The sequence below is a fragment of the Osmerus mordax genome, chromosome 12, assembly GCF_038355195.1.
Source record: "Osmerus mordax isolate fOsmMor3 chromosome 12, fOsmMor3.pri, whole genome shotgun sequence".
Classification (NCBI taxonomy): Eukaryota; Metazoa; Chordata; class Actinopteri; order Osmeriformes; family Osmeridae; genus Osmerus; species Osmerus mordax.
The window spans coordinates 3,631,865-3,690,564 of record NC_090061.1 but is presented as its reverse complement, the minus strand read 5'-3'; the positions used below and the strand labels follow the sequence as shown (position 1 = coordinate 3,690,564).

At 42.8% G+C, this 58,700-nt stretch overlaps 112 non-coding genes across 112 annotated transcripts; all 112 read right to left on the bottom strand.

Moving 5' to 3' along the window:
• Positions 1–12,862: 12,862 nt before the first annotated feature.
• On the bottom strand, positions 12,863–12,934 carry trnac-gca (transfer RNA cysteine (anticodon GCA)). Its single transcript has one exon. It is a non-coding gene; the product is annotated as a tRNA-Cys (tRNA).
• A 128-nt stretch (positions 12,935–13,062) lies between these two features.
• Positions 13,063–13,134, bottom strand: trnac-gca (transfer RNA cysteine (anticodon GCA)). Its single transcript has one exon. It is a non-coding gene; the product is annotated as a tRNA-Cys (tRNA).
• Positions 13,135–13,262: 128 nt separating this feature from the next.
• Positions 13,263–13,334, bottom strand: trnac-gca (transfer RNA cysteine (anticodon GCA)). Its single transcript has one exon. It is a non-coding gene; the product is annotated as a tRNA-Cys (tRNA).
• Positions 13,335–13,462: 128 nt separating this feature from the next.
• On the bottom strand, positions 13,463–13,534 carry trnac-gca (transfer RNA cysteine (anticodon GCA)). Its single transcript has one exon. It is a non-coding gene; the product is annotated as a tRNA-Cys (tRNA).
• Positions 13,535–13,662: 128 nt separating this feature from the next.
• Positions 13,663–13,734, bottom strand: trnac-gca (transfer RNA cysteine (anticodon GCA)). Its single transcript has one exon. It is a non-coding gene; the product is annotated as a tRNA-Cys (tRNA).
• A 128-nt stretch (positions 13,735–13,862) lies between these two features.
• Positions 13,863–13,934, bottom strand: trnac-gca (transfer RNA cysteine (anticodon GCA)). The gene has a single exon. It is a non-coding gene; the product is annotated as a tRNA-Cys (tRNA).
• A 128-nt stretch (positions 13,935–14,062) lies between these two features.
• trnac-gca (transfer RNA cysteine (anticodon GCA)) lies at positions 14,063–14,134 on the bottom strand. The gene has a single exon. It is a non-coding gene; the product is annotated as a tRNA-Cys (tRNA).
• A 128-nt stretch (positions 14,135–14,262) lies between these two features.
• On the bottom strand, positions 14,263–14,334 carry trnac-gca (transfer RNA cysteine (anticodon GCA)). The gene has a single exon. It is a non-coding gene; the product is annotated as a tRNA-Cys (tRNA).
• Positions 14,335–14,462: 128 nt separating this feature from the next.
• Positions 14,463–14,534, bottom strand: trnac-gca (transfer RNA cysteine (anticodon GCA)). Its single transcript has one exon. It is a non-coding gene; the product is annotated as a tRNA-Cys (tRNA).
• Positions 14,535–14,662: 128 nt separating this feature from the next.
• Positions 14,663–14,734, bottom strand: trnac-gca (transfer RNA cysteine (anticodon GCA)). The gene has a single exon. It is a non-coding gene; the product is annotated as a tRNA-Cys (tRNA).
• Positions 14,735–14,862: 128 nt separating this feature from the next.
• trnac-gca (transfer RNA cysteine (anticodon GCA)) lies at positions 14,863–14,934 on the bottom strand. Its single transcript has one exon. It is a non-coding gene; the product is annotated as a tRNA-Cys (tRNA).
• Positions 14,935–15,062: 128 nt separating this feature from the next.
• On the bottom strand, positions 15,063–15,134 carry trnac-gca (transfer RNA cysteine (anticodon GCA)). Its single transcript has one exon. It is a non-coding gene; the product is annotated as a tRNA-Cys (tRNA).
• Positions 15,135–15,262: 128 nt separating this feature from the next.
• On the bottom strand, positions 15,263–15,334 carry trnac-gca (transfer RNA cysteine (anticodon GCA)). The gene has a single exon. It is a non-coding gene; the product is annotated as a tRNA-Cys (tRNA).
• A 133-nt stretch (positions 15,335–15,467) lies between these two features.
• trnac-gca (transfer RNA cysteine (anticodon GCA)) lies at positions 15,468–15,539 on the bottom strand. The gene has a single exon. It is a non-coding gene; the product is annotated as a tRNA-Cys (tRNA).
• A 128-nt stretch (positions 15,540–15,667) lies between these two features.
• On the bottom strand, positions 15,668–15,739 carry trnac-gca (transfer RNA cysteine (anticodon GCA)). The gene has a single exon. It is a non-coding gene; the product is annotated as a tRNA-Cys (tRNA).
• Positions 15,740–15,867: 128 nt separating this feature from the next.
• trnac-gca (transfer RNA cysteine (anticodon GCA)) lies at positions 15,868–15,939 on the bottom strand. Its single transcript has one exon. It is a non-coding gene; the product is annotated as a tRNA-Cys (tRNA).
• Positions 15,940–16,072: 133 nt separating this feature from the next.
• Positions 16,073–16,144, bottom strand: trnac-gca (transfer RNA cysteine (anticodon GCA)). Its single transcript has one exon. It is a non-coding gene; the product is annotated as a tRNA-Cys (tRNA).
• Positions 16,145–16,272: 128 nt separating this feature from the next.
• On the bottom strand, positions 16,273–16,344 carry trnac-gca (transfer RNA cysteine (anticodon GCA)). The gene has a single exon. It is a non-coding gene; the product is annotated as a tRNA-Cys (tRNA).
• Positions 16,345–16,472: 128 nt separating this feature from the next.
• On the bottom strand, positions 16,473–16,544 carry trnac-gca (transfer RNA cysteine (anticodon GCA)). Its single transcript has one exon. It is a non-coding gene; the product is annotated as a tRNA-Cys (tRNA).
• Positions 16,545–16,672: 128 nt separating this feature from the next.
• trnac-gca (transfer RNA cysteine (anticodon GCA)) lies at positions 16,673–16,744 on the bottom strand. Its single transcript has one exon. It is a non-coding gene; the product is annotated as a tRNA-Cys (tRNA).
• A 128-nt stretch (positions 16,745–16,872) lies between these two features.
• trnac-gca (transfer RNA cysteine (anticodon GCA)) lies at positions 16,873–16,944 on the bottom strand. The gene has a single exon. It is a non-coding gene; the product is annotated as a tRNA-Cys (tRNA).
• Positions 16,945–17,077: 133 nt separating this feature from the next.
• Positions 17,078–17,149, bottom strand: trnac-gca (transfer RNA cysteine (anticodon GCA)). Its single transcript has one exon. It is a non-coding gene; the product is annotated as a tRNA-Cys (tRNA).
• A 128-nt stretch (positions 17,150–17,277) lies between these two features.
• trnac-gca (transfer RNA cysteine (anticodon GCA)) lies at positions 17,278–17,349 on the bottom strand. The gene has a single exon. It is a non-coding gene; the product is annotated as a tRNA-Cys (tRNA).
• Positions 17,350–17,477: 128 nt separating this feature from the next.
• trnac-gca (transfer RNA cysteine (anticodon GCA)) lies at positions 17,478–17,549 on the bottom strand. Its single transcript has one exon. It is a non-coding gene; the product is annotated as a tRNA-Cys (tRNA).
• Positions 17,550–17,677: 128 nt separating this feature from the next.
• On the bottom strand, positions 17,678–17,749 carry trnac-gca (transfer RNA cysteine (anticodon GCA)). The gene has a single exon. It is a non-coding gene; the product is annotated as a tRNA-Cys (tRNA).
• Positions 17,750–17,877: 128 nt separating this feature from the next.
• Positions 17,878–17,949, bottom strand: trnac-gca (transfer RNA cysteine (anticodon GCA)). The gene has a single exon. It is a non-coding gene; the product is annotated as a tRNA-Cys (tRNA).
• Positions 17,950–18,077: 128 nt separating this feature from the next.
• On the bottom strand, positions 18,078–18,149 carry trnac-gca (transfer RNA cysteine (anticodon GCA)). The gene has a single exon. It is a non-coding gene; the product is annotated as a tRNA-Cys (tRNA).
• Positions 18,150–18,277: 128 nt separating this feature from the next.
• trnac-gca (transfer RNA cysteine (anticodon GCA)) lies at positions 18,278–18,349 on the bottom strand. Its single transcript has one exon. It is a non-coding gene; the product is annotated as a tRNA-Cys (tRNA).
• Positions 18,350–18,477: 128 nt separating this feature from the next.
• On the bottom strand, positions 18,478–18,549 carry trnac-gca (transfer RNA cysteine (anticodon GCA)). Its single transcript has one exon. It is a non-coding gene; the product is annotated as a tRNA-Cys (tRNA).
• A 128-nt stretch (positions 18,550–18,677) lies between these two features.
• trnac-gca (transfer RNA cysteine (anticodon GCA)) lies at positions 18,678–18,749 on the bottom strand. The gene has a single exon. It is a non-coding gene; the product is annotated as a tRNA-Cys (tRNA).
• A 128-nt stretch (positions 18,750–18,877) lies between these two features.
• On the bottom strand, positions 18,878–18,949 carry trnac-gca (transfer RNA cysteine (anticodon GCA)). Its single transcript has one exon. It is a non-coding gene; the product is annotated as a tRNA-Cys (tRNA).
• Positions 18,950–19,077: 128 nt separating this feature from the next.
• Positions 19,078–19,149, bottom strand: trnac-gca (transfer RNA cysteine (anticodon GCA)). The gene has a single exon. It is a non-coding gene; the product is annotated as a tRNA-Cys (tRNA).
• A 128-nt stretch (positions 19,150–19,277) lies between these two features.
• trnac-gca (transfer RNA cysteine (anticodon GCA)) lies at positions 19,278–19,349 on the bottom strand. The gene has a single exon. It is a non-coding gene; the product is annotated as a tRNA-Cys (tRNA).
• Positions 19,350–19,477: 128 nt separating this feature from the next.
• Positions 19,478–19,549, bottom strand: trnac-gca (transfer RNA cysteine (anticodon GCA)). Its single transcript has one exon. It is a non-coding gene; the product is annotated as a tRNA-Cys (tRNA).
• Positions 19,550–19,677: 128 nt separating this feature from the next.
• Positions 19,678–19,749, bottom strand: trnac-gca (transfer RNA cysteine (anticodon GCA)). Its single transcript has one exon. It is a non-coding gene; the product is annotated as a tRNA-Cys (tRNA).
• Positions 19,750–19,877: 128 nt separating this feature from the next.
• Positions 19,878–19,949, bottom strand: trnac-gca (transfer RNA cysteine (anticodon GCA)). Its single transcript has one exon. It is a non-coding gene; the product is annotated as a tRNA-Cys (tRNA).
• Positions 19,950–20,077: 128 nt separating this feature from the next.
• On the bottom strand, positions 20,078–20,149 carry trnac-gca (transfer RNA cysteine (anticodon GCA)). Its single transcript has one exon. It is a non-coding gene; the product is annotated as a tRNA-Cys (tRNA).
• Positions 20,150–20,277: 128 nt separating this feature from the next.
• trnac-gca (transfer RNA cysteine (anticodon GCA)) lies at positions 20,278–20,349 on the bottom strand. Its single transcript has one exon. It is a non-coding gene; the product is annotated as a tRNA-Cys (tRNA).
• Positions 20,350–20,477: 128 nt separating this feature from the next.
• On the bottom strand, positions 20,478–20,549 carry trnac-gca (transfer RNA cysteine (anticodon GCA)). Its single transcript has one exon. It is a non-coding gene; the product is annotated as a tRNA-Cys (tRNA).
• Positions 20,550–20,677: 128 nt separating this feature from the next.
• Positions 20,678–20,749, bottom strand: trnac-gca (transfer RNA cysteine (anticodon GCA)). Its single transcript has one exon. It is a non-coding gene; the product is annotated as a tRNA-Cys (tRNA).
• A 133-nt stretch (positions 20,750–20,882) lies between these two features.
• On the bottom strand, positions 20,883–20,954 carry trnac-gca (transfer RNA cysteine (anticodon GCA)). Its single transcript has one exon. It is a non-coding gene; the product is annotated as a tRNA-Cys (tRNA).
• Positions 20,955–21,082: 128 nt separating this feature from the next.
• On the bottom strand, positions 21,083–21,154 carry trnac-gca (transfer RNA cysteine (anticodon GCA)). Its single transcript has one exon. It is a non-coding gene; the product is annotated as a tRNA-Cys (tRNA).
• Positions 21,155–21,282: 128 nt separating this feature from the next.
• trnac-gca (transfer RNA cysteine (anticodon GCA)) lies at positions 21,283–21,354 on the bottom strand. The gene has a single exon. It is a non-coding gene; the product is annotated as a tRNA-Cys (tRNA).
• Positions 21,355–21,482: 128 nt separating this feature from the next.
• trnac-gca (transfer RNA cysteine (anticodon GCA)) lies at positions 21,483–21,554 on the bottom strand. The gene has a single exon. It is a non-coding gene; the product is annotated as a tRNA-Cys (tRNA).
• A 128-nt stretch (positions 21,555–21,682) lies between these two features.
• trnac-gca (transfer RNA cysteine (anticodon GCA)) lies at positions 21,683–21,754 on the bottom strand. Its single transcript has one exon. It is a non-coding gene; the product is annotated as a tRNA-Cys (tRNA).
• A 128-nt stretch (positions 21,755–21,882) lies between these two features.
• On the bottom strand, positions 21,883–21,954 carry trnac-gca (transfer RNA cysteine (anticodon GCA)). The gene has a single exon. It is a non-coding gene; the product is annotated as a tRNA-Cys (tRNA).
• A 128-nt stretch (positions 21,955–22,082) lies between these two features.
• trnac-gca (transfer RNA cysteine (anticodon GCA)) lies at positions 22,083–22,154 on the bottom strand. The gene has a single exon. It is a non-coding gene; the product is annotated as a tRNA-Cys (tRNA).
• Positions 22,155–22,283: 129 nt separating this feature from the next.
• Positions 22,284–22,355, bottom strand: trnac-gca (transfer RNA cysteine (anticodon GCA)). The gene has a single exon. It is a non-coding gene; the product is annotated as a tRNA-Cys (tRNA).
• A 128-nt stretch (positions 22,356–22,483) lies between these two features.
• trnac-gca (transfer RNA cysteine (anticodon GCA)) lies at positions 22,484–22,555 on the bottom strand. The gene has a single exon. It is a non-coding gene; the product is annotated as a tRNA-Cys (tRNA).
• A 128-nt stretch (positions 22,556–22,683) lies between these two features.
• trnac-gca (transfer RNA cysteine (anticodon GCA)) lies at positions 22,684–22,755 on the bottom strand. Its single transcript has one exon. It is a non-coding gene; the product is annotated as a tRNA-Cys (tRNA).
• Positions 22,756–22,883: 128 nt separating this feature from the next.
• trnac-gca (transfer RNA cysteine (anticodon GCA)) lies at positions 22,884–22,955 on the bottom strand. Its single transcript has one exon. It is a non-coding gene; the product is annotated as a tRNA-Cys (tRNA).
• A 128-nt stretch (positions 22,956–23,083) lies between these two features.
• trnac-gca (transfer RNA cysteine (anticodon GCA)) lies at positions 23,084–23,155 on the bottom strand. The gene has a single exon. It is a non-coding gene; the product is annotated as a tRNA-Cys (tRNA).
• A 128-nt stretch (positions 23,156–23,283) lies between these two features.
• Positions 23,284–23,355, bottom strand: trnac-gca (transfer RNA cysteine (anticodon GCA)). The gene has a single exon. It is a non-coding gene; the product is annotated as a tRNA-Cys (tRNA).
• A 128-nt stretch (positions 23,356–23,483) lies between these two features.
• trnac-gca (transfer RNA cysteine (anticodon GCA)) lies at positions 23,484–23,555 on the bottom strand. Its single transcript has one exon. It is a non-coding gene; the product is annotated as a tRNA-Cys (tRNA).
• A 128-nt stretch (positions 23,556–23,683) lies between these two features.
• trnac-gca (transfer RNA cysteine (anticodon GCA)) lies at positions 23,684–23,755 on the bottom strand. Its single transcript has one exon. It is a non-coding gene; the product is annotated as a tRNA-Cys (tRNA).
• A 128-nt stretch (positions 23,756–23,883) lies between these two features.
• Positions 23,884–23,955, bottom strand: trnac-gca (transfer RNA cysteine (anticodon GCA)). Its single transcript has one exon. It is a non-coding gene; the product is annotated as a tRNA-Cys (tRNA).
• Positions 23,956–24,088: 133 nt separating this feature from the next.
• On the bottom strand, positions 24,089–24,160 carry trnac-gca (transfer RNA cysteine (anticodon GCA)). Its single transcript has one exon. It is a non-coding gene; the product is annotated as a tRNA-Cys (tRNA).
• Positions 24,161–24,288: 128 nt separating this feature from the next.
• trnac-gca (transfer RNA cysteine (anticodon GCA)) lies at positions 24,289–24,360 on the bottom strand. Its single transcript has one exon. It is a non-coding gene; the product is annotated as a tRNA-Cys (tRNA).
• Positions 24,361–24,488: 128 nt separating this feature from the next.
• trnac-gca (transfer RNA cysteine (anticodon GCA)) lies at positions 24,489–24,560 on the bottom strand. The gene has a single exon. It is a non-coding gene; the product is annotated as a tRNA-Cys (tRNA).
• A 133-nt stretch (positions 24,561–24,693) lies between these two features.
• trnac-gca (transfer RNA cysteine (anticodon GCA)) lies at positions 24,694–24,765 on the bottom strand. Its single transcript has one exon. It is a non-coding gene; the product is annotated as a tRNA-Cys (tRNA).
• A 128-nt stretch (positions 24,766–24,893) lies between these two features.
• On the bottom strand, positions 24,894–24,965 carry trnac-gca (transfer RNA cysteine (anticodon GCA)). The gene has a single exon. It is a non-coding gene; the product is annotated as a tRNA-Cys (tRNA).
• A 128-nt stretch (positions 24,966–25,093) lies between these two features.
• On the bottom strand, positions 25,094–25,165 carry trnac-gca (transfer RNA cysteine (anticodon GCA)). Its single transcript has one exon. It is a non-coding gene; the product is annotated as a tRNA-Cys (tRNA).
• Positions 25,166–25,293: 128 nt separating this feature from the next.
• On the bottom strand, positions 25,294–25,365 carry trnac-gca (transfer RNA cysteine (anticodon GCA)). Its single transcript has one exon. It is a non-coding gene; the product is annotated as a tRNA-Cys (tRNA).
• A 128-nt stretch (positions 25,366–25,493) lies between these two features.
• trnac-gca (transfer RNA cysteine (anticodon GCA)) lies at positions 25,494–25,565 on the bottom strand. Its single transcript has one exon. It is a non-coding gene; the product is annotated as a tRNA-Cys (tRNA).
• Positions 25,566–25,693: 128 nt separating this feature from the next.
• Positions 25,694–25,765, bottom strand: trnac-gca (transfer RNA cysteine (anticodon GCA)). The gene has a single exon. It is a non-coding gene; the product is annotated as a tRNA-Cys (tRNA).
• Positions 25,766–25,893: 128 nt separating this feature from the next.
• trnac-gca (transfer RNA cysteine (anticodon GCA)) lies at positions 25,894–25,965 on the bottom strand. The gene has a single exon. It is a non-coding gene; the product is annotated as a tRNA-Cys (tRNA).
• Positions 25,966–26,093: 128 nt separating this feature from the next.
• Positions 26,094–26,165, bottom strand: trnac-gca (transfer RNA cysteine (anticodon GCA)). Its single transcript has one exon. It is a non-coding gene; the product is annotated as a tRNA-Cys (tRNA).
• A 133-nt stretch (positions 26,166–26,298) lies between these two features.
• On the bottom strand, positions 26,299–26,370 carry trnac-gca (transfer RNA cysteine (anticodon GCA)). The gene has a single exon. It is a non-coding gene; the product is annotated as a tRNA-Cys (tRNA).
• Positions 26,371–26,498: 128 nt separating this feature from the next.
• On the bottom strand, positions 26,499–26,570 carry trnac-gca (transfer RNA cysteine (anticodon GCA)). Its single transcript has one exon. It is a non-coding gene; the product is annotated as a tRNA-Cys (tRNA).
• A 128-nt stretch (positions 26,571–26,698) lies between these two features.
• Positions 26,699–26,770, bottom strand: trnac-gca (transfer RNA cysteine (anticodon GCA)). Its single transcript has one exon. It is a non-coding gene; the product is annotated as a tRNA-Cys (tRNA).
• Positions 26,771–26,903: 133 nt separating this feature from the next.
• Positions 26,904–26,975, bottom strand: trnac-gca (transfer RNA cysteine (anticodon GCA)). The gene has a single exon. It is a non-coding gene; the product is annotated as a tRNA-Cys (tRNA).
• A 128-nt stretch (positions 26,976–27,103) lies between these two features.
• On the bottom strand, positions 27,104–27,175 carry trnac-gca (transfer RNA cysteine (anticodon GCA)). Its single transcript has one exon. It is a non-coding gene; the product is annotated as a tRNA-Cys (tRNA).
• Positions 27,176–27,303: 128 nt separating this feature from the next.
• trnac-gca (transfer RNA cysteine (anticodon GCA)) lies at positions 27,304–27,375 on the bottom strand. Its single transcript has one exon. It is a non-coding gene; the product is annotated as a tRNA-Cys (tRNA).
• A 128-nt stretch (positions 27,376–27,503) lies between these two features.
• trnac-gca (transfer RNA cysteine (anticodon GCA)) lies at positions 27,504–27,575 on the bottom strand. The gene has a single exon. It is a non-coding gene; the product is annotated as a tRNA-Cys (tRNA).
• A 133-nt stretch (positions 27,576–27,708) lies between these two features.
• On the bottom strand, positions 27,709–27,780 carry trnac-gca (transfer RNA cysteine (anticodon GCA)). Its single transcript has one exon. It is a non-coding gene; the product is annotated as a tRNA-Cys (tRNA).
• A 133-nt stretch (positions 27,781–27,913) lies between these two features.
• On the bottom strand, positions 27,914–27,985 carry trnac-gca (transfer RNA cysteine (anticodon GCA)). The gene has a single exon. It is a non-coding gene; the product is annotated as a tRNA-Cys (tRNA).
• Positions 27,986–28,118: 133 nt separating this feature from the next.
• Positions 28,119–28,190, bottom strand: trnac-gca (transfer RNA cysteine (anticodon GCA)). The gene has a single exon. It is a non-coding gene; the product is annotated as a tRNA-Cys (tRNA).
• A 128-nt stretch (positions 28,191–28,318) lies between these two features.
• On the bottom strand, positions 28,319–28,390 carry trnac-gca (transfer RNA cysteine (anticodon GCA)). Its single transcript has one exon. It is a non-coding gene; the product is annotated as a tRNA-Cys (tRNA).
• A 128-nt stretch (positions 28,391–28,518) lies between these two features.
• Positions 28,519–28,590, bottom strand: trnac-gca (transfer RNA cysteine (anticodon GCA)). The gene has a single exon. It is a non-coding gene; the product is annotated as a tRNA-Cys (tRNA).
• A 128-nt stretch (positions 28,591–28,718) lies between these two features.
• trnac-gca (transfer RNA cysteine (anticodon GCA)) lies at positions 28,719–28,790 on the bottom strand. The gene has a single exon. It is a non-coding gene; the product is annotated as a tRNA-Cys (tRNA).
• A 133-nt stretch (positions 28,791–28,923) lies between these two features.
• On the bottom strand, positions 28,924–28,995 carry trnac-gca (transfer RNA cysteine (anticodon GCA)). The gene has a single exon. It is a non-coding gene; the product is annotated as a tRNA-Cys (tRNA).
• Positions 28,996–29,128: 133 nt separating this feature from the next.
• trnac-gca (transfer RNA cysteine (anticodon GCA)) lies at positions 29,129–29,200 on the bottom strand. The gene has a single exon. It is a non-coding gene; the product is annotated as a tRNA-Cys (tRNA).
• Positions 29,201–29,333: 133 nt separating this feature from the next.
• Positions 29,334–29,405, bottom strand: trnac-gca (transfer RNA cysteine (anticodon GCA)). Its single transcript has one exon. It is a non-coding gene; the product is annotated as a tRNA-Cys (tRNA).
• Positions 29,406–29,533: 128 nt separating this feature from the next.
• On the bottom strand, positions 29,534–29,605 carry trnac-gca (transfer RNA cysteine (anticodon GCA)). The gene has a single exon. It is a non-coding gene; the product is annotated as a tRNA-Cys (tRNA).
• A 128-nt stretch (positions 29,606–29,733) lies between these two features.
• On the bottom strand, positions 29,734–29,805 carry trnac-gca (transfer RNA cysteine (anticodon GCA)). The gene has a single exon. It is a non-coding gene; the product is annotated as a tRNA-Cys (tRNA).
• Positions 29,806–29,933: 128 nt separating this feature from the next.
• Positions 29,934–30,005, bottom strand: trnac-gca (transfer RNA cysteine (anticodon GCA)). Its single transcript has one exon. It is a non-coding gene; the product is annotated as a tRNA-Cys (tRNA).
• Positions 30,006–30,138: 133 nt separating this feature from the next.
• Positions 30,139–30,210, bottom strand: trnac-gca (transfer RNA cysteine (anticodon GCA)). The gene has a single exon. It is a non-coding gene; the product is annotated as a tRNA-Cys (tRNA).
• A 133-nt stretch (positions 30,211–30,343) lies between these two features.
• On the bottom strand, positions 30,344–30,415 carry trnac-gca (transfer RNA cysteine (anticodon GCA)). Its single transcript has one exon. It is a non-coding gene; the product is annotated as a tRNA-Cys (tRNA).
• A 128-nt stretch (positions 30,416–30,543) lies between these two features.
• trnac-gca (transfer RNA cysteine (anticodon GCA)) lies at positions 30,544–30,615 on the bottom strand. Its single transcript has one exon. It is a non-coding gene; the product is annotated as a tRNA-Cys (tRNA).
• Positions 30,616–30,743: 128 nt separating this feature from the next.
• trnac-gca (transfer RNA cysteine (anticodon GCA)) lies at positions 30,744–30,815 on the bottom strand. The gene has a single exon. It is a non-coding gene; the product is annotated as a tRNA-Cys (tRNA).
• Positions 30,816–30,943: 128 nt separating this feature from the next.
• Positions 30,944–31,015, bottom strand: trnac-gca (transfer RNA cysteine (anticodon GCA)). The gene has a single exon. It is a non-coding gene; the product is annotated as a tRNA-Cys (tRNA).
• A 133-nt stretch (positions 31,016–31,148) lies between these two features.
• trnac-gca (transfer RNA cysteine (anticodon GCA)) lies at positions 31,149–31,220 on the bottom strand. Its single transcript has one exon. It is a non-coding gene; the product is annotated as a tRNA-Cys (tRNA).
• Positions 31,221–31,353: 133 nt separating this feature from the next.
• trnac-gca (transfer RNA cysteine (anticodon GCA)) lies at positions 31,354–31,425 on the bottom strand. Its single transcript has one exon. It is a non-coding gene; the product is annotated as a tRNA-Cys (tRNA).
• Positions 31,426–31,558: 133 nt separating this feature from the next.
• Positions 31,559–31,630, bottom strand: trnac-gca (transfer RNA cysteine (anticodon GCA)). The gene has a single exon. It is a non-coding gene; the product is annotated as a tRNA-Cys (tRNA).
• A 128-nt stretch (positions 31,631–31,758) lies between these two features.
• On the bottom strand, positions 31,759–31,830 carry trnac-gca (transfer RNA cysteine (anticodon GCA)). The gene has a single exon. It is a non-coding gene; the product is annotated as a tRNA-Cys (tRNA).
• A 128-nt stretch (positions 31,831–31,958) lies between these two features.
• On the bottom strand, positions 31,959–32,030 carry trnac-gca (transfer RNA cysteine (anticodon GCA)). The gene has a single exon. It is a non-coding gene; the product is annotated as a tRNA-Cys (tRNA).
• Positions 32,031–32,158: 128 nt separating this feature from the next.
• Positions 32,159–32,230, bottom strand: trnac-gca (transfer RNA cysteine (anticodon GCA)). Its single transcript has one exon. It is a non-coding gene; the product is annotated as a tRNA-Cys (tRNA).
• A 133-nt stretch (positions 32,231–32,363) lies between these two features.
• Positions 32,364–32,435, bottom strand: trnac-gca (transfer RNA cysteine (anticodon GCA)). Its single transcript has one exon. It is a non-coding gene; the product is annotated as a tRNA-Cys (tRNA).
• Positions 32,436–32,568: 133 nt separating this feature from the next.
• On the bottom strand, positions 32,569–32,640 carry trnac-gca (transfer RNA cysteine (anticodon GCA)). The gene has a single exon. It is a non-coding gene; the product is annotated as a tRNA-Cys (tRNA).
• A 133-nt stretch (positions 32,641–32,773) lies between these two features.
• On the bottom strand, positions 32,774–32,845 carry trnac-gca (transfer RNA cysteine (anticodon GCA)). The gene has a single exon. It is a non-coding gene; the product is annotated as a tRNA-Cys (tRNA).
• Positions 32,846–32,978: 133 nt separating this feature from the next.
• On the bottom strand, positions 32,979–33,050 carry trnac-gca (transfer RNA cysteine (anticodon GCA)). Its single transcript has one exon. It is a non-coding gene; the product is annotated as a tRNA-Cys (tRNA).
• A 128-nt stretch (positions 33,051–33,178) lies between these two features.
• On the bottom strand, positions 33,179–33,250 carry trnac-gca (transfer RNA cysteine (anticodon GCA)). Its single transcript has one exon. It is a non-coding gene; the product is annotated as a tRNA-Cys (tRNA).
• Positions 33,251–33,378: 128 nt separating this feature from the next.
• Positions 33,379–33,450, bottom strand: trnac-gca (transfer RNA cysteine (anticodon GCA)). Its single transcript has one exon. It is a non-coding gene; the product is annotated as a tRNA-Cys (tRNA).
• Positions 33,451–33,583: 133 nt separating this feature from the next.
• On the bottom strand, positions 33,584–33,655 carry trnac-gca (transfer RNA cysteine (anticodon GCA)). Its single transcript has one exon. It is a non-coding gene; the product is annotated as a tRNA-Cys (tRNA).
• A 133-nt stretch (positions 33,656–33,788) lies between these two features.
• trnac-gca (transfer RNA cysteine (anticodon GCA)) lies at positions 33,789–33,860 on the bottom strand. The gene has a single exon. It is a non-coding gene; the product is annotated as a tRNA-Cys (tRNA).
• Positions 33,861–33,988: 128 nt separating this feature from the next.
• trnac-gca (transfer RNA cysteine (anticodon GCA)) lies at positions 33,989–34,060 on the bottom strand. The gene has a single exon. It is a non-coding gene; the product is annotated as a tRNA-Cys (tRNA).
• A 133-nt stretch (positions 34,061–34,193) lies between these two features.
• Positions 34,194–34,265, bottom strand: trnac-gca (transfer RNA cysteine (anticodon GCA)). The gene has a single exon. It is a non-coding gene; the product is annotated as a tRNA-Cys (tRNA).
• Positions 34,266–34,398: 133 nt separating this feature from the next.
• On the bottom strand, positions 34,399–34,470 carry trnac-gca (transfer RNA cysteine (anticodon GCA)). Its single transcript has one exon. It is a non-coding gene; the product is annotated as a tRNA-Cys (tRNA).
• Positions 34,471–34,598: 128 nt separating this feature from the next.
• On the bottom strand, positions 34,599–34,670 carry trnac-gca (transfer RNA cysteine (anticodon GCA)). Its single transcript has one exon. It is a non-coding gene; the product is annotated as a tRNA-Cys (tRNA).
• A 133-nt stretch (positions 34,671–34,803) lies between these two features.
• On the bottom strand, positions 34,804–34,875 carry trnac-gca (transfer RNA cysteine (anticodon GCA)). The gene has a single exon. It is a non-coding gene; the product is annotated as a tRNA-Cys (tRNA).
• A 133-nt stretch (positions 34,876–35,008) lies between these two features.
• On the bottom strand, positions 35,009–35,080 carry trnac-gca (transfer RNA cysteine (anticodon GCA)). The gene has a single exon. It is a non-coding gene; the product is annotated as a tRNA-Cys (tRNA).
• A 133-nt stretch (positions 35,081–35,213) lies between these two features.
• Positions 35,214–35,285, bottom strand: trnac-gca (transfer RNA cysteine (anticodon GCA)). The gene has a single exon. It is a non-coding gene; the product is annotated as a tRNA-Cys (tRNA).
• Between the last annotated feature and the right edge of the window lie 23,415 nt (positions 35,286–58,700).

Genomic DNA, 58,700 nt, shown 5'->3' with positions numbered 1-58,700 from the left:
TACAAGTAGTCTCACAGAGGCTTTCACAGATGCCATCAGATCAGCACACTTGTGTCAGTTTTGAGATATATTTTTATATGCCCCAACCTACCTCAGTTAATTTAGCAGAGGGTTTGCATTCTCAGCACACGTGAAAGACGATTCCGTGGTTCCCCTCATACAGACAGGACGGTACAGTGTGTTGTGAAAGTGTCTGCTAAATAAATACAAATGTAAATGTGATGTGTGTCCTGTAATGTAACATGGAACAAGCACATGTGAGGATACAAAAGAGTGCTGTCTGGGCACCTTTGTTTGATGAGCAAACAAAGCATTGAAATTGAGATTTTAGAAGTGGGTAATTCTGCGAGCTGAAATCTGCCAGTGCCAGACCTCCGATTTCAGTAGGTGGCAGTGTGGTCTCGATCACAACCAGACAGAGAAATCAAGACTTGGCATCATGACATGCAGCAGCTCCTACTAGGCTTCTGTCCATGGAGTTAACCTCCACATCATATCCATCGCAGTCCCGAACCCACCAGGCCAGAATGACTATCTTTCCCACCTCACCCTGCGTGCTGGTTTTGGTTGTGTGATAAAGAGGGACAGGGGATAGACTGGATTGGTACTTGTTCCTTGCAACCTCGAACAGAGACCTTTAATGGATGACTTTTAGGTGACCCCGACCAACTGGCTGACTAAACTCTATCATCTCCCAACACAACGTCATCCATCTGCTCACTGACAGGGATCACCGTTCTGTCTGTGTGTCTGTGTGTCTGTGTCTGTGTGTCTATGTGTCTGTGTGTCTCTGTCTCTATATCTCTATATCTTTATATCTCTATATCTCTCTGCAACACCATACTTTCGCGATCTACGACCGTAAGTCAGCTCACTAAGTGCCAAAGCAATGGCCAGTGCATCACACCTTTCATAATATAAGATAAGCCAAATATTCTCACCTCTTTCAAAACCCCATGCACGCAACAGCTAATTGTGGAAAAGTACCTAGTTTGATAGATTGTACAGTATCACATATCTCCCACCTCATTCCAGGCATTTTTCCCTCCATGAGTGTTGAAAATTCCCCCAAAGCCTCAAGCACACATTTCAACAACAAACAGCCTCCAAACCTGTTATTTTAGCTGTGAAACTTTGCAGAGGAATTATAAACTCTGCATAACATCAGACAGGCTCGTATTTAAGCTTTTGATGCCTGAAAGTCAAACTTCATTAAGACATCTGACTTATCCTCTGCTTGTGTTCATGCTCTTGAAGCAAACGTACGCACACCCTTCGTGTAATGGACTTGTTAAGAGGGTGTGGGTTTAATTCAAAGGAGCCAATACCTCCAATAGCTAAATTACCCATGAATGAAATCAGCTGTGATTAGAAGGCATATTAGTTCTTGTCATATTTCCATGATAATCATATGAACACCAAGATAATAAAAACCATAAGGTTAAAAAATGTATGTATTACAGAAAAACATTTGATTAAGGTTGAACTGTTTCAGCTGCAAGGGTCCGTAATCCTTTGTAAAATAGGGAAACATATGAACAATCTGTGCAGCTGAATACTTGATGTTTTGTTTTGTGAAGACAGATGATTATTAGCATGCGTAGCAGGAGACATCAGCACACTGGTTTGTCAGATGCTTCTTTACCTTCCGCAACACCCTTTCAAAAGACCTCAGTGATGAAAACAAAACAGTAAGCCTGCGACCATACAGTAAATATTTACTTTGAGTGAGAGCAATCTCCTGAAAGCTTTCCAGAGAACACGAGATAGAGAGATCACCACCGTGAAAGACGCGCTGGCTGTTTCCACCCCATGGTGGTGAGAACCACCTCCACCACCAGGTCGCCGGATAAACGAGGGGAAACGAAAGAAGGGGCCTTCACCCTCGAGTGGAGATGCACTCCATCTCCGGGCCTAGAAGCTTCTGCGCTCACTGGGTTAAAATAAACGTTCTTGCTGAACCATACTGAGCGCCACCCCCCCCCCCCCCCCCCCCCCCTGCTGCATATCCTTTATTCACAGGCGCGTAATTGGTAGTCAATTTGAGCTCCCCCTTTGCCTATTGTGGGCACATTTTGTTCTGACAGAGTGCGGAAGATTAATGGCCGAGAGCTGCAGAGGGAGGATCGCATCAGCAAGCATGGGTGCCCTAAATTCATTACACCAATTTCCCCCTGTCCTGCGCTCCCCTCACACACACACACACACACACAGACACACACACACAAGCACACCCACAAAACGAAATAAAGAATGAAGAGAATAAAAGGAACACAGTCAGATGGTCTCAAAAGAAAAGAAGAAAAAGAAGAAAAAAGAAAGAAAAAAGATTGAAGAAACTGCAGTGGACGTGTGCTCATATACAATGCCAGGAAGTTCAATAATTCGCTTTGATGTGAAGTTTACTTTATTACGTTTTTTTGCTAATACACAACAAATGTTGGAGAGGCATTTAAAGAAAAAATATTAAAAAAAGCTTATTTTGAAAAACACACACACACACACAAAGGGCTGATATTATTGAGGGCTGAGATAATTGGGACAGTATTCCTGATCCAGTGTTCCTCCACAGCACACGAGCCCCTGTGATAGTGTGAGCCACAGCATGTCCTGCAGGGCCCAGTCACTCTGCTTGTGTGAACACCACAGCGCAAGCTGGGCCACATTCCCGTCTCCGTCCCTGGACACGAGGTCCTGGCTGCCCTGCCTGGCATGGATGAACAGGAAACACCTTGAACCTGGTGGGCTGATGCTGACCTGTCCTCGTTCACTGGGGTTGGCCCATAATTGTGATGATTTATATCTGCTGTCAAAGACAAAGGCTGAATGTCCCCCTCCACTCTGTGTTTCAGTCTCTCTCTCTCTCTCTCTCTCTCTCTCTCTCTCTCTCTCTCTCTCTCTCTCTCTCTCTCTCTCTCTCTCTCTCTCTCTCTCTCTATCTCTCTCACTCGTTCGTTCTCTCTCTCGTTCTCTTTCTCTCTCGTTCTCACCCTTACTCTCTTTTTCACACACAAACACTCTCCCACTTCACTTTCTTTTTCCACTAATTGCCTCAATTTAATTATTACATTTGACTGTTGTTGGCAGTGTGTGTGTGTGTGTGTGTGTGCACGTTTCACTGTGTGTGTCTGTTTGTGTGTGTACATGTTTCTGTTTGGGTGTCTGTTAGCATGTACATATTTCTGTGTGTGTGTGTGTGTGTGTGTATTTGAGGCTCTCTAGGCCATCATGCCCTCTAGCACAGCATCCCGCCCCAAGATGCTGGCTGCCACCGCAGAGGCTGTCTTGTGTCTGGGCCGAGGCCTTTGTCTCTGTATGACAGGCCCCGTAGACCGGCCCGCAAGCTCTGCTACCCGGAGACCAATCACAGCCCTCCCTCTACAATAAGCCTGCCTGTCATATGTCAGCTCGCCGGCTGTCCGACATCACAGAGGCCAAGAGCAATCACCGATATCATTGACTCCTGCCTGTCGGCGGGAATGTGGAAGGAAATCACAAAGGACACAGATGCGGGTTTGCCTGTAGGCTTGGAGGAACCTGCCTCGTTTACTAGATGTTGATCTCCTGTGGATCGACTTTTAAGGGAAATTCAGAGCAGGAAATGGTATTCATTCATTCCGTCAAAAGAATTTCGGAAAATACTTCAAAGATTCACAAATCAAATTGATCCAAAACATTGATTCACAACCGTAAAACTATCAACAACAGTGATTTCGTAACCGACTAAATACCACAAATACAATCTCAGAAACTGACTTAATGGTCCCTGTTTCAGTTAATGTCAAAACAAACTCTCCTTTCTTGTGTTGACGGTGACCAGTACATCAGTTTTTTTTCCCAGGGTGAATTCCTAATTCTTTGTCCTAGCCTTCAAAGCTCTTGGCAGATTAACACGGCAACAGTACTGTGTGATTTGGCCTGGCGTGTAATTTATGTGTCTCCCATGGCTCCCAAGTCAGCATGTGCACCTGTTAAGGCCCTGCAGTAAGCACGGCGCTCAAGCCAGGGCCTTTGTGTGGAGATGGTGACTACAAGGGTGGCTGTACGGGTCAGGTTTTGAGAGACGGAAAATGATTTTTCTCTCTCCCCCCCCCCCCCGACTCGTTTTCTTTCCACATGAGTTGTGGTGAGGGGGAAAGCGGGGGTGTGGGGAGGAGGGCATTTACAGGCTAACCAATAACTTGACGGTGACCTCATGGCGCAGGCGAGATAGATTCATCGATAGGAGGAACATAAAAGGCCCTGGTGGAGGTAATGTGGACAAGGTGTGGAGCTTCGTCTCCTCGGCTCTTCTTTTCTCAGCCCCTCAAGATGGATGGACTCGACCGCCGCCTCGGCCAGGAGAAGGAGTTCGCAAGGTTCCACTTAGCAGGACCTTTGCCTGGACCTGGATCGGAAGACACCCCAAATGTTTCACATTAAGGTTTCGTACACGAGGGGTGCGGGGAGGGTCGGGGCAGCGGGGGGTGGAGGAGGAGGAGGTGGAGGAGACAGGGGGGGGGGGGGGAGATGAGGCAAAAGCAGGACTGAGAGAGTGACCGTGCAGGGATGGGTAACGGTGAGCGTTAATAAAGATGTCACAGGAAAACATCAAGAGACACAAAGTCTCAATTTCAGCAAGGTGCTGCCAGCCAGATGTGGAGGCATGAAAAGCCAATTGGACCCTAACCTGTCCGTCTGCCACGCTAAATCCATAGCTAACAGGCAGAACCTCCAGTCTCTTTTGAAGTGAGTGCCAAGAGGTGTCCAGACCCTTAACGACCAGCAATTTATTACAACACCGTCCTGCTGGGAGTGAGAGGTCAAAGTTCGCTCAATGAACCCCATAAAGATTTCTCCTTCTCTTCTCTTTCTCCTCTCTCCTATCCTCCACAAACACTTTCAACCTCTCTGTCCTCCCTCCCTCTCTCTCTGTCTCCCCTCCAGCACCTGTTTAACACCTTGGGTCTGTTTATGACCTTTGTCAAGCTGCTGTTAAGTGCTTCATGTTACTGTTGCCCTGGTAGGGGTGCAATTGGCTGAGCAAACAAGGGTCGCATGTGGTCCGGAGCCCTGGGCGCTTCTCTCTCCCTCCGGCTCTCTCCTCTCGAACACGTGCTGTGTCGAGACGTGAAGATTTGCAACAGCGAAGTGACCGCGTCACCTGCCTCCCTGAGGCATGTTCTTTGTGAGGGGATCACGATCACGCCATCCACGACTTAGAACAAATACTCTGAGCGCTGAGATCAAGACTGTGATCATAGCCTGGTGTACTTGTGAGTCTTTCGATAATGACATGTTGGTTTAGGACTGACCTGAGTGTAAAGCCGTGCCCAAACAGGTTTAGAAACAATGCTAATGTTAGCTAGGTATGTCTTGCCATGTTGTTTGTGACAAGGCCTTGCATTGGTTAAATAAATAGCTAAAAAGTACTTTAATAGTCAATTACAAACACTAATTACCAGGGAACACCAGGAAATGTACAGTTTATTTTGTGCATAGCTGGTGGAGCTTTCAAATGCACACGGGAAGGACTATCTATGGAACAAATCTTCGAGGAAATATTGAAAAGTTAAACTTCTATCACCAGTAAGTGAAAATCTGTATGACCCGGGAGTGACTTTGGCATAGACCAGATGGGTGTGTTAAAATTGTTGAAAAAAAGACCATGTGAAACAAAGAACACATGTACTGGACTTGTCTAAGTCTGAGGGGAATCCCTTTCTTTCATCGAAACAAGTGAGAGGTCACAACACCTGAACAACTGAAACAAAATTTGCACAAATTTGCACCATAAGATTTGAAAACCCCTTTTGCTTCATTATCCATTTTAAACCCTTGCCTTGTAGACACTGCAAAATAACAGGCTCCAAGTTTGTGTGAGCTAATCTTGGGTAAAGTTGGGAGGTGGGGTGGGGGTGGGTGTGAGGTGGGGAGGAATCAAAGAAAATATCAGACAAAGAGATTTACAACTCTGGCGAAAAGGTTTCAGTGCCGCTTAACCAGCTACAGCAGTGAGATGCTCAGCTGTGGGTTTGCCAGGGTGGGGGAGACAGGGGGTGAGACAGGGGATGGGTGAGACAGGGGATGGGGGAGACAGGGGGTGAGACAGGGGATGGGTGAGACAGGGGGTGAGACAGGGGATGGGTGAGACAGGGGATGGGGGAGACAGGGGATGGGAGAGACAGGGGGTGAGACAGGGGATGGGTGAGACAGGGGATGGGGGAGACAGGGGATGGGGGAGACAGGGTGGGGGAGTCAGGGGATGGGGGAGACAGGGTGGGGGAGACAGGGGGTGGGGGAGACAGGGGATGGGGGAGACAGGGGATGGGGGAGACAGGGTGGGGGAGACAGGGGGTGGGGGAGACAGGGGATGGGGGAGACAGGGTGGGGGAGACAGGGTGGGGGAGTCAGGGTGGGGGAGACAGGGTGGGGGAGTCAGGGTGGGGGAGACAGGGGATGGGGGAGACAGGGTGGGGGAGACAGGGGGTGAGGCAGGGGGTGGGAGAGAGAGGATGGGGCAGATAGGGGGTGGGAGGTAGACTGTGGAGGGGGGGGGGGGTTCCTTAAAATAGCTTTACAACTCTTGTTATCAGGATGAAATAAATCAATAAGAAGCCCCTTTGGACTGGCCAACATATTTTACAACTCGCTTTCTCACCAGAATATCCATGAGCCTACATTCATTTAGTCATAGAGCCCTGCTTAGAATCTACACATCCAACCACCTCCTTACAAACACACTGATGTGGTTTTGAGCATGAATTGAATAATACAACACTATACATTTATTTGATCCAAAGCAACTGTGAGCATATTAATCACATGGAACAGCATGCTTCATCAGAGAATATGTTAAAAACATTGGAGGTTTCTTAATATGTTAGGACCGTGTTGGAAACCTTCAGTGTTGGCAATATTCTAACTGGTCTAACTGACATGTTTAATGGAGGTTTAATAAAGCCTATGAATACCGCTAAAAGGCGTCAGGGTCTTCTATATGCCAGATGCCATTCTCTCTTCACATCGTGTGACTTACGAGTCTTTATCTGTTGACACCTACATATGCTTTTACCCAGTGTGTATCTGTCACAGGAAATGCCGGTTGCCAGATAAAATTGACCAGTTGCTTTGCAATCCAATATATTTATACTATATATGTGTGTGTGTTTGTGTGAGTGTGTGTGTGTGTAGGAGAGAGTGAAAGACAGAAATAAATGGAGACAGAGGGAGAGAGAGAGACAGAGAGATAGAGGGTGAGAGAGAGTAAAGGTGGGCAAGAGCTGGACTGTGAGTGTATCTGTAGCTTGCTGAACCTCCACGGACGCACAGGTGATGTCACACATGGCTTGGGTTCGTTGCCTATTCTGTACGTGTTGTGGTATGTTAACCAGGGTCACCCAGGCAAGTCATGCACATCACAGCAAGAGAAGAAAAAAAACAGGACGTGAAATATGTTGTCCTGTTCGGCTCCATAAATCACTTTGGGGGTGCCAAATGCACATACCTTTAGGTGCAATCCTCCAGCTCATTAAAAATATTAACAGGTCGTAAATGGTGGTTATCATTTCAGGCCAAGCTTGAATCATCTGAAATGATTTAAAGGTCAGTCATATTTCCCTGTGAAGTGTGCTTGCACATGAAAGAATGCCTCCTGCCAGTTACCTCACACAGAGACCTATATATATATATATATATATATATATATATATATATATATATATATATATATATATACATATACCCAGCCTCCTCACCCACTGAGAAAACCATTAAACACTTACACTTAGGAAACGGAAAACTAACAAGGACCAATTGACCAGTGGGAGACCAATGTTGTAAGAGGTGGTACTTATGTGTGACGTTACTTTCCCCCTGTGGGCTGGTTGGGGGGAGGGATGAGAGTGTGCCATGCCCCCCCCCCACTCCTATCCCCCCCTTCCCCCCATGGTTGGCACAGTGGGGGCTTCTTGAATGGCACTGTTACCCATATGGCCAATCACTCAAGTGGGGCTTGACTGTTTTTCAAAGGGAGCCGGTCGCAACTTGATGCGGCCTTGTCTCCGCAGGGGTCAGCTAGCGTCTGGCTGGTGTAGCCACTCTCCTGCTGGCCTTGCCTTGCCACGCCCCCCCTACCGCTTAGCCACGCCCCCACGGCCTCCCTCTCTGGCTCTCTAACAGGGCTGGGACTGTGACCTTCAGAAACCGAACACACAGATCTGCCGAGAGCTCGACACAAGCTGAGACACAGAAACTAGCCTCTAATTTATGACTGCAAAGCCTGCTTATGAAGATCAGAGAAAACATTAATAATAAAAGAAAACAAATCTGTTGGTGTGACTTCTGAAAAGCATAGTTTTTGTTTTGTTTTAAAACACAAACCAGTTAATAAAAAAACAAGATAGCAACGTTAAACAATATTTGGTGTTAGATGAATATACGGTGCATATCGTATAATGTACGTATCAGAAAATATACCCATTGAATAAATTATTCGTTTTTACTTGCAGTGTGTAATGTGAGAAGGCAAGGGAGTGACTCTTGGATTCAATTTCCTCAGCTCAAGGCTGTGTTTACGAGTGGGGCATTACAGCGTAGCTGCAGAAACCCACATCTGTGAGGATTCTCAGCTGTTGCGAAGATTCAGCAGCATGTGGAAGAAAGGTAAGAGAGTCGCAGGATTATCTTCCAGCCCGGTTCATCACCGAGTTATTCCTGAACATGTCCACGGTAGACATCCACAAATCCTTAAAGCGTTCCAGAACTGGAGATATGAACACTCAGCCCTGTTATTAGCCTTGTCATCACATGTAACCACAGTTATTGCGTTTAATTGGGATGGGTATAGCTCAGTGGTAGAGCATTTGACTGAATATCAAGATATCAGAAGTTCAGATTTCTGTATTTTTGCAATTACAGATGACTTTAGTTTGTTTTAAGTTAACAATGTAGTTCACAATTTATACAACAATGATTACATTGTGAACTAATCTGAGTAATGACTATTTGTCATTGTATTTGTAATATTTGTTAATAACAAATAATTTGAATAATACAAAAACATGTTGGCGTTCTTCTGTGCATTTGACTTATATTATTCTAGCTTTGTTTTGCAATCTGTATTTGTAAATTATATTAATTATACAATTATAAAATATCTGTGATGGTAAAGTCTAATTATTCATGAAATGTCAAGTATTTTCCACTGACTAAATTAATCAATTTGTCAGGGCCAAAATACTTTTCATGACCCGAGAGTCTTCCTCTGGAACAAAATAACCCCCTGGTTCCACAAGGATAACATGTTCATCCTTGTGCTTTAGTCAGATGTCCAATGTTTCCAAACATGAAATATAAACCTTGCCTGATATGACTGAACTTCAAGGCCGAACTGATTGAACTTTTTTTCTTTTATTGCACGCTTTCGGATGATATTTTTGGCACACGTTTCATTCCCCGCAACTGCTATCGAATTGAAGAGAAATTCAGCTCAATATTTTTACGATTTTAAATGGTGATACATAGCAGAGTGGTGGAGCGGTGTGGTGGAGCGGTGTTCATAGTGGATGTGGTTCCTTTGACTTGGGTTACCTTGAGAGAAACTCCCACGGTGTGGCCTACTGTATATAACACCTGTTCCATTCCTGCAACGACAAAACCTCACCGTACGAACACACACACACAATGCAGTGCATGCACTGCCAACAAGACTAGGGGTAGGGTCAACTGGTAAATATGGAAGCTTATAGAATATGGGTAGGTGCAATAAAGTAATTTGTCTTAGTGATTGTTTTATTGTGTGTAATGTTTTATTTCTTTATGTCACCAAACAAGACAGATTGCTCTCTACTCAGTTTTTTACAATAAGTGTTTTTAACATGCCATCTCAGCTAAATAAAACACATTCACTGGATGTTATTATGTATTTCAAGGAAGTAAACAAGGCGATGTGTTTAAACCCACAACACTCACTCCTTTCTCTTCCGCCTCGGTGCAGTTTGTGTTCAGGTTCGGGGCGAAGGTTGAGGCCGCCGTCAGGCATGCGCTTCCGGGAAGTTAGGAGGAAGGTGGAATAGAAATCCTCACTTGGAAGTACCACCTCTGGGAGGTGCCAATCTCTACCTCGTGACACATGGGTTTCACCCACAGTCCCCTCACACCCCATCCCTACCAGCTACTGTGCTCAGCATGAACTTCCCTTCCAATGCATGCATACATGCACTGGCCTGTTGTGAGTCTCGTCTCACTAAAGGAGACACCAGGCAGACAAAACTACATCTACATCTCGCTGTTTGTATAATAAGGCATAATATTTTAATGTATTTTGTACAGTTTTACTTTAGTATGTGTAACATAATTAAATGACCCCTCTTAATACATTGACCAGTAGGCATGACTGTAAAAACAACAACAACAAAAAATATCCTTATTAACTATATTAATATACTAGGAAATCCTCCCTGGCTTTCTAGAAGCCAGAAGGAAACAGGAGCATTGGTAAGCAGCGGAGTCTACTTCAGCATGTCTGGCCACCGACCTAACAGTGTTGTCAGCATTCCCCCTGGCTCCCTCCTCCCCTGCCCCTCCCCTCCCCCTCCCCCTGCTCAGCTGCCCAGTTGCTCAGCTCTGCCTCCTTTGGGGTGATCATGAATCACTGAAATTGATTATCCTGTCACATCTCAAATCCCCCTGCCCAAGGCTTGACCGCAGTGTGTGTGACAACGGGTCGGTCAAGCCTGCTTAGGGATGCACCGCGGGCTACCCTGGAGAAGGGCCAGCAGGCCGGACAGCCCCGCAGGTCATGCAACCTCAAAGCGTGGCGAATGGAAGGAGATTGCATACGTCAGCAGGTGGGAATGAAGACGTCCTGCTTTAAATACCAGAGACTTGGCCCCCAGACTCCCATCTCTCTGTCTCCTCTTCCCCGTCGCCACCTCCTGTGAGCGCTCGTTCTGTGTCATCTGTCTTAATCTGTGTACTCATGACACTGACTCTTGACCAGACCATCCCCACTAAGTTTAGAGCAGCAATACGTGCAGCAGGAGGACTCCTTGGGTTAGAATGGCTATTTTTGTCAAGGCAAAAGAGTTTCAACATTGCACAGAAATACATTATACAGTGTTGTTAAAATCCTTTTTATTTCGTTTTTACATGTGATTGTATTGTACTGTAAGTCCTGTTGGTGATCAATAGGAAACACAGTGAAGAGCATTTTTAGGAGTACCATACTGTTTTACATGTTACATTTACATTTAGTCATTTAGCAGACGCTCTTATGGGAGTCAGGTGGCTGAGCGGTTAGGGAAGCGGGCTTGTAATCAGAAGGTTGCCAGTTTGATTCCCGGCCGTGCCAGATGACGTTGTGTCCTTGGGCAAGGCACTTCACCCTACTTGCCTCGGGGAGAATGTCCCTGTACTTACTGTAAGTCGCTCTGGATAAGAGCGTCTGCTAAATGACTAAATGACTAAATGTAAATGTCTTATCCAGAGCGACTTACAGTAAGTACAGGGACATTCCCCCCAAGGCAAGTAGGGTGAAGTGTCTTGCCCAAGGACACAGCGTCAGTTGGCATGACCGGGAATCGAACTGGCAACCTTCGGATTACTAGCCCGATTCCCTCACCACTCAGCCACCTGACTCCCCGTGTTACAGGGGTATGCTTGACTTGGGGGACTTTCAGGGATTTTCAGGTTAAAAGGTTTTTGTCCCCCTTTGCTTCCCAACATAGCTACCGTATGTGCCACTGATAAACCCAATGTCTAGCCAGGTAACTAAGATAGGCCTATGGTTAAAATAAGATTTTGAAGTTGCCTGTCATCGAATAATGGAAAAAGACAGTGATGGTAGGATCTTTAACTATTACACACAAAGTTATGATTACTTTGAAACCTAGAGTCACAAATATGGTAGTCAGCAAACTCAAACAATTAGTAGTTGGAACTTAATTATCAATTCTGGCCAAAAGTTCTATTAACATCTACAAGAACTACACTTTACTTTTAATGTCCATTTGTTGTTTTGTTGTTAACTTTCATGTGAACTGACTTGCTGTTGGCAAGGAATTTACTAACAAAGCAAAAACCTTCTGTTCAAAACCTTGAACTTGAGCCACATGGTGAATTTAAAAAACGGTTGAATGAATTTGCGGAGGTCAGAATGCCAACCACATTTTGAACTTCCTCTCATGTATGAGCTCTTGTTAAACCTACTTCGGCCAGGACTTTTCTTTAGACTTCCCTAATGGCTTCTGCAGATTGTTGTTCTTTTTTATTGTGAGGATAAATCTGCTGTAACAAGCTGAAAACACCCATAAATCTAGCACAGGTCTCAGGTTGCTAAGAGACTTCAAGGGTCAATGTTGCTATGGTGACGCATCAATCCTTTCAGAGGGCAAGGTTAGAGTTGTAAAAAAGTGCAGTGTCTATGACAGTGTTACAATTGTTATTGTGGAGTGGCCATTAAAACATTCTTTAAGGACACAGATTGAGTAGGCCCACTTAACCTCATCCTAGCTTGTCTACACTAAAACGATGGCAGAATCCTACATTCCTATGTGTGGACAGCTGATGTTAACATCTATAATGTTATGGATGTATATTTTGTTAAAAACATGTACTTCAAATGAAAAGTAAATCGAGATAGGTGTAAAGACAATTATTGTCAATAAACTCTTCATAAGACATTGGGTCATTGGAATCTTCTAAAGGATTGAAAAAGCTGCCAGTCAAATGCTCTACCACTGAGCTATACCCCCTATATAAAGTCCAAGTTATTATGAAACGAGGAGAACGTGTAGAGATAATACCTGACTACAAATTCTTCATAAGACTTGAAATCTTCTTCTAAAGCATTGAAAATGCTGCCATTGTCAATGTAAAGCACAGGGGGCACTAGAATTTGAACCTGGGACCTCTTGATCTGCAGTCAAATGCTCTACCACTGCGCTATACCCCCTATATAAAGTCCAAGTTATTATGAAACTAAGAGAACGTGTAGAGATAATACCTGACTACAAATTCTTCATAAGACTTGAAATCTTCTTCTAAAGCATTGAAAATGCTGCCATTGTCAATGTAAAGCACAGGGGGCACTAGGATTTGAACCTGGGACCTCTTGATCTGCAGTCAAATTCTCTACCACTGAGCTATACCCCCTATATAAAGTCCAAGTTATTATGAAACTAAGAGAACGTGTAGAGATAATACCTGACTACAAATTCTTCATAAGACTTGAAATCTTCTTCTAAAGCATTGAAAATGCTGCCATTGTCAATGTACAGCACAGGGGGCACTAGGATTTGAACCTGGGACCTCTTGATCTGCAGTCAAATGCTCTACCACTGAGCTATACCCCCTATATAAAGCCCAAGTTATTTTGAAACGAGGAGAACGTGTAGAGATAATACCTGACTACAAATTCTTCATAAGACTTGAAATCTTCTTCTAAAGCATTGAAAATGCTGCCATTGTCAATGTAAAGCACAGGGGGCACTAGGATTTGAACCTGGGACCTCTTGATCTGCAGTCAAATGCTCTACCACTGAGCTATACCCCCTATGTGAAGTTGAAGTCACACTGAAACGTGTAGAAGGTGTAGAGATAATACCTGACTACAAATTCTTCATAAGACTTGAAATCTTCTTCTAAAGCATTGAAAATGCTGCCATTGTCAATGTACAGCACAGGGGGCACTAGGATTTGAACCTGGGACCTCTTGATCTGCAGTCAAATGCTCTACCACTGAGCTATACCCCCTATATAAAGCCCAAGTTATTTTGAAACGAGGAGAACGTGTAGAGATAATACCTGACTACAAATTCTTCATAAGACTTGAAATCTTCTTCTAAAGCATTGAAAATGCTGCCCTTTTCAATGTAAAGCACAGGGGGCACTAGGATTTGAACCTGGGACCTCTTGATCTGCAGTCAAATGCTCTACCACTGAGCTATACCCCCTATATAAAGCCCAAGTTATTTTGAAACGAGGAGAACGTGTAGAGATAATACCTGACTACAAATTCTTCATAAGACTTGAAATCTTCTTCTAAAGCATTGAAAATGCTGCCATTGTCAATGTAAAGCACAGGGGGCACTAGGATTTGAACCTGGGACCTCTTGATCTGCAGTCAAATGCTCTACCACTGAGCTATACCCCCTATGTGAAGTTGAAGTCACACTGAAACGTGTAGAAGGTGTAGAGATAATACCTGACTACAAATTCTTCATAAGACTTGAAATCTTCTTCTAAAGCATTGAAAATGCTGCCATTGTCAATGTACAGCACAGGGGGCATTAGGATTTGAACCTGGGACCTCTTGATCTGCAGTCAAATGCTCTACCACTGAGCTATACCCCCTATATAAAGTCCAAGTTATTATGAAACGAGGAGAACGTGTAGAGATAATACCTGACTACAAATTCTTCATAAGACTTGAAATCTTCTTCTAAAGCATTGAAAATGCTGCCCTTTTCAATGTAAAGCACAGGGGGCACTAGGATTTGAACCTGGGACCTCTTGATCTGCAGTCAAATGCTCTACCACTGAGCTATACCCCCTATATAAAGCCCAAGTTATTTTGAAACGAGGAGAACGTGTAGAGATAATACCTGACTACAAATTCTTCATAAGACTTGAAATCTTCTTCTAAAGCATTGAAAATGCTGCCATTGTCAATGTAAAGCACAGGGGGCACTAGGATTTGAACCTGGGACCTCTTGATCTGCAGTCAAATGCTCTACCACTGAGCTATACCCCCTATGTGAAGTTGAAGTCACACTGAAACGTGTAGAAGGTGTAGAGATAATACCTGACTACAAATTCTTCATAAGACTTGAAATCTTCTTCTAAAGCATTGAAAATGCTGCCATTGTCAATGTACAGCACAGGGGGCATTAGGATTTGAACCTGGGACCTCTTGATCTGCAGTCAAATGCTCTACCACTGAGCTATACCCCCTATATAAAGTCCAAGTTATTATGAAACGAGGAGAACGTGTAGAGATAATACCTGACTACAAATTCTTCATAAGACTTGAAATCTTCTTCTAAAGCATTGAAAATGCTGCCCTTTTCAATGTAAAGCACAGGGGGCACTAGGATTTGAACCTGGGACCTCTTGATCTGCAGTCAAATGCTCTACCACTGAGCTATACCCCCTATATAAAGTCCAAGTTATTATGAAACGAGGAGAACGTGTAGAGATAATACCTGACTACAAATTCTTCATAAGACTTGAAATCTTCTTCTAAAGCATTGAAAATGCTGCCATTGTCAATGTACAGCACAGGGGGCACTAGGATTTGAACCTGGGACCTCTTGATCTGCAGTCAAATGCTCTACCACTGAGCTATACCCCCTATGTGAAGTTGAAGTCACACTGAAACGTGTAGAAGGTGTAGAGATAATACCTGACTACAAATTCTTCCAAGACTGTCGTTTGAAATCTTCTTCTAAAGCATTGAAAATGCTGCCATTGTCAATGTACAGCACAGGGGGCACTAGGATTTGAACCTGGGACCTCTTGATCTGCAGTCAAATGCTCTACCACTGAGCTATACCCCCTATACAAAGTCCAAGTTATTTTGAAACGAGCAGAACGTGTAGAGATAATACCTGACTACAAATTCTTCATAAGACTTGAAATCTTCTTCTAAAGCATTGAAAATGCTGCCATTGTCAATGTACAGCACAGGGGGCACTAGGATTTGAACCTGGGACCTCTTGATCTGCAGTCAAATGCTCTACCACTGAGCTATACCCCCTATATAAAGCCCAAGTTATTTTGAAACGAGGAGAACGTGTAGAGATAATACCTGACTACAAATTCTTCATAAGACTTGAAATCTTCTTCTAAAGCATTGAAAATGCTGCCATTGTCAATGTACAGCACAGGGGGCACTAGGATTTGAACCTGGGACCTCTTGATCTGCAGTCAAATGCTCTACCACTGAGCTATACCCCCTATGTGAAGTTGAAGTCACACTGAAACGTGTAGAAGGTGTAGAGATAATACCTGACTACAAATTCTTCCAAGACTGTCGTTTGAAATCTTCTTCTAAAGCTTTGAAAATGCTGCCATTGTCAATGTACAGCACAGGGGGCACTAGGATTTGAACCTGGGACCTCTTGATCTGCAGTCAAATGCTCTACCACTGAGCTATACCCCCTATACAAAGTCCAAGTTATTTTGAAACGAGCAGAACGTGTAGAGATAATACCTGACTACAAATTCTTCATAAGACTTGAAATCTTCTTCTAAAGCATTGAAAATGCTGCCATTGTCAATGTACAGCACAGGGGGCACTAGGATTTGAACCTGGGACCTCTTGATCTGCAGTCAAATGCTCTACCACTGAGCTATACCCCCTATATAAAGCCCAAGTTATTTTGAAACGAGGAGAACGTGTAGAGATAATACCTGACTACAAATTCTTCATAAGACTTGAAATCTTCTTCTAAAGCATTGAAAATGCTGCCATTGTCAATGTAAAGCACAGGGGGCACTAGGATTTGAACCTGGGACCTCTTGATCTGCAGTCAAATGCTCTACCACTGAGCTATACCCCCTATGTGAAGTGGAAGTCACACTGAAACGTGTAGAAGGTGTAGAGATAATACCTGACTACAAATTCTTCATAAGACTTGAAATCTTCTTCTAAAGCATTGAAAATGCTGCCATTGTCAATGTACAGCACAGGGGGCATTAGGATTTGAACCTGGGACCTCTTGATCTGCAGTCAAATGCTCTACCACTGAGCTATACCCCCTATATAAAGTCCAAGTTATTATGAAACGAGGAGAACGTGTAGAGATAATACCTGACTACAAATTCTTCATAAGACTTGAAATCTTCTTCTAAAGCATTGAAAATGCTGCCATTGTCAATGTACAGCACAGGGGGCACTAGGATTTGAACCTGGGACCTCTTGATCTGCAGTCAAATGCTCTACCACTGAGCTATACCCCCTATGTGAAGTTGAAGTCACACTGAAACGTGTAGAAGGTGTAGAGATAATACCTGACTACAAATTCTTCCAAGACTGTCGTTTGAAATCTTCTTCTAAAGCTTTGAAAATGCTGCCATTGTCAATGTACAGCACAGGGGGCACTAGGATTTGAACCTGGGACCTCTTGATCTGCAGTCAAATGCTCTACCACTGAGCTATACCCCCTATACAAAGTCCAAGTTATTTTGAAACGAGCAGAACGTGTAGAGATAATACCTGACTACAAATTCTTCATAAGACTTGAAATCTTCTTCTAAAGCATTGAAAATGCTGCCATTGTCAATGTACAGCACAGGGGGCACTAGGATTTGAACCTGGGACCTCTTGATCTGCAGTCAAATGCTCTACCACTGAGCTATACCCCCTATATAAAGCCCAAGTTATTTTGAAACGAGGAGAACGTGTAGAGATAATACCTGACTACAAATTCTTCATAAGACTTGAAATCTTCTTCTAAAGCATTGAAAATGCTGCCATTGTCAATGTAAAGCACAGGGGGCACTAGGATTTGAACCTGGGACCTCTTGATCTGCAGTCAAATGCTCTACCACTGAGCTATACCCCCTATGTGAAGTTGAAGTCACACTGAAACGTGTAGAAGGTGTAGAGATAATACCTGACTACAAATTCTTCATAAGACTTGAAATCTTCTTCTAAAGCATTGAAAATGCTGCCATTGTCAATGTACAGCACAGGGGGCATTAGGATTTGAACCTGGGACCTCTTGATCTGCAGTCAAATGCTCTACCACTGAGCTATACCCCCTATATAAAGTCCAAGTTATTATGAAACGAGGAGAACGTGTAGAGATAATACCTGACTACAAATTCTTCATAAGACTTGAAATCTTCTTCTAAAGCATTGAAAATGCTGCCCTTTTCAATGTAAAGCACAGGGGGCACTAGGATTTGAACCTGGGACCTCTTGATCTGCAGTCAAATGCTCTACCACTGAGCTATACCCCCTATATAAAGCCCAAGTTATTTTGAAACGAGGAGAACGTGTAGAGATAATACCTGACTACAAATTCTTCATAAGACTTGAAATCTTCTTCTAAAGCATTGAAAATGCTGCCATTGTCAATGTAAAGCACAGGGGGCACTAGGATTTGAACCTGGGACCTCTTGATCTGCAGTCAAATGCTCTACCACTGAGCTATACCCCCTATATAAAGCCCAAGTTATTTTGAAACGAGGAGAACGTGTAGAGATAATACCTGACTACAAATTCTTCATAAGACTTGAAATCTTCTTCTAAAGCATTGAAAATGCTGCCATTGTCAATGTAAAGCACAGGGGGCACTAGGATTTGAACCTGGGACCTCTTGATCTGCAGTCAAATGCTCTACCACTGAGCTATACCCCCTATGTGAAGTTGAAGTCACACTGAAACGTGTAGAAGGTGTAGAGATAATACCTGACTACAAATTCTTCATAAGACTTGAAATCTTCTTCTAAAGCATTGAAAATGCTGCCATTGTCAATGTACAGCACAGGGGGCATTAGGATTTGAACCTGGGACCTCTTGATCTGCAGTCAAATGCTCTACCACTGAGCTATACCCCCTATATAAAGTCCAAGTTATTATGAAACGAGGAGAACGTGTAGAGATAATACCTGACTACAAATTCTTCATAAGACTTGAAATCTTCTTCTAAAGCATTGAAAATGCTGCCCTTTTCAATGTAAAGCACAGGGGGCACTAGGATTTGAACCTGGGACCTCTTGATCTGCAGTCAAATGCTCTACCACTGAGCTATACCCCCTATATAAAGCCCAAGTTATTTTGAAACGAGGAGAACGTGTAGAGATAATACCTGACTACAAATTCTTCATAAGACTTGAAATCTTCTTCTAAAGCATTGAAAATGCTGCCATTGTCAATGTAAAGCACAGGGGGCACTAGGATTTGAACCTGGGACCTCTTGATCTGCAGTCAAATGCTCTACCACTGAGCTATACCCCCTATGTGAAGTTGAAGTCACACTGAAACGTGTAGAAGGTGTAGAGATAATACCTGACTACAAATTCTTCATAAGACTTGAAATCTTCTTCTAAAGCATTGAAAATGCTGCCATTGTCAATGTACAGCACAGGGGGCATTAGGATTTGAACCTGGGACCTCTTGATCTGCAGTCAAATGCTCTACCACTGAGCTATACCCCCTATATAAAGTCCAAGTTATTATGAAACGAGGAGAACGTGTAGAGATAATACCTGACTACAAATTCTTCATAAGACTTGAAATCTTCTTCTAAAGCATTGAAAATGCTGCCCTTTTCGATGTAAAGCACAGGGGGCACTAGGATTTGAACCTGGGACCTCTTGATCTGCAGTCAAATGCTCTACCACTGAGCTATACCCCCTATATAAAGCCCAAGTTATTTTGAAACGAGGAGAACGTGTAGAGATAATACCTGACTACAAATTCTTCATAAGACTTGAAATCTTCTTCTAAAGCATTGAAAATGCTGCCATTGTCAATGTAAAGCACAGGGGGCACTAGGATTTGAACCTGGGACCTCTTGATCTGCAGTCAAATGCTCTACCACTGAGCTATACCCCCTATGTGAAGTTGAAGTCACACTGAAACGTGTAGAAGGTGTAGAGATAATACCTGACTACAAATTCTTCATAAGACTTGAAATCTTCTTCTAAAGCATTGAAAATGCTGCCATTGTCAATGTACAGCACAGGGGGCATTAGGATTTGAACCTGGGACCTCTTGATCTGCAGTCAAATGCTCTACCACTGAGCTATACCCCCTATATAAAGTCCAAGTTATTATGAAACGAGGAGAACGTGTAGAGATAATACCTGACTACAAATTCTTCATAAGACTTGAAATCTTCTTCTAAAGCATTGAAAATGCTGCCCTTTTCAATGTAAAGCACAGGGGGCACTAGGATTTGAACCTGGGACCTCTTGATCTGCAGTCAAATGCTCTACCACTGAGCTATACCCCCTATATAAAGCCCAAGTTATTTTGAAACGAGGAGAACGTGTAGAGATAATACCTGACTACAAATTCTTCATAAGACTTGAAATCTTCTTCTAAAGCATTGAAAATGCTGCCATTGTCAATGTAAAGCACAGGGGGCACTAGGATTTGAACCTGGGACCTCTTGATCTGCAGTCAAATGCTCTACCACTGAGCTATACCCCCTATGTGAAGTTGAAGTCACACTGAAACGTGTAGAAGGTGTAGAGATAATACCTGACTACAAATTCTTCATAAGACTTGAAATCTTCTTCTAAAGCATTGAAAATGCTGCCATTGTCAATGTACAGCACAGGGGGCATTAGGATTTGAACCTGGGACCTCTTGATCTGCAGTCAAATGCTCTACCACTGAGCTATACCCCCTATATAAAGTCCAAGTTATTATGAAACGAGGAGAACGTGTAGAGATAATACCTGACTACAAATTCTTCATAAGACTTGAAATCTTCTTCTAAAGCATTGAAAATGCTGCCCTTTTCAATGTAAAGCACAGGGGGCACTAGGATTTGAACCTGGGACCTCTTGATCTGCAGTCAAATGCTCTACCACTGAGCTATACCCCCTATATAAAGTCCAAGTTATTATGAAACGAGGAGAACGTGTAGAGATAATACCTGACTACAAATTCTTCATAAGACTTGAAATCTTCTTCTAAAGCATTGAAAATGCTGCCATTGTCAATGTACAGCACAGGGGGCACTAGGATTTGAACCTGGGACCTCTTGATCTGCAGTCAAATGCTCTACCACTGAGCTATACCCCCTATGTGAAGTTGAAGTCACACTGAAACGTGTAGAAGGTGTAGAGATAATACCTGACTACAAATTCTTCCAAGACTGTCGTTTGAAATCTTCTTCTAAAGCATTGAAAATGCTGCCATTGTCAATGTACAGCACAGGGGGCACTAGGATTTGAACCTGGGACCTCTTGATCTGCAGTCAAATGCTCTACCACTGAGCTATACCCCCTATACAAAGTCCAAGTTATTTTGAAACGAGCAGAACGTGTAGAGATAATACCTGACTACAAATTCTTCATAAGACTTGAAATCTTCTTCTAAAGCATTGAAAATGCTGCCATTGTCAATGTACAGCACAGGGGGCACTAGGATTTGAACCTGGGACCTCTTGATCTGCAGTCAAATGCTCTACCACTGAGCTATACCCCCTATATAAAGCCCAAGTTATTTTGAAACGAGGAGAACGTGTAGAGATAATACCTGACTACAAATTCTTCATAAGACTTGAAATCTTCTTCTAAAGCATTGAAAATGCTGCCATTGTCAATGTAAAGCACAGGGGGCACTAGGATTTGAACCTGGGACCTCTTGATCTGCAGTCAAATGCTCTACCACTGAGCTATACCCCCTATATAAAGCCCAAGTTATTTTGAAACGAGGAGAACGTGTAGAGATAATACCTGACTACAAATTCTTCATAAGACTTGAAATCTTCTTCTAAAGCATTGAAAATGCTGCCATTGTCAATGTAAAGCACAGGGGGCACTAGGATTTGAACCTGGGACCTCTTGATCTGCAGTCAAATGCTCTACCACTGAGCTATACCCCCTATGTGAAGTTGAAGTCACACTGAAACGTGTAGAAGGTGTAGAGATAATACCTGACTACAAATTCTTCATAAGACTTGAAATCTTCTTCTAAAGCATTGAAAATGCTGCCATTGTCAATGTACAGCACAGGGGGCATTAGGATTTGAACCTGGGACCTCTTGATCTGCAGTCAAATGCTCTACCACTGAGCTATACCCCCTATATAAAGTCCAAGTTATTATGAAACGAGGAGAACGTGTAGAGATAATACCTGACTACAAATTCTTCATAAGACTTGAAATCTTCTTCTAAAGCATTGAAAATGCTGCCCTTTTCAATGTAAAGCACAGGGGGCACTAGGATTTGAACCTGGGACCTCTTGATCTGCAGTCAAATGCTCTACCACTGAGCTATACCCCCTATATAAAGCCCAAGTTATTTTGAAACGAGGAGAACGTGTAGAGATAATACCTGACTACAAATTCTTCATAAGACTTGAAATCTTCTTCTAAAGCATTGAAAATGCTGCCATTGTCAATGTAAAGCACAGGGGGCACTAGGATTTGAACCTGGGACCTCTTGATCTGCAGTCAAATGCTCTACCACTGAGCTATACCCCCTATGTGAAGTTGAAGTCACACTGAAACGTGTAGAAGGTGTAGAGATAATACCTTGACTACAAATTCTTCATAAGACTTGAAATCTTCTTCTAAAGCATTGAAAATGCTGCCATTGTCAATGTACAGCACAGGGGGCATTAGGATTTGAACCTGGGACCTCTTGATCTGCAGTCAAATGCTCTACCACTGAGCTATACCCCCTATATAAAGTCCAAGTTATTATGAAACGAGGAGAACGTGTAGAGATAATACCTGACTACAAATTCTTCATAAGACTTGAAATCTTCTTCTAAAGCATTGAAAATGCTGCCCTTTTCAATGTAAAGCACAGGGGGCACTAGGATTTGAACCTGGGACCTCTTGATCTGCAGTCAAATGCTCTACCACTGAGCTATACCCCCTATATAAAGCCCAAGTTATTTTGAAACGAGGAGAACGTGTAGAGATAATACCTGACTACAAATTCTTCATAAGACTTGAAATCTTCTTCTAAAGCATTGAAAATGCTGCCATTGTCAATGTAAAGCACAGGGGGCACTAGGATTTGAACCTGGGACCTCTTGATCTGCAGTCAAATGCTCTACCACTGAGCTATACCCCCTATGTGAAGTTGAAGTCACACTGAAACGTGTAGAAGGTGTAGAGATAATACCTGACTACAAATTCTTCATAAGACTTGAAATCTTCTTCTAAAGCATTGAAAATGCTGCCATTGTCAATGTACAGCACAGGGGGCATTAGGATTTGAACCTGGGACCTCTTGATCTGCAGTCAAATGCTCTACCACTGAGCTATACCCCCTATATAAAGTCCAAGTTATTATGAAACGAGGAGAACGTGTAGAGATAATACCTGACTACAAATTCTTCATAAGACTTGAAATCTTCTTCTAAAGCATTGAAAATGCTGCCCTTTTCAATGTAAAGCACAGGGGGCACTAGGATTTGAACCTGGGACCTCTTGATCTGCAGTCAAATGCTCTACCACTGAGCTATACCCCCTATATAAAGCCCAAGTTATTTTGAAACGAGGAGAACGTGTAGAGATAATACCTGACTACAAATTCTTCATAAGACTTGAAATCTTCTTCTAAAGCATTGAAAATGCTGCCATTGTCAATGTAAAGCACAGGGGGCACTAGGATTTGAACCTGGGACCTCTTGATCTGCAGTCAAATGCTCTACCACTGAGCTATACCCCCTATGTGAAGTTGAAGTCACACTGAAACGTGTAGAAGGTGTAGAGATAATACCTGACTACAAATTCTTCATAAGACTTGAAATCTTCTTCTAAAGCATTGAAAATGCTGCCATTGTCAATGTACAGCACAGGGGGCATTAGGATTTGAACCTGGGACCTCTTGATCTGCAGTCAAATGCTCTACCACTGAGCTATACCCCCTATATAAAGTCCAAGTTATTATGAAACGAGGAGAACGTGTAGAGATAATACCTGACTACAAATTCTTCATAAGACTTGAAATCTTCTTCTAAAGCATTGAAAATGCTGCCCTTTTCAATGTAAAGCACAGGGGGCACTAGGATTTGAACCTGGGACCTCTTGATCTGCAGTCAAATGCTCTACCACTGAGCTATACCCCCTATATAAAGTCCAAGTTATTATGAAACGAGGAGAACGTGTAGAGATAATACCTGACTACAAATTCTTCATAAGACTTGAAATCTTCTTCTAAAGCATTGAAAATGCTGCCATTGTCAATGTACAGCACAGGGGGCACTAGGATTTGAACCTGGGACCTCTTGATCTGCAGTCAAATGCTCTACCACTGAGCTATACCCCCTATGTGAAGTTGAAGTCACACTGAAACGTGTAGAAGGTGTAGAGATAATACCTGACTACAAATTCTTCCAAGACTGTCGTTTGAAATCTTCTTCTAAAGCATTGAAAATGCTGCCATTGTCAATGTACAGCACAGGGGGCACTAGGATTTGAACCTGGGACCTCTTGATCTGCAGTCAAATGCTCTACCACTGAGCTATACCCCCTATACAAAGTCCAAGTTATTTTGAAACGAGCAGAACGTGTAGAGATAATACCTGACTACAAATTCTTCATAAGACTTGAAATCTTCTTCTAAAGCATTGAAAATGCTGCCATTGTCAATGTACAGCACAGGGGGCATTAGGATTTGAACCTGGGACCTCTTGATCTGCAGTCAAATGCTCTACCACTGAGCTATACCCCCTATATAAAGCCCAAGTTATTTTGAAACGAGGAGAACGTGTAGAGATAATACCTGACTACAAATTCTTCATAAGACTTGAAATCTTCTTCTAAAGCATTGAAAATGCTGCCATTGTCAATGTACAGCACAGGGGGCACTAGGATTTGAACCTGGGACCTCTTGATCTGCAGTCAAATGCTCTACCACTGAGCTATACCCCCTATGTGAAGTTGAAGTCACACTGAAACGTGTAGAAGGTGTAGAGATAATACCTGACTACAAATTCTTCCAAGACTGTCGTTTGAAATCTTCTTCTAAAGCTTTGAAAATGCTGCCATTGTCAATGTACAGCACAGGGGGCACTAGGATTTGAACCTGGGACCTCTTGATCTGCAGTCAAATGCTCTACCACTGAGCTATACCCCCTATATAAAGCCCAAGTTATTTTGAAACGAGGAGAACGTGTAGAGATAATACCTGACTACAAATTCTTCATAAGACTTGAAATCTTCTTCTAAAGCATTGAAAATGCTGCCATTGTCAATGTAAAGCACAGGGGGCACTAGGATTTGAACCTGGGACCTCTTGATCTGCAGTCAAATGCTCTACCACTGAGCTATACCCCCTATGTGAAGTTGAAGTCACACTGAAACGTGTAGAAGGTGTAGAGATAATACCTGACTACAAATTCTTCATAAGACTTGAAATCTTCTTCTAAAGCATTGAAAATGCTGCCATTGTCAATGTACAGCACAGGGGGCATTAGGATTTGAACCTGGGACCTCTTGATCTGCAGTCAAATGCTCTACCACTGAGCTATACCCCCTATATAAAGTCCAAGTTATTATGAAACGAGGAGAACGTGTAGAGATAATACCTGACTACAAATTCTTCATAAGACTTGAAATCTTCTTCTAAAGCATTGAAAATGCTGCCCTTTTCAATGTAAAGCACAGGGGGCACTAGGATTTGAACCTGGGACCTCTTGATCTGCAGTCAAATGCTCTACCACTGAGCTATACCCCCTATATAAAGCCCAAGTTATTTTGAAACGAGGAGAACGTGTAGAGATAATACCTGACTACAAATTCTTCATAAGACTTGAAATCTTCTTCTAAAGCATTGAAAATGCTGCCATTGTCAATGTAAAGCACAGGGGGCACTAGGATTTGAACCTGGGACCTCTTGATCTGCAGTCAAATGCTCTACCACTGAGCTATACCCCCTATGTGAAGTTGAAGTCACACTGAAATGTGTAGAAGGTGTAGAGATAATACCTGACTACAAATTCTTCATAAGACTTGAAATCTTCTTCTAAAGCATTGAAAATGCTGCCATTGTCAATGTACAGCACAGGGGGCATTAGGATTTGAACCTGGGACCTCTTGATCTGCAGTCAAATGCTCTACCACTGAGCTATACCCCCTATATAAAGTCCAAGTTATTATGAAACGAGGAGAACGTGTAGAGATAATACCTGACTACAAATTCTTCATAAGACTTGAAATCTTCTTCTAAAGCATTGAAAATGCTGCCCTTTTCAATGTAAAGCACAGGGGGCACTAGGATTTGAACCTGGGACCTCTTGATCTGCAGTCAAATGCTCTACCACTGAGCTATACCCCCTATATAAAGTCCAAGTTATTATGAAACGAGGAGAACGTGTAGAGATAATACCTGACTACAAATTCTTCATAAGACTTGAAATCTTCTTCTAAAGCATTGAAAATGCTGCCATTGTCAATGTACAGCACAGGGGGCACTAGGATTTGAACCTGGGACCTCTTGATCTGCAGTCAAATGCTCTACCACTGAGCTATACCCCCTATGTGAAGTTGAAGTCACACTGAAACGTGTAGAAGGTGTAGAGATAATACCTGACTACAAATTCTTCCAAGACTGTCGTTTGAAATCTTCTTCTAAAGCATTGAAAATGCTGCCATTGTCAATGTACAGCACAGGGGGCACTAGGATTTGAACCTGGGACCTCTTGATCTGCAGTCAAATGCTCTACCACTGAGCTATACCCCCTATACAAAGTCCAAGTTATTTTGAAACGAGCAGAACGTGTAGAGATAATACCTGACTACAAATTCTTCATAAGACTTGAAATCTTCTTCTAAAGCATTGAAAATGCTGCCATTGTCAATGTACAGCACAGGGGGCACTAGGATTTGAACCTGGGACCTCTTGATCTGCAGTCAAATGCTCTACCACTGAGCTATACCCCCTATATAAAGCCCAAGTTATTTTGAAATGAGGAGAACGTGTAGAGATAATACCTGACTACAAATTCTTCATAAGACTTGAAATCTTCTTCTAAAGCATTGAAAATGCTGCCATTGTCAATGTACAGCACAGGGGGCACTAGGATTTGAACCTGGGACCTCTTGATCTGCAGTCAAATGCTCTACCACTGAGCTATACCCCCTATGTGAAGTTGAAGTCACACTGAAACGTGTAGAAGGTGTAGAGATAATACCTGACTACAAATTCTTCCAAGACTGTCGTTTGAAATCTTCTTCTAAAGCATTGAAAATGCTGCCATTGTCAATGTACAGCACAGGGGGCACTAGGATTTGAACCTGGGACCTCTTGATCTGCAGTCAAATGCTCTACCACTGAGCTATACACCCTATACAAAGTCCAAGTTATTTTGAAACGAGCAGAACGTGTAGAGATAATACCTGACTACAAATTCTTCATAAGACTTGAAATCTTCTTCTAAAGCATTGAAAATGCTGCCATTGTCAATGTAAAGCACAGGGGGCACTAGGATTTGAACCTGGGACCTCTTGATCTGCAGTCAAATGCTCTACCACTGAGCTATACCCCCTATATAAAGCCCAAGTTATTTTGAAACGAGGAGAACGTGTAGAGATAATACCTGACTACAAATTCTTCATAAGACTTGAAATCTTCTTCTAAAGCATTGAAAATGCTGCCATTGTCAATGTAAAGCACAGGGGGCACTAGGATTTGAACCTGGGACCTCTTGATCTGCAGTCAAATGCTCTACCACTGAGCTATACCCCCTATATAAAGCCCAAGTTATTTTGAAACGAGGAGAACGTGTAGAGATAATACCTGACTACAAATTCTTCATAAGACTTGAAATCTTCTTCTAAAGCATTGAAAATGCTGCCATTGTCAATGTAAAGCACAGGGGGCACTAGGATTTGAACCTGGGACCTCTTGATCTGCAGTCAAATGCTCTACCACTGAGCTATACCCCCTATGTGAAGTTGAAGTCACACTGAAACGTGTAGAAGGTGTAGAGATAATACCTGACTACAAATTCTTCCAAGACTGTCGTTTGAAATCTTCTTCTAAAGCATTGAAAATGCTGCCATTGTCAATGTACAGCACAGGGGGCACTAGGATTTGAACCTGGGACCTCTTGATCTGCAGTCAAATGCTCTACCACTGAGCTATACCCCCTATGTGAAGTTGAAGTCACACTGAAACGTGTAGAAGGTGTAGAGATAATACCTGACTACAAATTCTTCCAAGACTGTCGTTTGAAATCTTCTTCTAAAGCATTGAAAATGCTGCCATTGTCAATGTACAGCACAGGGGGCACTAGGATTTGAACCTGGGACCTCTTGATCTGCAGTCAAATGCTCTACCACTGAGCTATACCCCCTATGTGAAGTTGAAGTCACACTGAAACGTGTAGAAGGTGTAGAGATAATACCTGACTACAAATTCTTCCAAGACTGTCGTTTGAAATCTTCTTCTAAAGCATTGAAAATGCTGCCATTGTCAATGTACAGCACAGGGGGCACTAGGATTTGAACCTGGGACCTCTTGATCTGCAGTCAAATGCTCTACCACTGAGCTATACACCCTATACAAAGTCCAAGTTATTTTGAAACGAGCAGAACGTGTAGAGATAATACCTGACTACAAATTCTTCATAAGACTTGAAATCTTCTTCTAAAGCATTGAAAATGCTGCCATTGTCAATGTAAAGCACAGGGGGCACTAGGATTTGAACCTGGGACCTCTTGATCTGCAGTCAAATGCTCTACCACTGAGCTATACCCCCTATATAAAGCCCAAGTTATTTTGAAACGAGGAGAACGTGTAGAGATAATACCTGACTACAAATTCTTCATAAGACTTGAAATCTTCTTCTAAAGCATTGAAAATGCTGCCATTGTCAATGTAAAGCACAGGGGGCACTAGGATTTGAACCTGGGACCTCTTGATCTGCAGTCAAATGCTCTACCACTGAGCTATACCCCCTATATAAAGCCCAAGTTATTTTGAAACGAGGAGAACGTGTAGAGATAATACCTGACTACAAATTCTTCATAAGACTTGAAATCTTCTTCTAAAGCATTGAAAATGCTGCCATTGTCAATGTAAAGCACAGGGGGCACTAGGATTTGAACCTGGGACCTCTTGATCTGCAGTCAAATGCTCTACCACTGAGCTATACCCCCTATGTGAGGTTGAAGTCACACTGAAACGTGTAGAAGGTGTAGAGATAATACCTGACTACAAATTCTTCCAAGACTGTCGTTTGAAATCTTCTTCTAAAGCATTGAAAATGCTGCCATTGTCAATGTACAGCACAGGGGGCACTAGGATTTGAACCTGGGACCTCTTGATCTGCAGTCAAATGCTCTACCACTGAGCTATACCCCCTATGTGAAGTTGAAGTCACACTGAAACGTGTAGAAGGTGTAGAGATAATACCTGACTACAAATTCTTCCAAGACTGTCGTTTGAAATCTTCTTCTAAAGCATTGAAAATGCTGCCATTGTCAATGTACAGCACAGGGGGCACTAGGATTTGAACCTGGGACCTCTTGATCTGCAGTCAAATGCTCTACCACTGAGCTATACCCCCTATGTGAAGTTGAAGTCACACTGAAACGTGTAGAAGGTGTAGAGATAATACCTGACTACAAATTCTTCCAAGACTGTCGTTTGAAATCTTCTTCTAAAGCATTGAAAATGCTGCCATTGTCAATGTACAGCACAGGGGGCACTAGGATTTGAACCTGGGACCTCTTGATCTGCAGTCAAATGCTCTACCACTGAGCTATACACCCTATACAAAGTCCAAGTTATTTTGAAACGAGCAGAACGTGTAGAGATAATACCTGACTACAAATTCTTCATAAGACTTGAAATCTTCTTCTAAAGCATTGAAAATGCTGCCATTGTCAATGTAAAGCACAGGGGGCACTAGGATTTGAACCTGGGACCTCTTGATCTGCAGTCAAATGCTCTACCACTGAGCTATACCCCCTATATAAAGCCCAAGTTATTTTGAAACGAGGAGAACGTGTAGAGATAATACCTGACTACAAATTCTTCATAAGACTTGAAATCTTCTTCTAAAGCATTGAAAATGCTGCCATTGTCAATGTAAAGCACAGGGGGCACTAGGATTTGAACCTGGGACCTCTTGATCTGCAGTCAAATGCTCTACCACTGAGCTATACCCCCTATATAAAGCCCAAGTTATTTTGAAACGAGGAGAACGTGTAGAGATAATACCTGACTACAAATTCTTCATAAGACTTGAAATCTTCTTCTAAAGCATTGAAAATGCTGCCATTGTCAATGTAAAGCACAGGGGGCACTAGGATTTGAACCTGGGACCTCTTGATCTGCAGTCAAATGCTCTACCACTGAGCTATACCCCCTGTGTGTAACTGAAGTCACACTGAAACGTGTAGAAGGTGTAGAGATAATACCTGACTACAAATTCTTCCAAGACTGTCGTTTGAAATCTTCTTCTAAAGCATTGAAAATGCTGCCATTGTCAATGTACAGCACAGGGGGCACTAGGATTTGAACCTGGGACCTCTTGATCTGCAGTCAAATGCTCTACCACTGAGCTATACCCCCTATGTGAAGTTGAAGTCACACTGAAACGTGTAGAAGGTGTAGAGATAATACCTGACTACAAATTCTTCCAAGACTGTCGTTTGAAATCTTCTTCTAAAGCATTGAAAATGCTGCCATTGTCAATGTACAGCACAGGGGGCACTAGGATTTGAACCTGGGACCTCTTGATCTGCAGTCAAATGCTCTACCACTGAGCTATACACCCTATACAAAGTCCAAGTTATTTTGAAACGAGCAGAACGTGTAGAGATAATACCTGACTACAAATTCTTCATAAGACTTGAAATCTTCTTCTAAAGCATTGAAAATGCTGCCATTGTCAATGTAAAGCACAGGGGGCACTAGGATTTGAACCTGGGACCTCTTGATCTGCAGTCAAATGCTCTACCACTGAGCTATACCCCCTATATAAAGCCCAAGTTATTTTGAAACGAGGAGAACGTGTAGAGATAATACCTGACTACAAATTCTTCATAAGACTTGAAATCTTCTTCTAAAGCATTGAAAATGCTGCCATTGTCAATGTAAAGCACAGGGGGCACTAGGATTTGAACCTGGGACCTCTTGATCTGCAGTCAAATGCTCTACCACTGAGCTATACCCCCTATATAAAGCCCAAGTTATTTTGAAACGAGGAGAACGTGTAGAGATAATACCTGACTACAAATTCTTCATAAGACTTGAAATCTTCTTCTAAAGCATTGAAAATGCTGCCATTGTCAATGTAAAGCACAGGGGGCACTAGGATTTGAACCTGGGACCTCTTGATCTGCAGTCAAATGCTCTACCACTGAGCTATACCCCCTATGTGAAGTTGAAGTCACACTGAAACGTGTAGAAGGTGTAGAGATAATACCTGACTACAAATTCTTCCAAGACTGTCGTTTGAAATCTTCTTCTAAAGCATTGAAAATGCTGCCATTGTCAATGTACAGCACAGGGGGCACTAGGATTTGAACCTGGGACCTCTTGATCTGCAGTCAAATGCTCTACCACTGAGCTATACCCCCTATGTGAAGTTGAAGTCACACTGAAACGTGTAGAAGGTGTAGAGATAATACCTGACTACAAATTCTTCCAAGACTGTCGTTTGAAATCTTCTTCTAAAGCATTGAAAATGCTGCCATTGTCAATGTACAGCACAGGGGGCACTAGGATTTGAACCTGGGACCTCTTGATCTGCAGTCAAATGCTCTACCACTGAGCTATACCCCCTATGTGAAGTTGAAGTCACACTGAAACGTGTAGAAGGTGTAGAGATAATACCTGACTACAAATTCTTCCAAGACTGTCGTTTGAAATCTTCTTCTAAAGCATTGAAAATGCTGCCATTGTCAATGTACAGCACAGGGGGCACTAGGATTTGAACCTGGGACCTCTTGATCTGCAGTCAAATGCTCTACCACTGAGCTATACACCCTATACAAAGTCCAAGTTATTTTGAAACGAGCAGAACGTGTAGAGATAATACCTGACTACAAATTCTTCATAAGACTTGAAATCTTCTTCTAAAGCATTGAAAATGCTGCCATTGTCAATGTAAAGCACAGGGGGCACTAGGATTTGAACCTGGGACCTCTTGATCTGCAGTCAAATGCTCTACCACTGAGCTATACCCCCTATATAAAGCCCAAGTTATTTTGAAACGAGGAGAACGTGTAGAGATAATACCTGACTACAAATTCTTCATAAGACTTGAAATCTTCTTCTAAAGCATTGAAAATGCTGCCATTGTCAATGTAAAGCACAGGGGGCACTAGGATTTGAACCTGGGACCTCTTGATCTGCAGTCAAATGCTCTACCACTGAGCTATACCCCCTATATAAAGCCCAAGTTATTTTGAAACGAGGAGAACGTGTAGAGATAATACCTGACTACAAATTCTTCATAAGACTTGAAATCTTCTTCTAAAGCATTGAAAATGCTGCCATTGTCAATGTAAAGCACAGGGGGCACTAGGATTTGAACCTGGGACCTCTTGATCTGCAGTCAAATGCTCTACCACTGAGCTATACCCCCTGTGTGTAACTGAAGTCACACTGAAACGTGTAGAAGGTGTAGAGATAATACCTGACTACAAATTCTTCCAAGACTGTCGTTTGAAATCTTCTTCTAAAGCATTGAAAATGCTGCCATTGTCAATGTACAGCACAGGGGGCACTAGGATTTGAACCTGGGACCTCTTGATCTGCAGTCAAATGCTCTACCACTGAGCTATACCCCCTATGTGAAGTTGAAGTCACACTGAAACGTGTAGAAGGTGTAGATATAATACCTGACTACAAATTCTTCCAAGACTGTCGTTTGAAATCTTCTTCTAAAGATTTGAAAATGCTGCCGTTGTCAATGTACAGCACAGGGGGCACTAGGATTTGAACCTGGGACCTCTTGATCTGCAGTCAAATGCTCTACCACTGAGCTATACCCCCTATGTGAAGTAGGAGTCACACTGAAACGTGTAGAAGGTGTAGATATAATACCTGACTACAAATTCTTCCAAGACTGTCGTTTGAAATCTTCTTCTAAAGCTTTGAAAATGCTGCCGTTGTCAATGTACAGCACAGGGGGCACTAGGATTTGAACCTGGGACCTCTTGATCTGCAGTCAAATGCTCTACCACTGAGCTATACCCCCTATGTGAAGTAGGAGTCACACTGAAACGTGTAGAAGGTGTAGATATAATACCTGACTACAAATTCTTCCAAGACTGTCGTTTGAAATCTTCTTCCAAAGCTTTGAAAATGCTGCCATTGTCAATGTACAGCAAAGGGGGCACTAGGATTTGAACCTGGGACCTCTTGATCTGCAGTCAAATGCTCTACCACTGAGCTATACCCCCTATATAAAGTCCAAGTTATTATGAAACTAAGAGAACGTGTAGAGATAATACCTGACTACAAATTCTTCATAAGACTTGAAATCTTCTTCTAAAGCATTGAAAATGCTGCCATTGTCAATGTACAGCACAGGGGGCACTAGGATTTGAACCTGGGACCTCTTGATCTGCAGTCAAATGCTCTACCACTGAGCTATACCCCCTATATAAAGCCCAAGTTATTTTGAAACGAGGAGAACGTGTAGAGATAATACCTGACTACAAATTCTTCATAAGACTTGAAATCTTCTTCTAAAGCATTGAAAATGCTGCCATTGTCAATGTAAAGCACAGGGGGCACTAGGATTTGAACCTGGGACCTCTTGATCTGCAGTCAAATGCTCTACCACTGAGCTATACCCCCTATGTGAAGTTGAAGTCACACTGAAACGTGTAGAAGGTGTAGAGATAATACCTGACTACAAATTCTTCCAAGACTGTCGTTTGAAATCTTCTTCTAAAGCATTGAAAATGCTGCCATTGTCAATGTACAGCACAGGGGGCACTAGGATTTGAACCTGGGACCTCTTGATCTGCAGTCAAATGCTCTACCACTGAGCTATACCCCCTATGTGAAGTTGAAGTCACACTGAAACGTGTAGAAGGTGTAGAGATAATACCTGACTACAAATTCTTCCAAGACTGTCGTTTGAAATCTTCTTCTAAAGCATTGAAAATGCTGCCATTGTCAATGTACAGCACAGGGGGCACTAGGATTTGAACCTGGGACCTCTTGATCTGCAGTCAAATGCTCTACCACTGAGCTATACCCCCTATATAAAGCCCAAGTTATTTTGAAACGAGGAGAACGTGTAGAGATAATACCTGACTACAAATTCTTCATAAGACTTGAAATCTTCTTCTAAAGCATTGAAAATGCTGCCATTGTCAATGTAAAGCACAGGGGGCACTAGGATTTGAACCTGGGACCTCTTGATCTGCAGTCAAATGCTCTACCACTGAGCTATACCCCCTATGTGAAGTTGAAGTCACACTGAAACGTGTAGAAGGTGTAGAGATAATACCTGACTACAAATTCTTCCAAGACTGTCGTTTGAAATCTTCTTCTAAAGCATTGAAAATGCTGCCATTGTCAATGTACAGCACAGGGGGCACTAGGATTTGAACCTGGGACCTCTTGATCTGCAGTCAAATGCTCTACCACTGAGCTATACCCCCTATGTGAAGTTGAAGTCACACTGAAACGTGTAGAAGGTGTAGAGATAATACCTGACTACAAATTCTTCCAAGACTGTCGTTTGAAATCTTCTTCTAAAGCATTGAAAATGCTGCCATTGTCAATGTACAGCACAGGGGGCACTAGGATTTGAACCTGGGACCTCTTGATCTGCAGTCAAATGCTCTACCACTGAGCTATACCCCCTATATAAAGCCCAAGTTATTTTGAAACGAGGAGAACGTGTAGAGATAATACCTGACTACAAATTCTTCATAAGACTTGAAATCTTCTTCTAAAGCATTGAAAATGCTGCCATTGTCAATGTAAAGCACAGGGGGCACTAGGATTTGAACCTGGGACCTCTTGATCTGCAGTCAAATGCTCTACCACTGAGCTATACCCCCTATGTGAAGTTGAAGTCACACTGAAACGTGTAGAAGGTGTAGAGATAATACCTGACTACAAATTCTTCCAAGACTGTCGTTTGAAATCTTCTTCTAAAGCATTGAAAATGCTGCCATTGTCAATGTACAGCACAGGGGGCACTAGGATTTGAACCTGGGACCTCTTGATCTGCAGTCAAATGCTCTACCACTGAGCTATACCCCCTATGTGAAGTTGAAGTCACACTGAAACGTGTAGAAGGTGTAGAGATAATACCTGACTACAAATTCTTCCAAGACTGTCGTTTGAAATATTCTTCTAAAGCATTGAAAATGCTGCCATTGTCAATGTACAGCACAGGGGGCACTAGGATTTGAACCTGGGACCTCTTGATCTGCAGTCAAATGCTCTACCACTGAGCTATACCCCCTATACAAAGTCCAAGTTATTTTGAAACGAGCAGGACGTGTAGAGATAATACCTGACTACAAATTCTTCCAAGACTGTCGTTTGAAATCTTCTTCTAAAGCATTGAAAATGCTGCCATTGTCAATGTACAGCACAGGGGGCACTAGGATGTGAACCTGGGACCTCTTGATCTGCAGTCAAATGCTCTACCACTGAGCTATACTCCCTATGTGAAGTCCAAGTTACACTGAAACGTGGAGAAGGTGTAGAGGTCCAAGCTCTATGTCCACATACATATAAAAGGAAGAAACAGCTCCCAGTAACACTTACAGTCAACCACAAGCACCGGTGTCTGATCTGAAGCCTTTTATCTTCCTACGTGTTTTTTTTTTAACTTATGAAATAAAATGTCATCTGATTAGAGACTTTGAAATGGTCTTTCCGATTCCCGAAAGCAACACATCAATAAAACCACACTTTAAACCCCTTACATTTTGGATATCAAACCTTTCAGAACCTCAGCAATTCATCACATAAAACTGTAATTGCTTCTGAAACAATTTGACCTGGTGAAATTGTTGCTAGGAGATAGACTACCAATGCCAGAATCCTAGTAAATATTAAACCTAACTGCACTGCAAATCCCCTGTCGGCAGCTCTCTGCCTGTTGACAGCTAATTGAAATGCACATATCCGGTCTCAAAAAAGAAAGAAAAGTTTTGCTGTTTAATCCATCTGAACATCTGTTTGGGATCTGTTCTTATTTTGCTCATTTGATTATTTTGTCTTCCCAGATCTGAGTTTCTGTAAGGGTAACTACTGCTTTAAAAGAATATGCTTGCCAACATGGGTTGTCAACCTTATGCAGCATTCATAAATCACTCACCATGGGGAAATCAAACGTCGCTGTTATCCTTTACTGTATCATACAAAGTTTTCTTTAAACACAATAAAAAAAGAGTGAGGAAAATAATAGTGGAAGGAAATGTAAACGCAGCAGTATAAACCAGTTGCAACAATGGCCTTTCATATTCAGAGTCTTTACACATCTGTCATAGCGTGTCAAACCTTCTATTAGTAGCGGATCCTTGAGGCACAGAGTGTCATAATGCCCTGCAATTTCTCCTATCCGTTTCTAATCTTATCTAATGAAATTGTCATTTGACACTGCTTGGTGCAAGAGACAGGCTATAATTGCATGGATATATTCGCAACCCCCAGAGACCCATCCATCAGATAATCTTATTGTTCATAGAAAGAGATGTGCAGTTAGCTGTGTTGTAATTTTCCCCTAGATGTGAAGTCTACTGTTATTTGGGTTGTGTTACTGTTATTTGTTTTTTTTTTGCATTGCAAGAAGGCCGTAGAGGAAAAATAGCTTCATTGCAAACCCAAGTTGTAAAACCTTCACGAATAATTCTGTTTCTGAGTTCAAAAGGTAAATCAGTCCACTGTTACTGCTCTAACCATTAGCAAGGACCGAAAACTGCTCTTTATCAATACAGTATGGTCCCACTATAGCCATGTCCTGCTCTGGAACTTCAGAATTTATGTTCCACAGGGGGAACCTAGGCTAACAGACGCTTCACATGTGTCTCCACACCACTCTCCTGTTTTTGTGTTTAAAGGCATTCTGAACTGATTTTGGGGATATCGTAAAGCAAATGATAAATTTGTACCCCTGTCAAGTTGCGTTGCGTGCTGAAGATTTCCTCCAGGAATCATGCAAGAACGTCATATTTCAACTGATTGCTACTCCCCCCACGTTGATGGCAAAATACATTACATCATTAAGGTATTACAGGAAATAACTTAGCCTTTGTTGCTGCTATTGTCTTGACGTTTAACAGCCTGTTTGATGTAATAAAGATCTATGTGGAGAAACAGACATTGAACATGTGTCTCCTATGTAGGGCTTTAGCTCCACTCACAAGTATTCATATTCACATTCTCCTCTCTGTTAGCCAACCTCTGTTGTTCATACCCAAAGGGAGTCAGATGGCTAAGCGGTTAGGGAATCGGGCTACTGATCAGAAGGTTGCGGGTTTGATTCCCTGGCTGTGAAAAAATTAAGTTGTGTCCTTGGGCAAGGCACTTCACCCTACTTGCCTCGGGGGGAATGTCCCTGTACTTACAGTAAGTCGCTCTTGATAAGAGCTCCTGAATAAAGGGTGATAGTTAATTTCAGATTTTTTCTCCTTCTGTTCTTTCTTTTCTGCCTTTTTTGACCTCCTTCTGTATACATACAGTAAATACAATATATACTTACGTATACTTTTTCAGGCATAGTTGCATTTTAAAAGCATTCATCATAATCATCAGTTCCTCACATTCTCCTTTTTACCATCACCTGATATAAAGCTCCTTCTTAAAAACATTCATGATCACATATCCAACTCTAATCCTATAAATTAATGAGTGATTCATTTTAATACCCTTAGATGTGCAAACAGCACCACACCCTAAACGCTACTGATACATAGCTGTTATAAGCAGCATTCTGGTCTTGCTGTCGGACTGCATGGCGTGAGAAATGTGGATTGGAGGTTCAAAGAAGGAGGGAGGGAGGGCTACTGCCACCCCTCTTCCCCACAGGCAGGGAGGGTAATCCCCCGGCCAGGGGCAATAAAACTCAGATTTCTACTGTACCTGCCAGCCGACGTTCTTACTATATCTGAAACATTGAGAGCATGAAATTGTCGAGGAGCCATATCAAAGCCTCTGGCCGTTCATTATGACATCAGAGCTTTCTGAAGTCAACAGGCATGAAGGCACATTGGAGCGGCGGGTGGGTTCACAGCCTTGAAGGGGATCCTTCAGCATTATGGGGAGAGAGGGGGGGCAAGGGTAGGGTGTGAAGGGGTGCTAGAGGGGGCAGGGGTAGGAGGGAAGAGGGCAGGGTGCGGAGGTGGAGGGGTAGGAGGGAAGGGATAGGGTGTGGAGGGGTGCTGGAGGGGGCAGGGGTAGGAGAGGGGGTAGGGTAGGGTGGGAGAGAGGAAGGCAGGGGTAGGGTGCGGATGGGAGGGTGGGTGGGCTGGAGGGGGTGGCGGGGGGTGGGGTAGGGCAAGGAGGGAGAGAGGTGGACAGGGGTAGGGTAGGGTGTAGAGTGGGAGGGAGGAAGGCGTGGGTAGGGTAGTGGGTAGGGTAGAATTAAAACCTTTATTGCCCAGAGGGGAATTTGTTCTGCACTTAAAAACAGAGATACATTCAACACTGCAGACAGTTGACATAACACAATTATCAAAAAGCACAGCGAGACAATAAATGCAAGAATAAAATAATACAAAGATACAACTGAAGGCATCGCAGGAATAACTTAAGAATGTCAGCAGGTCCAGTACAATGTAAAGTGCAGAGTGCAAGAAACGATAAAAAACATTATCTGATTTGATTGATCAGCTGAATACTTCTTGGGACAAAGGATGTGATGCCTCTGTTGGTCCTCATCCGTGGCATCATGTACCTGCGTCCTGAAGGTAAAAGTTACATCAAACTGGACATAACATTAATACATTTACGAGCATGATAACCAAAAGGTCAACGTACTTCGGTGTGCTTCACTAAGTGGCAATGCCAATAAGATTGCTCCAGACAGATCAAACACACTGTGTTGTGGTCTGGGATGTGTCGACAGGAAAAATCTTCATGAGTAAGGCCCTGATTTAGGTCTTAACCAATGCGATGGCTCATTTGAAATGCACAGAACCCCTTTCATGAGCTATTGGTTCAAGACGCATTAATCACACACTGTCAATAATAAATTGTTTTTCTATTTCAAAGTCTAGCTCCTCCATAGTAGTATTAGTATTACTAACAGTAGGTTAAATGTTGGGTATTTATCAAATGTATAACTCCAATATACGCCAAACAAGAAACCAACCAACTAATTAAACATGTTTGGTTATAATCACTTTTCTTTAGTAATCTGTGTAAATATGGTCTTGAGTTTAATACAGTTATTTGGTTGAGTATGCAGTACACGATGGCACATATGTTTCTTGACAAATACAGAAATGTATAAGTGCACTGCATCAAAGCAGAACAAACTGTTTCTGCAGTTGGTTAAATTGAGTGAAAACACATGTTAGTAATCTACATTGCTTCCACAACTGTTTAAAAGGAAATATTGAGACATTTAAAACCAGGATCAAATCCAGAGTGGAATTCGCTTTAATTGCTCTCCTTGGTAGTAGATACACATCTGAACATTTGACCTTACTCAACGCCAGTCCTGCTTTCACTACACACTCACACCCCTTGTCAAGTTGCTATTGATCAGTGAGACTAATGAAACACAATAATTATGAATGATAACGATGACTAAGCATGCCTTCCAGAGAGTAGGACTGAGCCAAATTCCGGATGTTTCTGTGGTCTCTGCACAACACATATACCACATCAGAAAACTAAAATGAGATTCCCGATAATGGATGGTTGCTGCAGGGACGGGAATGTTGACCCAACGCTGCTCTGTCTTCCCAAATCTCCATGTAACTACCACAGCTGCCCTGTCAGTCACCTGAGAAAACTTTTGCTTTTTAATCAAACAAACCAAAAACTAGGCTCCTCTGTCCTAACCTGACAAATTGATTTGGATTCCCTTCTGACAAGTTTCTCCTCCAACATTCCCTACAGTACTCCCAGGCCCAAATCACGTAGACGCAAATAAGCAGCCAGGAAATAAAGGCAATAACCAGAGGTTAAATAAAGCCCCATGTAAAATAAAACGAATATACTAGAAAAAGACTAGAGTTTTTAGGGGAAACAACATGTTAATGTAGATTTAAATCATTTAAATGTCAGCAATCTAAAGTCGACTTATTGTTCCTTGGAGGTATTAGCTACATCTGCAGTCGATGCTTCCAGAATCATAAAACATCTGAACAGTTACTTTCGATGAAACGCCCGCACTCGTTTATGTTGAATACTGTATGTCAGACTACCCAAAACTGTTACCTACAGATACTTTAAATAATAATGAATGATAAAAAATTTTCAAAATCAGGGTAAATAACCTAAGAATGAAGCAAGAGCTATAGAAGCAAGGTAGCACATCAACTTTCTAAACTGTAATCTACACAGTCAGGCAGCCAGAGCACACTACAAGAGAGTCATTTGGGAGACATTTTGCTGTCACTAAGATATGGACTCTTTATCAAATTGTGTCGGACAAACACATCTCGCATTCCGTTTTTCGTGCTTCCCAGACTCCCTTGGGGACAAGTCTTGATGTCCTATCTGCCTGCCTGAATGATGATATCTAAATCTCAGCACAGCTGCTCTGCCAAAAACAATGAGAGAGTCACAGAGAGGGGATCAGGAGGGGTACAGACATGCTCGGACACTCTCGGGACTTCCTCCAAGCCCGTTCAGGAAGACCATGTGGCATGCTGGTAGCTGTGATCTCCAGGAAGTCTCGTGTGCATGTTCTTCTGGGATCTGGGATACTTTATGATCATGCTTGGTTTTATGTTGTTGTGTTTGTGAGCTTGTGATAAATAAATAAAAATTACAGTCACGTCATCACACTCTGAGGATCATCGTTTGAGTTTATGTCAGGGAATGTGTCTGGGTTAATAAAAAAAACACTTACATAATGAGCTCATGCATCAGTTCTGAAACTATCACATATACACATTTTACCCAAAGTAACATACAAATAGGGGTATTGCCAAATATACTAGTGTAGTGGCAGAAGTATTAGTCCAATTAACTTCTGGTCCCCTGAAACAAGGTGATGTCCAAGTCATGGTGTAAAAGGGGATGACCGGCTTGTAGAGATGAGAAGCCAAACTCCCCTGAAAGGCTAATTAACATGGGTGAGGAGAGAGCAGAGCTTATCTTTACCCCCTGCAGAGCGACACTCGTTCATTTGTCAGTTGCTCGTAGTCAAAGGCAGGAAGTTCCTCCTATTTCTTTTTTGTTGACCCCCCCCCCCCCCCTCTTCACACACACACAGTCACCCACACACACACAGTCAACACGCCACAAGCAGACTCACTTTCTTCTTTCCTCCTGGACTTAATTGATTATTTTATTTTACTTTTCACTGCAACTCACTTTCAGGAGCGAGACTTTTTTTCCCTATCAAACTCAATTCTTTTTTCTTCCAAAATGACTAAAGCACCAAGAAACCCACCCATTATATGAAGGTTTGTGAAGCCTCACCTAACGGTGCATAACCCTGACCTTAAAGATTTGAATGTGCATATTCTTCAAACTTAAAACAGACGATAATAAATCACTATACTTACTAAATCATCCAGGCTTGGTTGCCAGTCTCATTGCCTCTCTTTCACACAACACCCATGCACACTCTCTGTTCATTTTTAATGGGAAATATGAGATACTTTTGAGTCCAGAGCTTAGACTGTCACATCACATGACGCGCTGCAACTAATGCAGCCGACAAATGGGCATATCACAGATCCCAGTTTCATGGACAATCGTTCCATGGAAACAGGTGGCAGCCGCTGCATGGCCAGATGTCCTGCTACAGCCGTGCTAAAATGTGTCTGTCGCAGTACAACAGAGAACAATGCGTGACGAAGACCGAAGGTGGTCCGCCTTGTGTTTAATCCCCAGGAGTAGACGGTTGGGGGGTGCTCTGGTTGTGGGTATTGGCAGCGAGGGCGGAGAAAATACATCAGTACCCCTCCTGCGAAAATCATTCCCGCGTCCACTTTGAGGAAATGGACGCTTTTCAACACGAGGGCAGCCATCCCAAATATTCCAGAGCAACATGCGCGCAGTGCCAGGAAATTCTCCAAGTCCCGCATTTACTTTGTTCGAAATTCTCAGCTTGTTAATGCCACTGTCCGAAACCTGCTACGGACATGTGCTGGTGCTGTATAAATAGACTGAGGCATTACCGGGCCCACGGTAGTAAGGTTATGGACCCACGCCAACCTCCGGTAAAAGCTGTCACCAGATGGCACGAGATCAAGCCACAGACAACCACACAGTTGAGCTAAATTAGCACTAACACCTTTGTCCCATGTAATATAGCTAACTTTAGAGTAATCTTTGTAGCCCTGAGCAGAACAGTTGTCATGTTGTTGGATATTTTCTCACAAGCAGTCCGGGACTTAAAATCTCAACATGAGCAAACATTTCTTGACGCCATTGATGTGAAAAGGAGATTATTTGACAAACAACAATGGGCCACCAAAAGTGGTTGTTGTGTGATGACAGTAAAATTGATTACCGAAGACTACGTTAGCAGGGTTCGGTGTGAAGTGCTCCTGATGTTTTGGTAAGCTCATAGGGAGTTCCTGAAATTCATGTCATTGTTTGTGATAGATCTAAAGGGCCTGTGTTTAATAGCTCACACCCTGGCATGCGTCACTAGAACAAATCATTCTCTCTCTACTGGCCACGTCTATTTGTAAAGACATGCTTGTATATTCTTTCAGGTGCACAGGTGCAACACAGAAATATTGTCCTTGTGATGAAACAGATGCTAACATGGTGCATAGACAACGTATCATGAATGCATTGGCAGGACACAGGAACAAACCATTGTCAGTTCCATCTATGTCCATCACCGAAGCCCATCTCAGATTTTTGGGAACACTTGATAAGTACATAAGCTTTGTTTTAGTTCATTAAACTTCCACATCCCCCTGTTTTGTACATTGCTTTGGATAAAAACATCTGCTAAGTGAAAACGTGATATTGTTATTAACCTCACTGAATGGCTTCTGCAGACCTTATTTGGACGTGTGTTGTCTTCTCAGATGGTTTAGCTTGGTTAAGGGCATAGCTGCTGATCCCATTTATACTTGAATCCCCTTGTGACAGTGCTTGTAAAAAGGGGCTTTACGGATTAAATAGGATTAGGTTTTTAATTTAATGTCATACTATTTTGAATCAGAGATATCACTATGAGATGCCATGCAGGAGATACCAATACGTGATACCATTCTATAGGAAAAATATCAGTATGTGATACCATGCAATCGGAGAGATATGATCGTTAGCTCCCGGATGGATCCTGTTTCCCAGGAACGTTCCAGCACTCTCTGTGGGGTTCCTACTGCCACAGTTGCCCAATCAGTCACCGAGGATTGTTTTTACTGTTTGATACCATGGCAACCCACGTTGGAAACAAACACACGCACAGCATTCAGTGAAATACTCTCTGTTAGCGCAATTAAAAATGTGGCTGCTATAACTGTACGAAGCAAGATAACTGGTTGTTCATAGATTTGATTCATTCTTCATGTTTCCATTGGGACTAGGTTCAGGTTCAGGTGAATCCAGAGTATTTAAAGAAAGTAATTCTCATCATGCAGTATAATATAATACAATGGAATACATAATATGAGACAACAACAATAGTATTATGCAACATTTTAATGTCATGGTATATAATCACATAATCACTGCAATAACCTAACAAACAAAACATGCACATTTCTGAAAATAAAAAAGAGTGCAAATGTGTGATCTTAACCCTCGTGCTGCCTTCGGGTCACATGACCCAAAGGTTCATAACGAACCATCATTGTGTTTACCCAATTTTACCCAATACAAAAACAAATAAAAATTATTTTCTTTTAACCATTCCAATGTGGGGGGTCTGAGACAGCCCGACAGTTAAAAGAAAATGCTTCACTTTGTTTTTGTATGAGGTAAATTTGTCGCAATACGACGGTGGGTCACAATGACCGATGGGTCAGAATGACCCGAAGATAACACAAGGGTTAAATGGCTTTAATGGGACTGGGTGGCATTGCACCGAATTCCAGAGTCAGGCAAATATCAAAACCCATAATGCAGTATGAACTCAGATCACCAGGAGGATCAAGTCTCCATGAAACTTATTTCAGTCAGCAGGGGTCAGGGGTCAGTGTGGTGTTCCTCATGGCGAACACCCCGGGCTCTCCATCCACTGGTGAGACGAGAGGTGCTCCCTTCATTGTTACATGGCATTTAATTCATCTAGCAGATGCTTTGAATCCAAAGTGACATACAAATAGTGCTTGTAGTTAAGCGCAGCAGAAACATCAAGCATCAGAAGTGTGTCGTTTTAATAGTGTTTGAGCGATTGGTAGAGCCTGTGGAAGCTGGAATAGAGAGAGGTGTGACTTCTCAGAGACTGGAAAGAGGCACTGGGAAGTGCATGGAAAGGTACTATGTTTATAACTGCTTGGTGACAGGAACCTAATCTATCAGAGGTGACAATTTCCACCCTCCTTCACCCTCCTCGGGGCTGAGGAGAGACGACCCCGTGCCTGAAGCGACCAGGCGAGAGCCTTGATCTCACACTTGCAGACCTCGTCAGGGAAGGGAAGTCAAAAGACGAGGAATTCCAAACAATCGGCACAACTGTCAAAACATTCCATCATGGTTTTACAAGGTGTAACAATGACGAAACAGAATGCCCCCCCTCCAAGCTTGTGTATTTAGCGGAAACCGGGACATTACCATATGCATTAGCTGTGAGCAACACCTCAAGTCAAATCTCATGAAGTGTTGTGAGGCCTTGTAAACATTAACTACACGGTTGAGATGCATTCTTTAAGCACTATGGCGTGTGGGGAAACAGATACAGCTGTAATGCCTTTGAATAAATATATTTATATACTGTATATTGGTTGGAGCGATTAACACTTGACAGTCACTGGCCTGTGTATGTGATACTGTGAGGAAGGGATAGCACAATGTCTTGAGTTTCCACGATGGAACATCGTAAATAAAACGACGTGGGCGAAAAGTAAAACGCTGACATAAATTAGGGGACCCAACACAGATGCTATACATTTTCCGACCTCAAGGTGTCAACCATAAACAAATGGGCTGTCCCTTTCTCACTCAAGTCTCTGAGTACAGCTGTTTCTGCCTCTTCCATAAGTGAGATATACTCATAAGACAGCCAGTGTGCTGTCTTAAACCCGTGAAAATGTGCTGCAGGGAGTGAATTCCTCACCGTCAGAGGAGCTGTCAGTGGGAGAGAATGCTCCAGTCATTCCCACCTTAAGATACAGCTCGCCCAGAAATTCCTTGTTTTGAGGAGCCACACTTTCCCACAGGAAGAAGGCTCCTGCGTCTAATAAGCAGACAACACTGTGGTCACTGACCACAGCTATGGAGGCTGATAAGATTATTAAAAAGCTTATCATAGAAGAAAATAAATCTAGTAAAATAGTACAGTCATGTATTAGTATTATACAGAATATAATTTACAATATGCTATGTTACAATAGCATAGTCATGTATTACGTTTACTTTATTTAGCAGACGCTCTTATCCAGAGCGACTTACAGTAAGTACAGGGACATTCCCCCCGAGGCAAGTAGGGTGAAGTGCCTTGCCCAAGGACACAACATAATTTTCCACTGCTGGGAATCAAACCAGCAACCTTCTGATTACTAACCCGATTCCCTAACCGCTCAGCCACCAGACTCCCTATTAGTATTAGTATTATACAGAATATAATGTACAATATGCTATGTTTACTATAGCATAAACCTATAATTAATGCATATTGTATCAGTTTTTATTTTATTTAACATATACTGTAATTAATGCATATAATATGTTTATGAACCAGTATTAAACTTAAGGTTTTATCACATACATATTTGTTGTACTTTGTGCTTATAATTTATTACATGCACTTTTTTGTGGGCAAAAATCCATTAGACTCCTTTGCCATAACTAGGACTATTTGATGATCAGATTGCAACAACAAAAATCAGACATGCCACCACATTCACAAAAAAACTCTGAAACATAGTTACTGATTTAGGAACGGTGTGATTCACAACAAAGCTGTCACCAACACACCCAAAACAGGGTTTTTCCCGGTGAGAAGAAGTGGATGCAGATATGAAACATTACTAAAGCTGTCTAATAAGGCCACGCATCAAGAAGCTTCTACGAAGTAACAGATATCCACTGCCCGGACCCCCCCCCCCCCCCCCCCCCCATACAATAAGGCAACAAGCCTGGGGTAGATTTCATATTCGTGGCAGGACATACTGCCAGCCTATTTTTACTGTCCTGATCTCAGGGAGGGCTGGACACCATCCAGAAGGGCTAAAGTAATATCCAGTGCTAAGGCTGCCTATTTCTCTACCCCCTGCTGGGAATACACATTTAGAATTCCCTTCCCAACCTGGTCTGCAGAATGCACAACCATGCACAGGTGAGCTTCATGCTGACCCATTATTACTGGTACTGCTTAACCCCCCACTGCACCCTACAGGTATCTTGAACCATCCAGCACCAGGCCTCTTCTCATTGGAGCCCCCCCCGCCCCTCCCATTAGCTACCCTGGATACCTGCTTGGGAGGGGTGAGCCGTCTCCACTCCAGACTGAAACAGAAGAAGAAGAAGGAGGAGGAGGAGGAGAAGAAGAGCATCGCGAATCGAAACGACGGAAAAGAAAGTGGAGCGCTTCGACACGTCTCCAGAAGTATCCTGTGGATTTACGACAGCGGGTTTGCTATTTTATCCCTCTCCCATGGAGATAAGGGCCGGTTTTCTGCAAAGCTGCAGGGGGTTGGGGGGTAGTTAAAGGACACACTCAGCTGCTAGATTAACTCATCAACGCTGCATTGCCGGGTGTCAACAGAAATGTTTCACACACAAGACCGACAAGGAATGAATACCATTTGGAGGTCACAAGTGGCGGCCCCTCGGTCCTCCAGGCCTTTTAAATGTTAGTGTCTGCCTTTCAAGAGCAAGGATGTAACCTCTAAACCTTTGAGAGGAAAAGAGATACGTGTTGGACACCAGCACTTCATGTCTCCATTTCAACTGCTCATTATGGCCAGGAGTTATCAAGTTCATGTTAGATTTAGTGCGATTCAGGTTTCATTTTATTGCGTATTCCAGAGTTGTATTGCCAGTATCTATTCTTAATTGATGCATTCCATGCACATTTTCGAGTACGATTACATTTCTTTTTGTTTCTGGGTTGACATAAAGGTTCTAAACATTCTGTGTCTAAGTGAGACAATCCGTAAACCGTCCTCTGCAAGGAACTCAAGTGATGCACACTCTAATTATGCAACGAAGAAACACCTGGCGTCTTGAAAACGCAGCTGCAGCAATCTCGGCTTTCTGTTTCAGCAAGACGAGGCCTGGTTTCCATCCCTTCTTTAGGTTACACTTGAGGAACACCTTTAAAAACAACTGACATCTAGAGAGGAAGAGTTAAATATGTAGCCTCGCTGCTAATGTTGGGACACACCAACCTACCAGGTCACCAGAAACAAATGAAATATTATTTGTTCAGTATTTTTTACAAGCAGTGTCACAGAGGGCTTCACATACGCCCATAGAACTGAACCTAAACCAACTTAAACCCTCGAGGAATACAAGGGAAAAACTCCCAGGAAAGCTCTTAGAGAAACAATGGAAGAAATCTGGTGAGGAGAAATTCAGCGCAGGGTCCCCTCCTCCAGGAATGGTCAGTGACCCCTCCTCCTGAAAACAGTGGGTCTCCCACACTGGAGCCTGTCTGTGTACAGGCCGTTCATGGGAACAGACAGTGTATGGCAGCATCTAAATCAGTCTCTCAGCATAAGCTGCGTGTACAATCTTCAATACACTGTTGCTCATCGAACTTTCAGAGAAAAAGAACATCTTCAAGCTCTGTTGTGGTGACCTGACAAGCCCTGACATTGTCACATTATATTGCAGTCATTTAACAGATGCTTTTATCCAAAGCAACATACAAAGGGTGAAGGAAGACAGTACAGCCATGTGTTTAGAAGTGCACACAAAAGTCTGTGACAGCACTTTCACAGAGATATGTGTTCTACATCCTGGGGTTAGTGTATCTGGTGAAAGAACCACTCAGCCTGCTCTTTGGGTTCGAGACTGGACCCCCGCCAACCCCTCTGCCCTCCTCAAGTACCACGGATTGCCAGGCCTTTGCACTTGGCTGGCAGTAAAGCTTTCATAACTGCTCAGGGAGGGTCAATGTTTTCTCACTAAAGCTGCATTATGTTGGGCTGCTGATTCCTTCTTGTTGACTGTGTTTGCTTTAGATTTGAAGCAGATCAAACGCGTTGCTCCACTAAGCTGTGACTGTGTGCGATGCTGCCAGCCTGACAGCTTGAGTACATGTTAGTGGCCATTCAGCAAATCACATTCGTCATCCAGATATCTCCCCAAGAGAGATCGCCACGTGATCGCACTGCTCTTCTCCCTCACTGTTGTTCAGAGATTCTCTCACTACTTCACGGTCAACGTTGGTCGGACGCTAAAAGCGTTTTTGGAGCACATGGGGCCGGGGCAGAGGTAACGGGTGGGGAACACATGCCGGGGCATTTCTACCATTCCAGTCCGCCGACACGGACCGTGCGAGTGGACCCTGACAGTGTTTTTAGTGTTGGGTTCCGGGTGGCGTTTGGTGTTTGGGCGTGTGGGGTTAAGGGGCGAATGGCAGCGTTGGGCCTGTCAGCCACCCCTCCTCTCCCCCCCCCCCCCCATCCCGATAGGTCCCGGGGGCTGGCGCCAGGCTAGCCCAGAGCAGCCGCGGCAGAAAATAGCCCCTTCCACAGTTGCTGTGCAGGGGAGAGTGACAGGGAGAGCATCTCACACAGGGGGATCCAGTTTCAGCGGCTGTCATCAGAGACCAGTCATTACTTCTGGGCTAATTATCTGGGGCCGCATGTAAACAAACAGGCTGCCACAGCAAGGACTACTTTGTGTTCACAGCTCCAGGTCGCAGTATGGTCCTCTTTAGCCTTTGGCGTTAGCATGACTTGGGGATACCGGGGTGCTCACAGGCTTGTGTTTGATGGTTGATGAGGAAAGAGGGTAGCTAAAGCTATGTTTCCAACGCAGGAGCGTTGCCTAGGAACTTTCCCTCGTTTCTCACTGCATTTCCACTGTTGGAACCAGGCTCTGTAGGAATCAATATGCCCCTGCTCGAGGGATAGTACTTAAAAAGAAATACAGAAACTATGGGGGTGGGGCTAGGAGCTGTATATATATATATATATAGCTTGACAGCCCTTAAGATCTGTCAAGAGTCATCATGTTTAAGTTGTCAGTAGTGGTGATGTACTCCACATAGTATAATTTAACGATTTAGCTTCACTATCATAGAGGATGGCTTAATTTCACCGAGTGCAGATTTATAAGGATCCATAAAAAATCTTCCCTGGACCATGTCACTAATAACCCTCTCTCTTTCCCTCGTCCAAGCAACATTCTCCTGTCTTCAGACCTGTTGCGTTGCAGACTCAAGATTCATTCACACACTTGCCATGGCATACCTGCCATACAATACTATAACTGTATACTATGAGGGCAGTTACACAATACCTGCAAACTACAACCACAACTATACTATATACTGTATATTCATACTACAACCATTGCTGGGGCGGTGAAATATTTTGTATGTGGGAATGACTTACTTAAACAGTTGTGAATGCAATGAGAAAATACAAACTATGGAGTTTAAAAACTTTTATTTTGAACATGTTGTTTTCAGCGCTGCATGTTGTCAGGTTGGTTTCTGAGGTGTTATTGAATAAAGAATGCCGTAATAGAGATGCAGAGAGACGCTAACCACTGCATGGATACTGTCAATTACCCTGTCTGGGGTAGATGGGCTGTCACCACTAACTGTACGTTATTAATTGCCCTCGTGCCCACTGCACTGTACTCTGAGATGTTAAGAATGACCAAGTCCTGCCGCTGAAATATTTATGTATGCCTTGTAAACCAAATTAAGCCATCCCCAGGACGAAGCTAAGCAGCTCATCTGCAGGGCTGGGCCTTGTTGCAAGGGCAGGAGTCACCAACAGATCTGACTGGATTACACTACCAAGCAGGAGACTGACGTTTCTAATAGAAGAGGAGTGCTCAGCTGAATACTGATTTAGCCATGCCATAAGCCATGTAACTTTGATGACTGACAGAAATGCGATAGGTAATTAATGTTTGAGAACAACCATCCTCATCCCCTACAATCCCTATTAAGGGTTTGCGCATTCCCCCATTAGCTAATTGAGTTATCCACGGTGCTTTGGTTTCAAACTTGAGAAGTGTCGCAGATCAGTCTGTTAGTTTAACTTTATCTTGGAGCGAGAAGCTTAGTCTGATATAATTATACCTCACGGGACAACGACCCCACTCAACCTCGCTTTTCTAACGCAGAGCGGCTCGAGTCCTCGCTGCAACCGTACAGTCTCCGATCCAGCTCCTACGTTCATTGTTTCTGTCCGACCCTAACTTTACTTCAACAGTTAATTGAATCCTACAGTCTGTGTGCCTTTCTAATATTGAGTGAGTGTTTCCCGAAGCCCCTTTGAAAGAAGGTCAATTAAAATTCCTGGGTTTTGCCACATGTCATCTGTAATGTGGAGGCAGTGAATATTGATGAGTGTCTTGTGGTCGCAATCAAACCGGGATCGGATTTCACTAGTTTGGCAGACGTGATGATGGACAGAGTCAGGAGATGCAAGCTATCGGACTTAATACACCTCATGACCTCTGTACATTTTGTTCAAAGGTCAACTGAGTAGCAAATACCCACAGCGCAAACACATAATTGAGAAAACGAAGTTCGTCATTCTCAAAACGACATAAAACGAAAATAAGAAAAAAAATGTCTGAATAAAAACAGTTGATGAAAATGCCATACAATTTGTTTTAAGTCTGAACATGATTTGATAGACCTCTCTCAGTGCAGGCCCCTCTCTCTTCCTTCATCCAAGACGTTCTCAACCGGTGTCAAGGCCTTATAAATCATCTGATATCAAAGAGCACATGTAACGCTTTCTACATTTCAACATATGTGGAATCAGACCGCGTCTGTCATCGGTGTGTGCCACTCTCAGGGATAGCGCTTCTAAGAGCGCGTTCCCAGTGTAATGCAGAACATATGCCATTGATTTGGGAAGTTTATACCTGCGGTCCCGTGATACCCCCAAACGAGGTGAGACAGACGTTGGCCTAACTGTGAAAGATTAGCAAAACTAAAATCAACAACACGGATAACTACCGCGCCGAGCTGAAATGCCATCTCCAAAATGCCAGACATCCCTAAGAGGTAATTTAAAACTGGTTAATGTGCTTGCAAGTTGAAGCTTAGCATGTAATCATATCGGTAGTGTTCTGTAATAAATTAAGGGTGGCCATAGTGACCACTGAAGGTTGAGTTTAAATCTCTTACAGTTGCATTTAGACTTTCACAACATCAAATACCCTGACCTAAAATCATGATAGGCCTGCCTCTTATGCATTTCAAGGAACATTAGCATACAGTTTATGAAAACGTTCTCCATATGTTGTTGCTCTTAAAGCACTATTGCAAAAAGGAAATAAGTGAATCACAGTCGACACACAACTACACTTAACCATCCGCTGCTCCTTTAAACTGTTGTTTACATTAAACAAGCAGAGATTTGGATCGTTTGAAAAAGCAAGACTTTTAACCGTGTCGGCCAGTGCCAAGAGGAGCTTATCCATCTTGCCATTTAAAAGTGTCTCACTGTCATCCAAGGTTTTAGGTTCCATAAGCAACTGATCCCGTCGCTGCCCGGCCCATATATCTCCCTTTGAAAGCAGACTGTTACAACCCCTGCTGTTTTGTGTTTAAGGCTGACCCTCCATCTTAGTTTTAACCTACATTTTAAATGACCGTCATAACTTCCCAAAATGGCTTGCAAGTCCACTGCTCTTTAGCAATTCATGAATCTCCATTTGCAGTGTAAGACCTAGGTGGTTTCAGATCCCACTAACCCCACCATCAACGTTTTGATCTCTGTCATTGTCCCATTGTCCCATCTTAGTTTCTAAATTCAGAATAGTTTCCATGCAGTTCCAAGCACAATCCCTGTCAAGATCTAAATATAAACACCAGAGGATCTACTCTGAAGAGAAACTTGTTGTATCCCATGGTCACACACCCAGGTTAAGTGTTGACTTTTATGCAGGGTTGGTGAATTTGAAGAATGATTATGGGACCATTTGTCATCACTCATTACGGCTTAGTTTCCATACGGGATAATCTCACCTTTGACCTCTTTGAAAATGAACCATCCTGGTATGCAATATCATCATATCCTTGTATGTTATACGTAGTCTACGATCATACAATCGTGAAGGGAATTTTACATTAATTGCCACACTGGTGATTGATGATTTATGACACGGTTGTCTGTGCAATGTTGTGAATGCAGGCAATACCTGCTGAGACAGGGAGATCGTCTCCACCATTAGCAAATACTCACCACATTCCCTGGCCATCACATGCTAGTTACAAAGCACTGCTATTCTGGGAAAGCTAGGCTCCATAGCTTCGAATGAAAGCTGTCTTAACATTCCCTGCTGTGAATGCTGTGTTCAAGCTGGCCGTGCATCAAGTCATAACCCAGGCAGTTTAATGGTGTCACAGGTCTCCTGTCTATTTTTTGTGAAAACTCAATCATTGCATTTCACTTAACATTTTAATCATTTACCACATACTTTTATATGGAAACTACAGTTTGATCAACAAAACATATAGTTTGAAAACAAAACTCTGTCATTTAGCAGACGCTCTTGTCCAGAGTGACTTACAGTAAGCACAGGGACATTCCCCCGAGGCAAGTAGGGTGAAATGCGTTGCCCAAGGACCCAACATACTTTTTGCATGGCCAGGAATCGAACCAGCAACCTTCTGATTAATAGCCCGATTCCCTAACCGCTCAGCCACCTGACTTGTATGTCAGGACAGATGTTGTAACCTGTCTGAGGTTTCCAGGAGCACCTTCAAGTGTTATGTTAGGAGCACCATATCAAATGGGCTTGAACAAACCAACACGCACATCTCTGTGAGGGGATCCCGGCCGTGTGTGTTTGGGTTCAGACTGGAGAACGTTCACACGGCTCAGTCTCATATCAGGAGGGGGAAAAATCGGTGTTTGGAAGTAATCGACGAGGTCCCACAGCTGTCGCGATAGCTTGAATTACCTTGATGCTGCATTTCCCAACGCCAGGTTAGATTTCGCTCGCCCTCATTTCCAGTCATATTTGATCCAAAAATGCACGCAAAAGATTTATTTCCAATCAACCTTCATGGCTTTCTCAATGATATTTGCTTGTATATCAGCTAAACTTGTAGTTTGGAGTTTAAGTAGTTGATGTTTGTTGTTTTTTTGAAGTAGGAGGTATTGATTTCACATTAGAAGCATTAGTAATGGGCCTGGCGTGGTTTATGGCCCAGTGTTACAGCTTTATGCTTGAACAGGTCACTTAAAAGGACTTGTGTGTGTGTGTGTGTGTGCTGGGGGAGGGTGTGTGTGTGTGTGTGTGTGTGTGTGTGCGTGTGTGTGCTGGGGGAGGGTGTGTGTGTGTGTGTGTGTGTGTGTGCCTGTGTGTGTGTGTGTGTGCGTGTGTGTGCTGGGGGAGGGTGTGTGTGTGTGTGTGTGCTGGGGGAGGGGGTGAATAAAGGTAAGAGTCAGAGGACTCTCCGGGGTGCAAAAAAAACGGAGAATCATGCTACTACTGCTACTTTGAAAATAATTATATATGCTACATTTAATCTAGTATAAAACAACATTTTCCTATTGACATTTAAACCAACTATTTACATTTTAGATCAAAACATTTAAGATTATTTGCATTCTGAAAAGTATAATTCTAACACCAACATCTGAAATTTATCATTTTTTAAATATCAAATGTATAACATTAAATTAGCTAATCCATTAAACCTGGACACAACAGCTTTTCAAAGCTCAAGACCGGAAGGAATCTATTTATGTAACCACAGCAACTCCCAACAGCTACTCTCTGAGATGGTTTAAGATCGTGATTAGGACATTATCTTATTTCAAAGAAATATATTTTAACTTCCTATTTACAACCAGTCTATGGCATTGCTGTGCCACTGAAGCCAATGAGTAAAGTGCTATGTTGTTGCTCTATATATTCTGAGGCGGTACAGTAAACTGTCCTGTATCTCTTCAGCATGGTGGGAATTCCAGAGATTAATTTAAACGATAAGTAATCTGCAACTTTCGGGATTTTAAATTACAGAGGATTAATGGTTCAAGTTCCGAGACGACACTGGAGGAGAGTTCAGTCTCCAGCTTACAGTATTAAATGTCTCCATTTACAATTTTCCTTAACACTGAATGACCCATTCTTACAGTGCCCGGAAACCGTCAGCGCGAAAATATGTGGACATGGGATAGAAAAGAGGAAAGGAAGGGAGAAGGATCGAAAGAAAGAAGCAAGACGGAACAAAAGGAGAAAAAAACGACAGTATATTGTAACAAAAGAGGCTGAGATAGTCTGTATCTAAGCAGATTCCACCCCGGCCGATGCCCTCCACCTCTATCAAGGTTACGTGTCATTTCATTACAGACTCTGTTCATTGATTCCTGTCCTTCCTCACAGGCCGTCCTCCCTCTCCTGTGTCTATTAACTAAATTAAGCGTGTGATGCTGTGACCTGTTGTGATCTCCCTGCCCTGGAGAGACAGCCATGCTTACCTGGGCAGAAAGTGCTGAAATGGGCCATCATTATCAAATACATCACATCCATCACAACACTGTGGAGACGAACGGTGTGATCGGTTTCACTTCAGACTAAAGAGTCATTGTAATTTTCAGACTCTATTACACACTCTGACACACAAACCCACACACCAAAACACATACAGACACACACACACGCAAAAACACATAAACACTAACACAAACAATCGAGTATAAAAAACAGGGACATATTTAGCACATTGACTTTTGGCTGAGAAATAACTTGGTAAAACCAATCAATATCTGCTTTAATATATTAATTTTCTGTTCCTGATGTCTCTGATGGCCTGCTGGAACACATGTGACACATCTCCCTGTGTCCTCCTGCCTCACTGCTGACAGAGAGGACGAGAGGGAGGAAGGACCCTACAGGCTAAGACCTCAACAGCACCAAATTGCCAGATTGATTAACTTCCCTGTCAGCCTGCGACCAGTGACAATAAACTCCTGCCCCTCGGGGCACAGGCTGAGAGATGACACGTCCGTGATACCAGGGAAATACACACACACACACACACACACACATATGGGTGAAAATATACACAGCAATAAACCTGTGTTTACTCACACACGCATCTGTACTCTCACACATACATGCACACGCACAAATGTGTACTCTCACACACACACACACACACACACACATACATGCACGCTCAAATGTGTAAACACACATACTTACAGTACTAATATATAAGAAAATATGTACGGGAAAAATCTTGGGTGCCTAAGGCTTCTGCACAGTACTGTACATGCAAACACAGAAATGTGTACTCTCTCTCTCACACACACACACACACACACACACACACACACACAGATGTGTACACATACTCACTCACTCAATAAAGCACCCTCCTCAGGGACCTCCTGAGGTGGGGGGTGAACGACCCCCCACCCCCCCACAGTATTCCCAGAGGCCGTCTGGTACCACAGCCCACAGCTCCGCCTCATTTAGATGATCCCCTCCGTAATTGAAAGGAGAAACGCACTGCGTGTTCATCTGGGTGATCCATTAAAGATCATTATGTACGTTCTCCTTCTCCCCGACCCAGCTGTGGAGGGAGGAGAACAATGCCTCTGAGTCTCAGGAGGGAGTCAATCTCTTCCAGGTCAGAGGTTAATGAACGATTATGTCTCACTCTGAAACACAATGGGAGACTGATCTAAAGGTCCTTTCCCAAACGGCCTGATGTTACACACCATTGACTAGGGACATACCTGTTTCACATAGACACATACATAATTATATTTATGATCTGAAGACTTCTTGACTTGACTTTGCCCTTGAAATACCAGGGGCAGTGCATAGAAAATATATCAAGTATTGCTGCAAATGTTACATTATTGAGCCTCAAAACAGATTTCATAATCTACATGGTTGTAAAGCAAATTGGTCCCAGCTTTCTTGTTATTGCTCAACCTTTTATAGCTGATTTGGGTGTTAGAGATTTTGTAGGTACATATTATAACCAGGGATTATTCACAGTTCTGTAAATCCGAGGTATTTATCTCTTACAGGTTCCTGGTGCCAGACCATGCTGTCAGCTGTGTAACGTTTCACCTGAGCGGAGAGTTTTTAATATACGTAGAGTAACTTGGCACAGGAGCTGTGGACTGCAGGATCGTCACAGGAAGGGGCCTCACTGTTGCATCAACTCCTGTTTAAATCATAGCTCTGCTGAACAGAGCGGTTGTTTAAATCATAGCTCTGCTGAACAGAGCGGTTGTTTAAATCATAGCTCTGCTGAACAGAGCGGTTGTTTAAATCATAGCTCTGCTGAACAGAGCAGTTGTTTAAATCGTAGCTCTGCTGAACAGAGCAGTTGTTTAAATCGTAGCTCTGCTGAACAGAGCAGTTGTTTAAATCATAGCTCTGCTGAACAGAGCAGTTGTTTAAATCGTAGCTCTGCTGAACAGAGCAGTTGTTTAAATCATAGCTCTGCTGAACAGAGCGGTTGTTTAAATCGTAGCTCTGCTGAACAGAGCAGTTGTTTAAATCATAGCTCTGCTGAACAGAGCGGTTGTTTAAATCATAGCTCTGCTGAACAGAGCGGTTGTTTAAATCATAGCTCTGCTGAACAGAGCGGTTGTTTAAATCATAGCTCTGCTGAACAGAGCAGTTGTTTAAATCATAGCTCTGCTGAACAGAGCAGTTGTTTAAATCATAGCTCTGCTGAACAGAGCGGTTGTTTAAATCATAGCTCTGCTGAACAGAGCGGTTGTTTAAATCATAGCTCTGCTGAACAGAGCGGTTGTTTAAATCACAGCTCTGCTGAACAGAGCGGTTGTTTTTCTCTATGCAGCTCTACATTTCCTCCTCTGGGGACTGCAGTCAACACAGACAGGTATGATTCATGACTCAAACATGCGCACGCGTACAGTTCCACACACACAAGCACACACATGCATACACCCACAACACACACACACGTCAATCCAAATATAAACACTGACTTGCATGTGTGTACATGCAGACAAAGCTTACACTTAAACACAACATACACACACACACACAACACACACACACACACGCACACACACTACCAGCACAACTGACATTGTATTTTTATGACAGGATGTGTTGGTCAAGACCTTAGAAGACAGTTTAAGAAGACAGTTTGTGTGGGAGTCAGGTGGCTGAGCGGTTAGGGAATCGGGCTAGTAATTTGAAGGTTGCCAGTTCGATTCCTGGCCGTGCCAAATGACGTTGTGTCCTTGGGCAAGGCACTTCACCCTACTTGCCTCGGGGGAATGTCCCTGTACTTACTGTAAGTCGCTCTGGATAAGAGCGTCTGCTAAACGACTAAAATGAAAATGTACAAAATAAGATAGTAAACCAAAACAATTTTTCCAGTGTAACGGCTCAATAACAAAATGACTCATATCTTCCTCTGCACAGGATCGCCACTTTTCACTTGCAAGGTTTGACCACAGTGAGAAATAATAATGTGACTGTAGACAATCGCTCAGAGCCTAGTGTTTTTCACGGTTCTCGTTTGAAGTCTGGGGGCACTTCCTGTTCACGTCCTGTATGATCCATTTGTTTATGTCCTCTTGCTCTCGAAATCACTTATCGCATCAAAGAGCTCAGTTCGGTCCCATACAACAATAGGGGTCGTGCCAGCATGAGAACATGACAAGGATACAGCCAAAGAAAATGGCTTCCTCTGCTGAGGTGATGACAGTTGGCACTCCTAGATTTAAGGGATATTGACAAGTACAAATACAGACTTCAGGAGTCTCCTGGCAATATATTCTTATGCATAGTTTAAATAAGGAAAATGATATATATATTTTTTTTTTTATTCGTCTTATTGCTATTGTATTGTGTTAGCGCCAGATCAAATCCAAGAAGAAAAAAAGTCTGTGAAGAATCGAATTGTGAGTGCTGCATGTTACTTCACAAAATAGGATTCGTTTTAGACCAAATGGAGGAACTGAATGCTGAGAGCTGGTGCTAGTATGTCACGCTAGGATTGTTCCCGCCATCTTGTGAGAAAGACACCTAATTCAGGCTTCCACTCAGCTTAGTGCCATAGGGTGATGAATGAGAGCAGAGAAATCAGTGACTTGATAAATGTGTGGCGGTTGGGGGTTGGATTTGCCAGTCAGGTTTTGGCCCATGAAACCTTGCACCATCTGAGACTCTCAAGAAGCCTCAGTAACAGAACCATGGCAACAACTACTGATATACCTGCACATAAATACTAGCACCTTAGCTACAGCATAGCAACTAGTATCTTAGCAACAACAAAGCTTATAGCAACTTAGGTACAACATAGCTACTAGTACTTTAGTTACAACATAGCTACTAGCATCTTAGCTACTACATAGCAACTAACACCTTGGGGTTAGGGTTAGCTACCACAAAACTACTAGCTACTAACACCTTAGCTACAACATAACTAATGAATAGGGAAAAAGAGTGTGGGGAATGGGCAGAGAACTCCTGTCCATCTCTTCAATCAACACTTTGTAGGAAACCAATGCATTGCTGACGTCAGCAGGGGATCCTAGCAGTCCCCTGGATCTACTTTTTTTTTCTCACAAACACTGGCTCCCTGGAGCCTGATACGACTAATGCTCGGGGAAAAGGAAGCACACAAACTAGACTGACACCCTCCTGGACCCTAAAAC